Source organism: Pristiophorus japonicus, chromosome 9, assembly GCF_044704955.1.
Source record: "Pristiophorus japonicus isolate sPriJap1 chromosome 9, sPriJap1.hap1, whole genome shotgun sequence".
In the NCBI taxonomy this organism is placed as follows: Eukaryota; Metazoa; Chordata; class Chondrichthyes; family Pristiophoridae; genus Pristiophorus; species Pristiophorus japonicus.
The window spans coordinates 162312756-162384284 of NC_091985.1; the positions used below are offsets into that span (position 1 = coordinate 162312756).

Genomic DNA, 71529 nt, shown 5'->3' on the forward strand with positions numbered 1-71529 from the left:
AGAGCCGAACTAGCCTCGGACGAGACGGGAGGAAAATGGCCACCGGAGTGAGTATTCTTTAAATACCACCTCGGTTACCTCCAGTCCAAATGTCTGAAGAACTTTTTGCCGCTCGCTAGTTCGCAGGTAGCGTCTGAACATGATCCAGGTCAATCTGTCAAATACCTTTTAAACTCAGAAAATAAGTGTCCAAGTCAGGTACGACATCGACCTTGTATATCACTTGGCCCGTCTAGGAACTGATTGGACTTAAATAGACTAACCGGGATACGATTACCGCGGGGCGACGCGAGAGTGATTGTGTAAATTTGACTTGTACTTATGCCAGGTACGGTGTCGACCTTGTATATCACTTGGCCCGCCTAGACTCTGGATAAGATAAACATGCTATTCACATCATTCTCAGCATCGTGGATGCTCCAGAGTGAATCCAACCACAGCTCCAGTGCCGCAATGCAGTCTGTCAGGATCTGCAGGCGGATACACTTCCCGCACACAGTCGTCAGGGACACCAGAAGCATCCCTGACTTCCCACATATTACAGAAGCATAACACGTGTTCGAGCTCTCCTGCCATGACTTAACCCTTAGATAAACTTAATTGGGCAACAACAATGCGAAGCGTTAGTTATTGATAAAGAAAAAGAAAAAGGTTAAAGGTAACGGCTATGCCCCGGACCAAAGCCACAAAAGGGCACATAGGAAAGATAATGATGCGGCGGCCATATTTAACACAGGAACCTCAATAGTTAATATGATTGATTTTGCAACGCTGAACAATAAAATTAGAAACCTGGGCCCCAGAATTAAAGAAATTCTAAGGGAGCAGAATCAGAACCAGGACTCCCAATTGACTGAGGATCAGGTCCTTACTGCTCGGCTTCAGGGCGTGGCTATTGTCCTCGAGGCGCATGCCCAAACCATGAATAAAATGATTGAGGAGGACCATAAAACCTCTGAGAATGCTGCAAGGAATGATGTCTGTAGCACATTTGGAAATTGGGTGGTGGAACAGACGAGGGAAAAATTATCCCCGATAAAGGAAGGTGAGGAACCCTTATGGATTGGCAATGAGCAATTGGTTAATCTATCCCGTCAAGGAGAGACTATCCCAGGGTGCCAACTCAGGGGAGCGGTGCGAATATACCCCACCCAAATTGAATGCAAGATGAACGGGGGCAGTCTGCTGGGACTGATACTTGCAATACCAGTGATTGTACTGGGAACAGAGCCTCCAGAAGCATAGAGTCCAAAACATCGGAATCGGTTGCATAACGTATCATGAGACATTACCCTATGCAATAACATATGAAGATTGTTTCGTGTGAAACAAGTTGGAAGGTTGTGCCACCCATCAGGGAATAACAATTTGCCCTCATAAAATGAGTTTTGACCCAATTGCGGCCTGTGGATTTAATGTATTAAAGGGATTAACACCAACGCGGGCTGCTTATGTCGACAAAAGGAGAGTACTGTGTAACCACTAACCAGAAAATTTTTTGAGTCCGCACAACCGATCTGTCAGATCCCCAGCCTGCTGTACTGTTTTAGCCCAAAGGTACCAGTGAGGATTGGACGAGAAGAATAGATCGATATACACAGACGAGAGTCCACTTCAATCCAGGTGTCCGAAGTCAGCAAGGAACTACCAAACTACATCAATAAAATTTGGGTACGATATGCCCCCATTGCCGGAACACATGGTGGAGTTACGAAAAAAGATCACCAAATCCCAGAAGATGTAATACACGCTCCAGCAACAGAACAAGGACATAAAAGAGGAAATAAAGGTGCGATGACTTATGGTACCAGGGACTGAACATTTAGATCCATCCGTAGATCCAAATATCGCATGTGTGAGTGGTGATCCAACTGTCGATTGTTGTATATATCCTTCATCACATCTGTGGATGGGCCCGGCGAAGGAAAACCAAAATATTGGCTAAAGCAATAACCCGAGTAAGGGAAGGAGAAAGCACACCTCTCAAACCAGGCCCGTATCAAAAGTATTTAGAGCAATCCAAGACGAGTGCGTCATAAGGCAGCTAGAGATAGGGAATACGTAATGGTAGTTTAAACCCAGGTATAGGCAGGTCATTAGGGCACTGGTGACACCGTAAGAGGTTCAATAGTCGGGATGTGACACTTGTGGCTGTCCAGAGGATCCCTGGATAAGAAGCCATAGGTAGAACATCAGGGTGTGGCCGTTGGGCAGGGAAAGGATTCCTGACCAGGGCCAACAGGAGGGATTGATGTGTGAAGCACAGGGTTAATGGGAATTTTGTTTTAAAGGACTGTAGCTATGTTGGAAGCCATGTATTAGACTGCCACCATAATTACAAGGCATGATGGGAAGCTTGGCCAAAACAGACAGAAGCATCGTGTCAGCAGTTAATAAGTAACAGTTGGTATAAAGACAATTCATGATACCTTGTTACAGAGACAATGGGCAAAGATGAAATCTTGTTAGAGACAATGGGCAAACATAAGACGGTTGAGGTAACAGAATACATCTGCTAAAAGCTTACTTGATTAACAATTGAGCAACTGTCTGCATCCTTGTCAACTGTCGAGTTTCGCTTCTGCTTGATTATGTACAAAATACAATGCCACAACCACTGTAAAGTTGAGACTTCTGGATGCCAAACGCTCTCCCCTGCACGCTTGTTTTAAAGAATTCTCGTATTGTGGATTATAAGTGACTTCAAGTGGTGTTTTTCCCACAAGACCTTTATCAGTTTCTCGGTCCTCCTTTGCTGAATTCTAAAATCTTCCCAATCCTCAAGCTTATTGCTCTTTTTGCCAACATTATAAGCATCTTCCCTTCATCTCATACTATCTTTAACTTCTCGTTAGCCACGGTTGGAGCACTTTTTCTGTGGGTTTTGTGTGTATTAAAGGAATGTATGTTAGTTGTAAATTATGTATTAATTCTTTAAATGCTAGCCATTGCTTGTCTACCATCATACCTTTTAATGTAGTTTCCCAATCTACCATAGCCAATTCACTCCTCATACCTACATAGTTACCTTTGTTTAGATTTAAGACCCTAGTTTCGGATTTAACTAAATCACTTTCAAACTTAATGTAAAATTCTATCATATTATGGTCACTCTTCCCTAAGAGCCCCTTTATACAAGGTTATTAATTAACTCTTTCTTTTTGCACAATACTAGATCTAAAATAACATGTTCCTCTAGTTGGTTCCTCAACATACTGGGTCTAGAAAACCATCTTGTATATCTTCCATGAATTCGTCCTCCACACTATTACTGGAAATTTGGTTTGCCCAGTCTATATATAGAATAAAGTCCCCCATGATTATTGTATTACCTTTGTTACATGCACCTCTAATTTCCTGATTTATACTGTGCCCGATATTACAACCAATGTTTGGGGGCCTATAAACAACTCCCACCAACGTTTTCTGCCCCTTGCTGTTTCGTAGCTCCACCCAAACTGATTCTACTTCTTGATTTTCCCAGCTAAGATCCTTTCCCTCTACTGTCTTTATGCCATCCTTTATTATCAGGGCTATCCCTCCTCCTTTTCCATTTTGCTATCTCTTCTAAAAGTTATGCATCCTTGAATATTTAGTTCACAACCGTGGTCACTTTGCAACCACGTCTCCATAATGGCTACTAATTTCTATCTGCGCTATTAATTCATCTATTTTGTTGCGAATGCTCTGCACATTCAGATACATAATGCCTTTAGATTTGACTTTTTCTGTTTTTCCCTGACCTTCGTCACTGATGCCCTTTGTTACTCTTCCTGACCCACTCTGCTTATTTTTTACCCAAAACTCTACTCTGCTCTAGAGCAGACATATCTCGTTGCTTTGAATCTGTATCTAAACCGTGTTATACACTTTCATAAATCCTCCTCCTCCCCCGCGCTCCTCTTCATTATTTTAAAGCCCTGTCTACTGCCCTATTTATTCGATTCACCAGGACACCGAGTCCAGCCCGGTTCGAGTGGAGCCTGTCATGTATCCTACATGGTTACGGCTTGTACTATTACAAGTTGTGCCACCAGAGGCACTGATCCTCAATCTGGAGTTACATTAAATGGACTAAGGTCACTACAGTTCAAGTACAACGCACTGTCTCGCGCAGTCATTATCAGAGTATCTGAAGACATAACAGAGCCCATCCCAACGGAACAGCGCCCTCTTTCCCCAGTACTGGTGCCAGTGCCCCATGAAGCAAAGCCCCTTGCCTTGCACGCCACTCTTTGAGCCACGCATTTAACTTTCCAATTAGCTTGTGGTTCAGGTAACAATCCAGAGATTATTACCTTAGAAGTTCAGCTTTTTTACTTGGACCACAACTCCTCAAACTTTCAGCAGAACCTCATTCCTAGTTCTACCTACGTCGTTGATTCCTACGTGGACCACAACAACTAGATCACCCCATTCCCACTCCAACTTCTGACCCTGAGCTGCCCCAGGGAAGACGCAGTGTGAGATTCTCTGTGGGCTGCAGTGTGTTCAGTGCCTGACCCTGAGCTGCCCCAAGGAGGGGGCAGTGTATGATGTCCTTGTGGGGTGCAGTGTGTTCAGTATCTGACCCTGAGCTGCCCCAGGAAGGGGGCAGTGTGTGATGTCCCTGTGGGATGCAGTATGTTCAGTTTCTGACCCTGAACTGCCCTCATTCCTCCTGCTCTAGGGGGCAGTCACGCTCCTCTCAGGCTGAGTTAATTGGAGGGACATCATCATCTACTGGACACGGGCGGTATTTCAAGGCACATCATGTCCAATTCCACCCTAGTGAAATCCAAAACCAACCTGCAGATTCAATTCATTTTATCAACTGTTTAACAACATTTAGCTCCATTTGTTGAAGCTTTCAGTATTTGAAGAAAGCCCTTTAAAAAGTGAAGTATGGATGCAAACACAATCAGCATTATTTTTATCTGACCCTTTTACCGTTGATTAATTGGTCAAATATCCAGAATATTCAACTCCAGCCCAGTTATAAGGAGAATCAATATCAACAGAAAAAATTCCCAACTCGTCAGAATGGACACGATTCAGTTGAGCTAACAGCAGAATCGAAACCCTGCAGTCACTTGTGAGCTCGCTGGTGTGTCAGCAGGTTGGATGACCGAGTGAATCCCTTCCCACACACGGAGCAGGTGAACGGCCGCTCCCCAGTGTGAGCCCGCTGGTGTGCCAGCAGATGGGATGACTGAGTGAATCCCTTCCCACACTCAAAGCAGGTGAATGGCCTCTCCCCAGTGTGAACTCGCTGATGTCTCAGCAGGTGGGATGATCGAGTGAATCCTTTCCCACACACGGAGCAGGTGAACGGCCTCTCCTCGGTGTGAACTCGCTGGTGAGTTAGAAGGCTGGACGACACAGTGAATCGCTTCCCACACTCTGAGCAGGTGAACGGTCTCTCCCCAGTGTGAACTCGCTGGTGTGTCAGCAGGTTGTATGAGGTAGTGAATCCCTTCCCACACTCTGAGCAAGTGAAAGGCCTCTCCCCAGTGTGAACTCGCTGGTGAGTTAGAAGGCGGGATGACACAGTGAATCGCTTCCCACACTCTGAGCAGGTGAACGGCCTCTCCCCAGTGTGAACTCGCTGGTGTTTCAGTAGGTTGGATGACCCAGTGAACCCCTTCCCACACTCAGAGCAGGTGAACATCCTTTCCCCGGTGTGACTGCGCCGATGAACTTCCAGATCAGACGGGTAATTAAATCTCATCCCACAATCCCCACATTCCCACGGTTTCTCTGTGGTGCGGGTGTCCTTGTGTCTCTCCAGGTTCACAATCAGTTGAAGCCTCGTCCACACACACAACACGGGTATGGTTTCTCCCCGCTGTGCATGGTGCGATGGTTTTTCAGGCTGTGTAACTAGTTAAAGCTCTTTCTACAGTCAGTGCACTGGAACACTCTCACTCGGGTGCGTCTGTCTTGGTGCTTTTCCAGTCACACTGATGTTTGAAATCTTTTCCCAGGCAGAAAAGACAAACATTTCTCCTTCCACATTCAAAGGCCGATGATATTTAGATCCTGATGAATGGAATGACTCTGTCAGATCATGACGTGATGTTTGGTTTGAGTTCCCCGTCTGCAAATCCTGCCCCTCGAATACTCTGGAAAAGGAGTTTACAAAAATCATTACTGCAAGTATAGGATAGAAATTCAGAACAGACAGTTCTAGATTCTATGGAACATTCTTTCCTCTCTTGTTCCTCCAAAGCTGTAAATCCCTGCCCCATAAACTCTCCGTCCTCCCTGTCCTAAAATCCAAACACATCGCACATCTGAAGACAAGCTTGTCCTCCGCTCCCAGTTTTCACTACCAACGCTGGCTGGTTTGAGTTCCGCACGTCCCCTGAAGGTGTTGGCTCTGGCTGGGTTCAGTCCTACACTCACTGGTTCCCCTCCCCTGAAGGTGCTGACTCTGTCTAGGTTCAGTTGATCAGCTGCTTGCTGAGTAGTTGCTGGGTGTGTTTTGCTAAGGTTTCGAATTTAGTTCTATTTTTGATAGTTGCGAGTGTAACTAGAGGGATGGCAGGGCAGCTCAGTCTCGTGGATTGCACATCCTGTGGCATGTGGGAAATCCTGGACGCTTTGTGCAGCTGAGACGACCATGTGTGCAGGTGTCTCCAGCTGCACCAGCTCGGGCTCCGCATTTTGGAGCTTGAGCGGCAGCTGGAGTTACTGCGGTGCATCTGCAAGGCTGAGAGCTACGTGGCTAGCACATTTCTAGAGGTGGTCACCCTGCAGCTTAAGAGTGTGCAGGCAGATAGGGACTGGGTGAGCGCCGGATAGAAGAGGAGGACTATGCAGGTAGTGCAGGAGTCCCCTTAATCCATCTCACTCTCCAACCTGTATTCTGTTCTGAGTGCTGGTGAGGGCGATGGTGCCTCTGGGGAGTGTAGCCAGAGGCCAAATCCACGGCATCACAGGTGGCTCAGCTGCACGGTGGGGGGCGGGAAGAGGAAGAAGAATGAAAGAGCTATAGTGGTTGGGGATTCAATAGTCAGGGGAGCAGACGTGACTCCAGGATGGTATATTGCCTCCCTGGTGCCAGGGTCAAGGATGTCACCGAGCGGCTGTAGGGTATTCTGCGGAGAGAGGGTGAACAGCCAGAGGTCGTGGTCCATATCAGGACCAATGACATAGGTAAAAAGCGGGATGAGGTCTTGGAGGCAGAGTTTAGGGAGCTAGGAGAGAGATTAAAAAGCAGGACCTCAAAAAGTAGTAATCTCCGGATTACTCCCGGTACCATGAGCTAGTGAGTACTGAAATAGGAGGATAGAGCAGATGAATGCATGGCTGAAGGGATGGTGCAGGAGGGAGGGCTTTAGTTTCCTGAGGCATTGGGACCACTTCTGGGGGAGGTGGGACCTGTACAAGCCGGACAGGATGCACCTCACAGAACCAGGACCAATATCCTTGCGGGAGGGTTTGCCAACGCTGTTGGGGAGGGTTTAAACTAGCTTGGCAAGGGGATGGGAACCTGAAAATAGATTCAGTAGGGAGGGGAGTAAAGCTGGAATTAGATAGCAAAAATGTAGAAAGTGAGTTGGAAGGACAGAGGAAACAAGCAGGAAAAAGGGCTAAAAAAAAACAAATTTAAAAACTCTTTGTCTAAATGCACGTAGTATTCGTAACAAAATAGATGAGTTGATGGCACAAATAGATACAAATGGCTATGATCTGATAGCCATTAGAGACACGTGGTTGCAAGGTCACCAGGCCTGGGAACTAAATATTCAGGGATATTTGACAATACGGAAGGAGCGACCGAAAGGAAAAGGAGGTTGGGTAGCACTATTAATAAAGGATGGGATCAGTGCATTAGTGAGAACAATATTGGCTCAGAAGATCAAGATGTTGAATCAGAGATAAGAAATAATAAATGGAAAAAGTCGTTGGTGGGCATAGTCTATAGGCCCCCTAACAGTAGCTACACTGTTGGACGGAGTATAAATCAAGAAATAATGGAGGCTTGTAATAAAGGAACGGCAATAATCATGGGTGATTTTAACCTTCATATTGACTGGACAAGGCAAATTGGCCTCAAGGAGGAGTTCATAGAGTTTATCCGGGATAGTTTCGTTGAACAGTACGTTGCGGAACCAACCAGGGAGCAGGTTATCTTAAATCTAGTACTGTGTAATGAGGCAGGATTAATAAATTATCTCGTTGTAAACGATCCTCTGGGAGTGAGTAACCATACTATGGATGAATTTCAAATTCAGTTGGAGGATGAGAAAGTTGGTTCACAAACCAGGGTCCTAAGATTAAATAAAAGGAGACATAAAGGTATGAGGGCAGAGTTGGCTAAAGTGGACTGGGAAACTAGACTAAAGAATAGGACGGTTGATGATCAGTGGCAGACATTTAAGGAAATATTTCCTAACTCGCAAAAATATATCCCAATGAGAAGGAAAGACTGTAAGAGAAGGGATAACCATCTGTGGCTAACTAAGGAGATAAGGGAGGATATCAAATTGAAAACAAAGGCATACAATGTGGTCAAGACTAGTGGGAGACCAGAGAATTAGGACAATTTTAAAAGCCAGCAGCGAACGACTAAACAAATGATAGAGAGAGGGAAGATAGATTATGAAAGTAAACTAGCACGAAATATAATAACAGATAGGAAGAGTTTCTACAGGTACATAAATAGTGGCTAAAGTATGCTCCCCTGGAGGATGAGATTGGGGAATTAATAATGGATAACAGGGAAATGGCAGAGATGTTGAACAAATATTTTGCATCGGTCGTCAAGGTGGAAGACATTAAAAATATTCCAATAGTGGATAATCAAGGGGCTATAGGTAGGGAGGAACTTAATACAATCGCTATCATTAATGAAGTAGTACTAGGTAAAATAAAGGGTAAGGCGGACAAGTCCCCTGGACCTGATGGCTTACATCCTAGGATCTTAAGATAAGTGGCTGCAGAGATAGTGGATGCATTGATTGTAATCTGACAAAATTCACTGGATTTTGGAGCGGTTCCAGCAGATTGGAAAACCGCAAATTTAATACCCCTATTTAAAAAAGGAGGCAGACAAAAAGCAGGAAACTATAGACCAGTTAGCCTAACATCTGTCATTTGGAAAATGCTGGAGTCCATTATTAACGAAGCAGTAGCGGGACATTTGGAAAAGCATAATTCAATCAAGTAGAATCAGCATGATTTTATGAAAGGGAAATTATGGTTGACAAATTTGCTGGAGTTCTTTGAGGAGGTAACAAACAGGGTTAATAAGGGGGAACCAGTGGATGTGGTGTATTTGGATTTCCAGAAGGCACTCGAGACATTGCTACATAAGAGGTTACTGCGCAAGATAAAAGTTTACAGGTTGGGGGTTATATATTAGCATGGATTGGCTAACTAACAGAAAACAGTAAGTCGGGATAAAAGGGTCATTTTCCAGTAGGCATACAGTAACTAGTGGGGTGCCGCAGGGATCGGTGCTGGGTCCTCAACTATTTACAATCTATATTAATGACTTGGATGAAGGGACCGAGTGTAATGTAGCCAAGTTTGCTGATCATACAAAGATGGGTGGGAAAGCAAATTGTAAGGAGGACACAAAAAATCTGCAAAGGGATATAGACAGGCTAAATGAGTGGGCAAAAATTTGGCAGATGAAGTATAATGTGGGAAAATGTGAGATTATCCACTTTGGCAGAAATAATAGAAAAGCAAATTATAATTTAAATGGAGAAAAATTGCAAAGTGCTGCAGTACAGAAAGATCTGGGAGACCTTGTGCATGAAATGCAAAAAGTTAGTATGCAAGTACAGCAAGTAATCAAGAAGGCAAATGGAACGTTGGCCTTTATTGCAAGGGGGATAGAGTACAAAAGCAGAGAAGTCCTGCTACAACTGTACAGGGTATTGGTGAGGCCACAGTTGGAGTACTGCGTACAGTTTTGGTCTCTGTATTTAAGGAAGGATATACCTGCATTGGAGGCTAGTCAGAGAAGGTTCACCAGGTTGATTCCGGAGATGAGGGGTTGACTTATGAGGATAGATTGAGCCTATACACATTGGAGTTCAGAAGAAAGAGAGGTGATCTTATTGAAACTTATAAGATAATGAGGGGGCTCGACAGGGTGGATGCAGAGAGGATATTTCCACTCATAGGGGAAAGTAAAACAAGGGGACATCGTCTTAGAATGAAGAGCCGCCCATTTAAAACTGAGATGAAGAGAAATTTCTTCTCTGAGGGTTGTAAATCTATGGAATTCACTGCCCCAGAGAGCTGTGCAGGCTGGGTCATTGAATATATTTAAGGCGAAGATAGACAGATATTTGAGCGATAAGAGAGTAAAGGGTTATGGGGAACGGGCAGGGAAGTGGAGCCGAGTCCATGATCAGATTAGCCATGATCTTATTGAATGGCGGAGCAGGCTGGAGGGGCCGAATTGCCTACGGCTCCTATTTCTTATGTTCTTATGACAACTCGATCTTCCCCCTCCCACTCCAACTTCTTCTCCAGCCCAGAGATGTCGTTAACCCTGGCACCGGGTAGGCAACACAGCCTTCGGAACTCGCACTCTCAGCTACACAGAACCCTATCTATCCCCCTTTTTCTTAGCAGTAAGAAACCTTGTCACTGTTGCCAAATTAAGTAATTTAAGGGTTAAGTCATGGCAGAAGAGCTCAGACCCGTGTCATGCTCCTGTGCTATGTGGGAAGTCAGGGACGCTCCCAGTGTCCCTGACTACTATGTGTGCAGGAAGTGCATCCAGCTGTAGCTCCTGACAGACTGCATTGCGGCACTGGAGCTGCGCATGGATTCACTCTGGAGTATCCGCGATGCTGAGGATGTCGAGAATAGCACGTTTAGTGAGTTGGTCACACCGCAGGTAAAGGTTACAGAGGCAGATAGGGAATGGGTGACCATCAGGTAGAGCAGTGAAAGGAAGGTAGTTCAAGGGTCCCCTGCGGTCATCTCCCTCCAAAACAGATATACCACCTTGAGTACTGTTGGGGGAGATGGCCATTCAAGGGAAGGCAGCAGCAGCCAAGTTCATGGCACCATGGGTGGCTCTGCTGCGCAGGAGGGCAGGAAAAAGAGTGGGAGGGCTATAGTGGTAGGGGATTCTATGGTAAGGGTATTAAGATAGACGGCCGCGATCGAGACTCCAGTTTGTTGCCTCCCTGGTGCAAGGGTCAAGGATGTCTCGGAGCGCCTGCAGGGCATTCTGCAGAGGGAGGGTGAACAGCCAGTTGTCGTGGTGCATATAGGTACCAACAATATAAGTAAAAAGCAGGATGAGGTCCTATAAGCTGAATTTAGGGAGCTAGGAGTTAAATTAAAAAGTAGGACCTCAAAGGTAGTAATCTCAGGATTGCTACCAGTGCCACGTGCTAGTCAGAGTAGAAATAGCAGGATAGTTAAGATGAATACGTGGTTTGAGGAATGGTGCAAGAGGGAGGGATTCAAATTCCTGGGACATTGGAATTGGTTCTGGGAGAGGTGGGACCCGTACAAACCGGTCGTTCTGCACCTGGGCAGGACTGGAACTAATGTCCTAGGGGGAGTGTTTGCTAGTGCTGTTGGGGAGGGTTTAAACTAATAGGGCAGGGGGACAGGAATCTATGCAGGGAGACAGAGGGAAGTAAAATGGGGTCAGAAGCAAAAGGTATAAAGGAGAAAAGTAAACGTGGAGTGCAGAAAAGGCAAAAATCAAAAAGGGCCACATTACAACAGAATTCTAAAAGGACAAAGTGTTAAAAAAACAAGCCTGAAGGCTTTGTGTCTCAATGCGAGGAGCATTCGTAATAAGGTGGATGAATTAACTGCGCAGATAGCTGTTAACAAATATGATGTAATTGGGATTACGGAGACATGGCTCCAGGGTGACCAAGGCTGGGAACACAACATCCAAGGGTATTCAATATTCAGGAAAGATAGATTGAAAGGAAAAGGAGGTGGGGTAGAGTTGCTGGTTAAAGAGATTAACGCAAAAGTAAGGAAGGATATTAGCGTGAATGAGGTGGAATCTGTATGGGTAGAACTGCGGAACACCAAAGGGCAGAAAACGCTACTGGGAGTTGTGTACAGACTACCAAACAGTCACACTGAGGTTGGGGATGGCATCAAACAGGAAATTAGGGAGGCGTGCAATAAAGGTACAGCAGTCATCATGGGTAACTTTAATCTACATATAGTTTGCGCTAAACAAACTGGTAGCAATACGGTGGAGGAGGATTTCTTGGAGTGTATGAGGAATGGTTTACTGGACCAATATGTCGAGGAACCAACTAGAGAGCTAGCCATCCTAGACAGGGTGTTGTGTAACAGAAACATAGAAAATAGGTGCAGGAGTAGGCCATTCGGCCCTTCGAGCCTGCACCGCCATTCAACAAGATCATGGCTGATCACCCACCCCAGCACCTCCCCCTCCCCCCAATGCCCCCTCCACACCTCTCCCGACCCCCCCCCCCCCAGCCGCAAGGACCACATCCAACTCCCTCCCGAACACATCCAATTAACTGGCATCAACAACTCTCCGCGGCAGGGAAACCTCACACCCCAACAACTCCCCGAGTGAAGAAGTCTCTCCCAATCCCAGCCCCAAACAGCCCACCCCCATCCCAAGAGCGTGCCACCCCCCCACCCCGGACCCACCCAACACCAGGAACACTCCCCCCGCACCCAAACCGCCCCGTCAGAATCCTTCCCAAATGCCGAAAACCCCCGGATGTCGAGCCCCCCGCGACGCCAACCACACCACATCCACCAACCGCCATCTGCAGTCAACCCGTCCACCCCACTCTGAACACTCCCCGCACCGAGGCACAGAGCCCCCAGGCCCGCCCCTCCAACACACTTCGCCCCCTCCAGACCTCCGCTGCAATGTGGCCCCTCCTGACCCCACCCTGGGTTTCTCCGCCCCCCACCTCCACCACTCTCCCCTCCATCCCCCGCCCCCATCTCCCCTCAACTACCCTCTGCCTCCCAGCACAGGCTCCCATCTTGGGGGCGGTAACCTTCTGGGGCAGGCAATTTTAGCCCCCAGCGTGGAAGTCCTGCTCCCGCCGCAGAATTGGCCTTACCACCCCTCAATGGAAGCGGAGAGCAATTTCCCACACTCCACTTCCTTTGGGGGCAGTTACCGGGGCACGACTGGATGCTCCTGTGACAGTGGGAACTGGTGCTCTCCACTCTCCCGTCCTGTGACAGTTGGTGAAAGAGGGTTATTAGCAATCTTGTTGCGTGAGGCCCCTTGGGGAAGAGTGACCATAATATGGTGGAATTCTTCATTTAAGATGGAGAGTGACAGTTAATTCAGAGACTAGAGTCCTGAACTTAAAAGAAAGGTAACTTCAACGGTATGAGACGTGATCTGGCGAATTATAGTAAAGGGTTGCCAATGGATAGGGAATGGCAGACATGTAATGATCACATGGATAAACGTCAACAATTGTATATCCCTGTCTGGCGTAAAAATAAAATGGGGAAGGTGGCTCAACCGTGGCTTACAAGGGAAATTAGAGATAGTGTTAAATCCAAGGGAGAGGCATATAAATTGGCCAAAAAAAGCAGCAAACTTGAGGACTGGGAGAAATTTAGAATTCAGCAGAGGACAAAAGGTTTAATTAGGAGGGGGAAAATAGAATATGAGAGTGAGCTTGCAGAGAACATAAAAACTGACTGCAAAAGCTTCTACAGATACGTGAAGAGAAAAAGATTAGTGAAGACAAATGTAGGTCCCTTGCAGTCAGAATCAGGTGAATTTATAATGGGGAACAAAGAAATGGCAGACCAGTTGAACATGCTTGACAAATCTTCAAGACTTTTTTGAGGATTTAACTAGTAGAGTGGACAAGGGGGAGCCAGTGGATGTGGTGTATTTAGACTTCCAAAAGGTTTTTGACAAGGTCCCGCACAAGAGGTTAGTGTGCAAAATTAAAGCACATGGTATTGAGGGTAACACATTGACGTGGATAGAGAACTGGTTGGCAGACAGGAAGCAAAGAGTAGGAATAAACAGGTTCTTTTCAGAATGGCAGGCAGTGACTAGTGGGGTACTGCAAGGTTCAGTGCTGGGACACCAGCTATTTACAATATACATTAACGATTTAGACGAAGGAATTGAATGTTAATATCTCCAAGTTTACAGATGACACTCAGCTGGGTGATAGTGTGAGCTGTGAGGAGGATGCTAAGAGGCTGCAGGGTGACTTGGACAGGTTAGGTGCATGGGCAAATACATGGCAGATGCGGTATAATGAAGATAAATGTGAGGTTATCCACTTTTGTGGTTAAAAACAGGAAGGCAGATTATCTGAATGATGATAGATTAGTAAAAGGGGAGGTGCAACGAGACCTGGGTGTCATGGTACATCAGTCATTGAAAGTTGGCATACAGATACAGCAGGCGGTGAAGAAAGCAAATGGCATGTTGGCCTTCATAGCGAGAGGATTTGAGTATAGGAGCAGGGAGGTCTTACTACAGTTGTATAGGGCCACATTGGTGAGGCCACACGGTACAGTTTTGGTCTCCTAATCTGAGGAAGGACATTCTTGCTTTTGAGGGAGTGCAGCGAAGGTTCACCAGACTGATGCCCAGGATGACAGGACTGACATATGAAGATAGACTGGATCGACTAGGCTAATATTCACTGGAATTTAGAAGAATGAAAGGGGATCTCATAGAAACATATAAAATTCTGCCGGGATTGGACAGGTTAGATGCAGGAAGAATGTTCCCGATGTTGGGAAAGTCCAGAACCAGGGGTCACAGTCTAAGGATAAGGGGTAAGCCATTTAGGACTGAGATGAGGAGAAACGTCTTCACTCAGAGTTGTGAGCATGTGGAATTCTCTACCACAGAAAGTTGTTGAGGCCAGTTTGTTAGATATATTCAAAAGGGAGTTAGATGTGGCCCTTACGGCTAAAGGGATCAAGGGGTATGGAGAGAAAGCAACAGGAGGGTACTGAAGTGCATGATCAGCCATGATCATATTGAATGGTGGTGCAGGCTCGAAAGGCCAAATGGCCTACTCCTGCACCTATTTGCTCTGTTTCTAATGATACTGTCCCCTACCACTTTGTTTCTTTTTACTCCCCCCACTTGAATAACCCCCTGCATCACGGTGCTGTGGTCAGTTTGCTCATCTTCCCTGCAGTCCCTGCTCTTGTCCACACAGGGAGTAAGAGCCTCAAACCTGTGGGACAAGAGCAAGGGCCGAGGCTCCTCCATCACTGCATTCTGGATCCCTATACCTTCCTCAAGTAGTCACACACTCCTGTCCCTGACCATGAACCAAATTTGAATTAATTCATCTAATTGGTGTGACTGCCTCATGGTACGCAGTGTCTAGGTAACTCTCCCTCTCCCTGATGTGTCGTAGTGTCTGCAGCTCAGACACCAGCTCTTCATCGCGGAGCTGAAGTTCCTCGAGCTGCAGACACTTACTGAATGAGTCAGCAACTTCAGGGGAGGTGAGGGGTGGGAAACAGTGAATGTAGAACTGAACCCAAGGTACAGATGTCCAGCATTGGGGCCTAGAATCACAGAAAGGATCCTTTTAAGATCGGGCCAAGGAGAATCGCTTTTGCCAATTATTAATTTGAATGAAGTATTACCATGTTTTTTTCCATGGCTGTAGTTTGGTTCCGTCTCTGACCCATGAGAAGTGAAAGTGGATAGACGAATGCGCAGCTCGAGCTCCAGTTCACGTTCTATTTCTGTCTCATCTAGCGTGCCGGATAGAATGACCTGGCGGACCGGATATGGCCCGCGGGCCATATTTTGCCCATCACTGCTCTACAGTCCGATCAAACACCCCCAGTGCAGGTACAGCACAGGTTAGATACAGAGTAAAGCTTCCTCTACACTGTCCCATCAAACACCCCCAGGGCAGGTACAGCACTGGTTAGGTACAAAGTAATGCTCCCTCAACACTGTCCCATCAAACACTCCCAGTGCAGGTACAGCACGGGTTAGATACAGAGTAAAGCTCACTCTATACTGTCCGATCAAACACTCCCAGGGCAGAATTAACTACACAGGCAGCAATGAATGAATATGATATAATTGGCATCACGGAAACATGGTTCCAGGGTGACCAAGACTGGGAACTCAACATCCAAGGGTATTTAACATTCAGGAAGGATAGACAGAAAGGAAAAGGAGGTGGGGTAGCATTGCTGGTTAAAGAGGAAATTAACGCAATAGTAAGGAAGGACATTAGCTTGGATGATGTGGAATCTGTATGGGTGGAACTGCGGAATACCAAAGGGAAGAAAACGCTAGTGGGAGTTGTGTACAGACCACCAAACAGTAGTAGTGAGGTTGGGGACAGCATCAAACAAGAAATTAAGGATGCGTGCAATAAAGGTACATCAGTTAACAGGGGCGACTTTAATCTACATATAGATTGGGCTAACCAAACTGGTTGCAATTGGTGGAGGAGGATTTCCAGGAGTGTATTCGGGATGGTTTTCTAGACCAATATGTCAATGAACCAACGAGAGGGCTGGCCATCCTAGACTGGGTGATGTGTAATGAAAAAGGACTCATTAGCAATCTTGTTGTGCAAGGCCCCTTGGGGAAGAGTGACCATAATATGGTAGAATTCTTTATTAAGATGGAGAGTGACACAGTTAATTCAGAGACCAGGGTCCTGAACTTAAGGAAAGGTAACTTCGATGGTATGAGATGTGAACTGGCTAAAATAGACTGGTGAATGATACTTAAAGGGTGGATGGTGGCTAGGCAATGGCAAACATTTAAAGATCACATGGATGAACTTTTGTACATCCCTGTCTGGAGTAAAAATAAAATGGGGAAGGTGGCTCAACTGTGGCGAACAAGGGAAATTAAGGATAGTGTTAAATCCAAGGAAGAGGCATACAAATTGGCCAGAAAAAACAGCAAACCTGAAGACTGGGAGAAATGCAGAATTCAGCAGAGGAGGACAAAAGGTTTAATTAAGAGAGGGAAAATAGAGTATGAGAGGAAGCTTGCTGGGAACAAAAAAAACTGACTGCAAAAGCTTCTGTAGATATGTGAAGAGAAAAAGATTAGTGAAGACAAATGTAGGTCCCTTGCAGTCAGATTCAGGTGAATTTATAATGAGGAACAAAGAAATGGCAGACCAGTTGAACAAATACTTTGGTTGTCTTCACGAAGAAAGACACAAATAACCTATCCGGAAATACTAGGGGACCGAGGGTCTAGTTGAGAATCTGTATCAATGTAGCTACCAACTTTATATGTATTATCCGTACTAATTTCAAATGTATTAACTCTTTCTAAATTGGCCGCTCATGGTTATTGCTGACTATTCAGATTTCACTATAGGGGAGAACAATGAGGCTTGCTTTTGTAAAACAACCTTGAAGAACCGTCTGATCATGGGAATGTAGCAACAGATGTAGGAGCTAAACTGTGGGAATACCCAGAGAAGCAGAACTGTGTCTTCCTTGCCTGCAAAACAAAGATAAGCTGGAGATGACTTAATCTTCACTCATGATTAGGGAATTGCTTGCTTTACTGTGTATATGACTGGTTTAGCTTGTATCTATGCCACGATAGTTGATGTGATAGGACAATGAAAAGGGGAGGTACCGATCATGAACTGTATAAATGTATTGATTTTGTAATGATTTTTGCTTGCTCTGGTGGATTCGACAGACTCATGAAGTCGGTGCCCCTTTATCAGAGCAAGACACTTCATCGATGAATAAAGTTAGTCTGAACTAAACTTTAAAGTGTTCGAGTCGGTGTATTCGCTGAAACAGATTGAGGGAAAAGAATCCGTATCAATATTTGGTGTCAGAAGTGGGATCTCAACGGACGACCGCCGGGAACTTGCGAACTAAGAGCCGAACTAGCCTCGGACGAGACGGGAGGAAAATGGCCACCGGAGTGAGTATTCTTTAAATACCACCTCGGTTACCTCCAGTCCAAAAGTCTGAAGAACTTTTTGCCGCTCGCTAGTTCTCAGGTAGCGTCTGAACATGATCCAGGTCAATCTGTCAAATACCTTTTAAACTCAGAAAATAAGTGTCCAAGTCAGGTACGACATCGACCTTGTATATCACTTGGCCCATCTAGGAACTGATTGGACTTAAACAGACTAACCGGGATACGATTACCGCGGGGCGACGCGAGAGCGATTGTGTAAATTTAACTTGTACTTATGCCAGGTACACTGTCGATCTTGTATATCACTTGACCCACCTAGGCTCTGGATAAGATAAACTACCTTTTTACCGCGACGCGACGCGAGAATAGGCAACCACTTAAGACAGTACTGCGGATGCAGGCAGCCCACTACAGAAGTTATGCGAAGAATTCCCCAAAAAGGCTGAGCAATTTAGACAGTTATCTGGAGCCTTGAACAAATTGTCAAAAACTGAAAGATGAATCACTTCTGTCAAGTTGGCAGGAAAACGCCACTAAGTTAGGACTCTCATTAATGGAAGGAGGACATGTTAAACCCCTCGATGTATTAAAGAGTGCGCGCACGAAAAACGTACCAAGAGCTCCACTCGGACCTCTGAAAAGGGTATTGATAGACTACGTAGTCAAATGGTTGGCCTTGCATTGACCGAGGCTGATGATGAAATTGAATTTCAGTAAACAAAATAGCTATTAAAAATGTGTGGTCTCGTTTTAAATCAATTAAAAAAAAAAAATCTATGGCAAGTACTTGAATTAGAAGTTAAGAAAAAATTGGAGTTTAATCTAAAATGCTGTCGTTCCTGATGAGAAGACTTTTATTATGACGGCTTTACTAATGATTTCTGCTGTTTTAACGGATTCCTAATTTCTAAGCAAGTTTTGAAGGCACAAAGACTTAAAAAAAAAAAGATTTTTTTCGGATGATTACGCGAAGTCACGTAATGACATCAGGTCTTCTTACAAACCTGTAAAGGAGTTAACCCTTTCCATTGACAGCTGTTTTATACTGGACATTATTAATTTTGATTTCTTAATAGAATAAAAGACTCACCTGACAGATAAAGGAAATGGTGGGATAGTCAGGCTAAAAAAAAATAAAGTAGAACTAGCTTATGTAATAATACTGTTGATTTCTGGATTCTTTTCCCTCAATCTGGTTCAGTGAAATCACTGAGTCGAATACCGATTGTGCTTTAAACAAAGCAAGCTTTTATTTAAAAAGCAAGTCTCGATCGAGGACTTTATCAGACAGAAGGAATGTACTGTGATAGATTGCATTTACTTCCTACGGACAAAGTGAGTTTACATTGTAAAGGGACGATGGTTATACATTTTCAGTAAAAGATAACGAGATACAATTAGAGTGACATCCTATTTCAGCCTATCCTCTTTGATCCCTCTTTACCATTGTCCACTCATAAGCCGATCTAAGAATGGTCTGTTTTTACACAAAGGCCCATTATGAGCTACTAAGACCTTGAGGTTTTTCTGCAAGCTGTGGGTTTTGTTTCAATATGTGTTGGTGTTGTAACATTTTGCAGTCTCGAGTCTGAGATGTCATGGCTATTCCTCCATGAATTCTTTGTTAGCTTATACTGTCCATATATAATTCCCACGTTCTCAACTTCTATGTCTGTATACATTTAATATCCATGTTCAGTATGCATTCTCATTCCCACCTTTTATCATTCCATGATAACACTTAGGATATTTTGCTGATTAAAAGAGTTTGGTTTTCCCGTCTCTCTTCTCAGGTCACCGTCGGTGTAGCTGGCTGTCTATCATTACGGGTAAAAGTTCAAACTGGTCACCTCGGGACCCATGTTCCAATTAGGATACCAATGGTCTTGTTCAGCTATGGAGAAGAGGAAATCTGGAACAGAAACAGGAATTAGAATAACCAGTAAAATAGGTCCGTTAGAGGGTGGTGAGCTTGCAGTGGTGCAGGTGAACCCAGGCACTTTTCCCCTCAACCTTGGCTGCAGTGGGGGTAGTGAGTAACACCTGAAAAGGCCCCTCCTTTCGTGGCTCTAATCCCTTCCGAATCCATTTCTTAATCAGGACATACTTCCCAGGTACCACGAGGGACGATTCGGGTAAAACTGGGAGGTCGAGGTGAGCCTCTCGAACCTGGTTGTGAGCTAGTCGCAGAGCCTGAGTCAGAGAAAGAACATAGGTGGTCATCAGTCGAGCTGAGATACCATATCTAGGAACAATTTCCCTCATTAACACCTTAACAACAGTTTGAGCCTTATTGTCCAGGGTAGGGTAGGCTTCAATCCATCTGCTAAACACATCTACTATTACCAACACATATTTGTAACACTGAACTTTTTGCAACTCAATGTAATCCAACTGAAATGTCTCAAAGGGACCTTCGGGTAGGGGCGTTTTACCCCAATCACAGGGGACTCCCTTCCCTGGATTATGTTGCTGGCAAACCAGGCAACTACTACTGATGTTCTGGGCGAGCGCCTAGAGTCTAGGGTGCCACCAAGTAGCCAAAAGTGTGTCACTCGTGGTCCTTGCTCCACAATGAGTAGCAAAATGCATACATTCAATAACCCATAGAGCCAACTCGTCAGACATGCAAGTCTGTTCCGCGGGAGTGGTCCAGAGTTTAGAAACATTGTCATAAGTACATCTATAATTTTTCCACAACAGTTTGTCTTTTTCGGGAGCGTCCTCCTGTGCTTTAATAACATCTTGGATGGTTGGCATTGGTTTTTCTGAGGCTAACTTATCCTTTGCAGGATTAATGAGGGCTTGCAACAAATCAGATACTAATTGCTTATGGGATATCTCATTCCCCTGTGAGGTTAGGAATCCCCTATTTTTGCATAATTGTCCGAAATCATGGGCCACCCCAAAGGCATACCTAGAGTCGGTATAGATATTGACTTTGAGGTCTTTGGCCAAGATACAGGCTCGGGTGAGGGCGAATAGTTCAGCTTGTTGGGCAGAATAGGCGGTTTCAAAGGCGGCAAATTCCAAGACCTGATTCTCCTGTTTTACTACAGCGTATTCTGAGATTCGTGTACCTTCTGGATTAATAGAAGAACTTCCGTCAACATACATAATACAGTCTGGATCTTCCATTGGTACATCAACTAAATCTTCCCTGACTGATGAGGCCTCTTGAATTAAAGATAAACAATCATGACTGGGTTCTTCCTCATCTTGGGATGGCTCAGTAAGAAAACAGGCCGGATTAATGGCAGTACAGCTTAGGATTGTTTAGTAAGTAGATCTCATATCTGCTTTGCCTGGCCATGGTAAGGTGTTGAGTCTGAAGTTGGCCCAGGAGGGCAGCTACGGAGTGAGAGGTGTACACAACAATATCCTGCTGGAGGGTGATGTTGGCAGCGGATTGAAGGCTATTGTAGATGCCGGTTAATATTTGAGTGCATACAGGGTGTCCCAAGGCAACAGGGTCTATTTTGGAAGAGTAGTAGGCAACAGGCCTATGCTTATCCCCGTGTTTCTAAGTAAAGACAGCAGTAGCACAGTCTTTCAGGATTGTACAATACAGTTGAAAGGGCCGGTCGTAGAGGGGCCGACCCAAAGCCGGAGCTTGCATCAGGGCTGTCTTTAGTTCCTTAAAGGCTTGGACGTCTGCGGTTTCTATTTCAAAGCTGTCTTCCTTATTTGTATACGGGGTGAGGTGCTTAGTCATCAGGGCAACATTAGGGATCCAGGATCTGCAGTAATTGATCATTCCCAACCACTGTTGCATTTGTTTAGCCGTGCTAGGAACTGGAAACTGGCAAATCGGTTCGTCATCCGGGGAGGTTCTCTGTACAATCAAGCTACGTAGTCAATACGAATAATCGGGGGACGGTTGGCCAAAGGGGTTGTTCTGGGAGAAGTTAGTGTAAGATCCCCGTCCTCTCCCCCCTTGCTCCCCTCCTCTTCCTCCTTCGTGCCGACGGGAGGGACACTCTCCACTCCAATGTCCTTCTTGCCCACAATTAAAGCATCCATCTCATCTTTCCCAGCCCCGACCTCTTCCCATACCAGGCCGGGGACAGTAGGGCAGTCCATAATTAGCAGGGCCCGGGCTATTTGGGTGTTTGGTATAACCGTATCCCTGTTTATCCACCCAACCCTGCACGCAACACTGCGGTTCCATCTGGTATCCCCTTGGGTCGGGTTTTGGTCCTTCCACCAGAGGTGGCTCTTCCTTTCTAGTCACGTATTCAGTCTTGACCCGGGTTGGGGGCGCACCTCCCCCCTCTCCTTTCTTTTCCTGCCAATAATATTTAACCGCCCTTTCCATCTGGGCTTTACTGTTATCTGCCCAATTCATATTATTTGTCCGGATAGCGTGAGCAATCGAATAGGGCAGGCACTGAAGTAGGATAGCGCAGAATTGAGGAGAATCCTCTCCTTCCCTGAAGGCATTATCTCCTGATTGACTTCCATATATTTCAATAAATCTTTCCATGAATTCATCAGCAATTTCTTCTCGTTTGAGTTTAGTTTCTAATACTGCGGCCATACTGATGGGCTTCTGAAGGGTCGTGGTGAGAGCATTAAAGATAGCGTTTAGGCGATCCTGGACATCGTTAGGGTGAGCAACCACCAATGCATCATGAGTAGCACGTCCTAGGTGAGTTAGAAATCGGGCATGCTCAGTTGGGCTCAGGGTTTGCTTGACCAGGGCCCACAGGTCCCTTGATTCTGCATTATATCCATGCATGTCGAGGTCACTCCGTGAAATCGGAGGTCAGGGTTAAGTTGGGTTTGTGGATCTCTTTCAGCTTATTTATCTTAGCCTTTTAACTCTTCAAGTTGTTTTGTTTGAGTATCTATTTCTTTATCGTCTCAGGCAAGTATTATTACATAAGCTAGTTCTGTTTTTATTTTTATTCTGACTATCGCACCATTTCCTCTGTTAGGTGAGTCTTTTTTCTATTAAGAAATCCAAATTAATAATGTTCAGTATGAAACGGCTGTCAATGGAAAGGGTTAACTCCTTTACAGGTTTGTAAGAAGACCTGATGTCATTACGTGACTTAATTTAACCATCTGAAAAAAAAATCTTTTAATCAGGAAAGGCAGCATTTGATTAAACTCCAATATTTTTTAACTTCTTATTCAAGTACTTGGCAAAGATATTTTTTTAATTGATTTAAAACGAGACCACACATTTTTAATACCTATTTGTTTACTGAAATTCAATTTCGTCATCAGCCTCAGTCAATGCAAAGCCAACCATTTTACGTAGTCTATCGATACCTTTCTCAGAGGTCCCAGTGGAACTCTTAGTACGTTTCTCGTGCGCGCACTCTTTCTTTAAGACGTCTACGGTTTTTAATATGTCCTCCTTCTGTCAATGAAAGCCCTAATTTAATGGAGTTTTTCTGCCAACTCGACAGGAGTGATGCATTTTTTTTAGACTGCAGTGAATTTTTCTCAATTTAAAATCTCAGAACACTTTTTTTTCCAGCACCTATTTAGTACATTACGTCTTTTCCATAACTCGAGGGAAGTCTGGCAAGTAGGCTGTGGACTGCTTTTCGTTATCTCAATTGTTCCAGCCTCAAGGTCGTGTTATACTGTCTCTTCTAAACTGCAGATTTAATATAATATTTTTTTGAATCCTTTTGAATCCATCTCAGTTGTTTTGCTGTGCCTTCTCTGAATATCTCAAAATCCCGATTCAAACTTTGTAATGTAATCAATCATTGCATGTTTTCTTTCGACAAGTAAGTGAGCATGTCAAATCCTTTTTTAACCACTGGGACCATGTATTTTTTTCTTTTTTTACTCAACAATCCTATCCTTTGTGCATTTCCTGGCTCCGTAACTTATCATCCGAATATACGTAATTCAATAAGGTTCACACTCTTAAACTTCCCACATACAGGACAACACTACGAAGGGTTAAAAAAAACTTTCATTCTGTTTGAAAAAGTGGGTGGAGCTAAAACAAACCACAACTCCCTGGCTTTCTTTTCCACAGTAAAAATCACACAAGCATTTCTCATTTAAAACAGACGTTCACAAGAGTCACTCTTTTTTCCTATTAATTGTTTTGGCCGGCTCTATTTTTGGATCCATGACCTTTCAGGGAACTCGTAGCTTTATCTAATTCAAAGTTCCAGATAACAGTCTCAATTGCTCAGCTTTTTCAGGGAATTCCTCACATAGCTTTTGTAGTGGGCTACCGGTATTCGTGGTTCTATCTATATGATTACCCATCCCCGCGTCGCCCCGCGTAGGATGTCCTAATTAATCCCGATCCTCTGCGACGCCCCGCGTTGGATCCGGGTCCTAATTAATCCTGATTGTCCCCACGTCGCCCCGTGGTGGTTTCGGTTATCTTACCCAGAGCCTAGGCGGATCAAGTGATATACAAGATCGATGCCGTACCTGGCGTAAGTACAATTTAAAATTTACACAGTCCCGCGGCTTAATTTACCTAACTCCCTAACTTCAGCGTTTCCCTACGCGATTCGCGCGATTCTCTCTCTCTCCCTTTGTTTCAGGTTCCAAGTCTCTCTCTCTCTCTCTTTGTTTTAGGTTCCAAATTTACCTATTCTAACCTATCTTTCCGAGTCGCCGCTCGGTTTGCGTCACCGCGCAATTTCCCTATCTCTATCCCTATTCTAAGTTTGAAAGGTATTCACCAGATTGTCCTGGATCTCGTTCAGACACTATCTGAGAACCAGCAAGTGGCTAAACTTTCCTCAGACTTTTGAAACCGGGGGAAACTGGAGCAGTATTGAAAGTATACTTATTCCAGTGGCCACTTTCCCCTCGTCTCGTCCAAGGATAGTCTGGCTCTTAATTTGCAAGTTTTCGGCAGTCGTCCGTTGAGATCCCACTTCTGACACCAAATGTTGATTTCTGGATTCTTTTCCCTCAATCTGGTTCAGTGAAATCACTGAGTCGAATACCGATTGTGCTTTAAACAAAGCAAGCTTTTATTTAAAAAGCAAGTCTCGATCGAGGACTTTATCAGACAGAAGGAATGTACTGTGATAGATTGCATTTACTTCCTACGGACAAAGTGAGTTTACATTGTAAAGGGACGACGGTTATACATTTTCGGTAAAAGATAACGAGATACAATTAGAGTGACATCCTATTTCAGCCTATCCTCTTTGATCCCTCTTTACCATTGTCCACTCATAAGCCGATCTAAGAATGGTCTGTTTTTACACAAAGGCCCATTATGAGCTACTAAGACCTTGAGGTTTTTCTGCAAGCTGTGGGTTTTGTTTCAATATGTGTTAGTGTTGTAACATTTTGCAGTCTCGAGTCTGAGATGTCATGGCTATTCCTCCATGAATTCTTTGTTAGCTTATACTGTCCATATATAATTCCCACGTTCTCAACTTCTCAACTTTAATGTCTGTATACATTTAATATCCATGTTCAGTATGCATTCTCATTACTTGCCTGATACAATAAAGAAATAGATACTCAAACAAAACAAATTAAAGAGTTAAAAGCTAAGATAAATAAGCTGAAAGAAATTTTTAAAAAACGGGACCAGACAGATAGTACAGTGCACAGCCATAGCACCATCACCGATGGCAAAAGAGCCAATGTACCCCACGGTGGGGAGTCCACAAACCCAACCTAACCCTGACCTCCGATTACATGGAGTGACCTCGACATGCATGGATAAAAGATGAGTCAGACTAAAAACCTTGCAAAGGATAAGTCAGCCTCGGAAAAACTAATGCCAACCATCCAAGATGTCATTAAAGCACAGGAGGACGCTCCTGAAAAAGATAAATTGTTGTGGAAAGATTATGGATGTACTTATGACAATGTTTCTAAACTCTGGACCACTCCCGCAGAACAGACTTGCATGTCTGACGAGCTGGCCCTATGGGTTATTGAATGTATGCACTTTGCTACTCATTGTGGAGCAAGGACAACAAGTGACATGCTTTTGGCCACTTGGTGGCACCCTAGACTCCAGGCGCTGGCCCAGAACATCAGTAGTCGCTGCCTTGTTTGCCAACAGCATAATCCGGGGAAAGGAGTCCCCTGTGATTGGGGTAAGACGCCCCTACCAGAAGGTCCCTTTGAGACCTTGCAGTTGGACTACATTGAGTTGCAAAGAGTTCAGTGTTAGAAATATGTGTTAGTAATAGTAGATGTGTTTAGCAAATGGATCGAGGCTTACCCTAGCCTGGACAATAAGGCTCAAACTGTTGTTAAGGTGTTAATGAGGGAAATCGTTCCTAGATATGGTATCCCAGCTCGACTAAGTTCCGATAATGGCCCTCACTTTATTGGCCAAGTTAACAAGGAATTCTGTTCCCAGATGCGCATTAACCAGCAGCTGCATTGTGCCTACCGACCTCAAGCTGCGGACTAGTTGAGCGTGCTAATCAAACTCTTAAAACCAAGCTTGCAAAACTGGTAGCATCAACCGGACTCAATTGGCTCAAACTCCTTCCCATAGCGCTATTCCAGATTCGAACTACCCCCACCGGTAAGGCTAGACTGACCCCTGCTGAAGTCATTTATGGTAGGCCCCTTAGAACCCCATGGAATCAGAATGTCCCCTCCACTGTCCAATTCCACCATATGACTGAGGAGATGACTACCTATGTTCTTGCCTTGACTCAGGCTCTGCGAATAGCCCACAACCAGGTCCGAGATGCTCACCTCGACCTCCCAGGCTTACCTGAATCGTCTCTCGTGGCACCAGGAAAGTATGTCCTGATTAAGAAATGGATTCGGAAGGGATTGGAGCCTCGATGGGAGGGGCCTTTCCAGGTGTTGCTTACCACCCCACCGCTGCCAAGGTCGAAGGAAGGAGCGCCTGGGTTCACCTGCACCACTGTAAACTTATCACCCTGTAATGAACCCATTTTACTGGCTTTCCTAACCCTTATTTCTATTCCAGACTTCCTCTTCTCCATAGCTGAATAAGGATCTTCTTGGAAGCTTCCCGATTGGCATAGTGAATCCCGAGGAAGGCAGTTTGAATCCCCGCCCGGCATGATAGACGAGCATTTGTACCGGCAGTCGACTAAAGAGGAAATCGGACTCTTCAACTCGGCGAAAGGTTTTCTTTTCCAAAAGGAAGAAAAGACCCAGTTGTCATCCAACTTACGGTTACTACTAATGTGTAATATTGTTTGAGCGTAACAAATATGCCTAAGATAGCGTATATAATTGCGTTACTTTATGTTGTCACGGTCGTAAAGCTAAAGGGGTTAGAAGATAACTTGTTTTTCAAGACCCATTTTCGGTTGCACGGCAATCGAACCGTGTGCTACCCACTAGCCCAATCAGTGGAAGCCCTGTTCGTGGCCACCCCTGGGTGGACCCCCCGCGACTTATATACGGCAGATACCTCGGACGCGCCCTATGAGGGACAAACGGGCAAATATAAAAGGGGTATACAGGGAAGATGTGTGGAATTAATAGACTCCACGAATCCTGAGTGCAGGGGATCCCAGGGAAAGAACGGAGCGGTATGCTCAGACAATGCAAGCTCCCCGCTTTGCTTCTCAGGGCAAGGGTGGGGGTGTGTATATGCCCTGGTCCCCGGGAACGCCACCTGTGTGCAGACGCAGTGTGCCCATCAGCACTGTCGAGTGCGTGGAGGCCAGTTTACCTGTACCTGTAACAAGCAAAGATGCCTGAACGTGACCGGGGGAAGGCAAGTTATCTGCGGTCAGTGTAACAGAACTCATGTCAGCTCAGAAACATGGGCATACCCGTTTGATGCTTACCAATTGGTAGGATCGGGCACAAATTCAAGGGAACCGAGCAATTGGTGGTATAAGCAGTTCACGAGTGTTAGCAACACCAACGTAAAGTGTTATAGAGCTAAGGAAGGATTCGTGTTCCTCCTCAACGGCACCTTCAAGATAGCAACACCGATCCTCCCGGTCCTCTTCGCAGTAGGAACCATAGGACCACTCACTGTCCCATGCCCCAAAAGATTTCATACCCGGAAAAGGATAGTAACACGGGCCATCAGCAAGGAGTTCTGTGCCGATTGGGAGGATCCTATCATGCTGGGATCATCACTCGGCTACGGGTTCCTCGGGGCCCTATCTGTAGGGGTTCAGTGGGGGTAATTAGTGCCAAAAATAGGAACTATCTTATTTGTGGGTTGACCATCCTGGGAAACAGCACCTCTAAGGGATTGGATGCTATCAACTGGGAATTGTCTGAGCTGCGGCTATATACTCAACAGACCCGTTATGCAGTAGATTATCAGCTGGCCCAACAAGGAGGGGTCTGCACGATAATAGGAGACAAATGTATCACCCATGTCACGGACGACTCCTACAATATCACCCAAGCTATTGATGCTATACGGAAACAACTCGATGAGTTTCGACAAGGCCCAAAGAAGGGGAATAGCTGGCTTGACTGGCTATTAGGGGGATCCTGGGGGTCCTATTTAATGCATGGAGTGGTTATTTTCGTTATAATAATAATTACCTGTTGCTTGATCATCAGTTGTTTTAATGTCTGTTGTAAAGTCATGATGGCAAAGTTGGAAAACTCTTACGGCCATGGGCCCCCGGATTATGGTCCATCAAACTAAAGACCTATTCGATGACAACAAAGAGGATCAGGAGCGGGAATGCGAACGGCTAAACGCAATACTCCTGGATTAGCCACCAGAGTTATCATGAAATTATCAAAGGGGGGAATGAGAATCTGTATCAATGTAGCTACCAACTTTATATGTATTATCCGTACTAATTTCAAATGTATTAACTCTTTCTAAAATGGCCGCTCATGGTTATTGCTGACTATTCAGATTTCACTATAGGGGAGAACAATGAGAGACTTGCTTTTGTAAAACAACCTTGAAGAACCGTCTGATCATGGGAATGTCGCAACAGATGTAGGAGCTAAACTGTGGGAATACCCAGAGAAGCATAACTGTGTCTTCCTTGCCTGCAAAACAAAGATAAGCTGGAGATGACTTAATCTTCACTCATGATTAGGGAATTGCTTGCTTTACTGTGTATATGACTGGTTTAGCTTGTATCTATGCCACGATAGTTGATGTGATAGGACAATGAAAAGGGGAGGTACCGATCATGAACTGTATAAATGTATTGATTTTGTAATGATTTTTGCTTGCTCTGGTGGATTCGACAGACTCATGAAGTCGGTGCCCCTTTATCAGAGCAAGACACTTCATCGATGAATAAAGTTAGTCTGAACTAAACTTTAAAGTGTTCGAGTCAGTGTATTCGCTGAAACAGATTGAGGGAAAAGAATCCGTATCAACATTGTGAGAAGGAGGAACTGAAGGAAATCCTTATTAGGCATGAAATTGTGTTAGAGAAATTGATAGCCTGCATCCCAGAGTACTTAAGAAAGTGGCCCTAGAAATAGTGGATGCACTAGTGGTCATTTTCCAACAGTCTATCAACTCTGGATCAGTTCTATGGACCGAAGGATAGCTAATGTAACACCACTTTTTAAAAAAGGAGGGAAGAGAGAAAACGGGTAATTATAGACCGGTTAGCCTGACATCAGTAGTGGGGAAAATGTTGGAATCAATTATTAAAGATATCAACGCATTTGGAAAGCAGAGACAGGATCGGTCCAAGTCGGCGTGGATTTATGAAAGGGAAATCATGCTGGACAAATCTTCTGGAATTTTTTGAGGATGTAACTAGTAGAGTGGACAAGGGAGAACCAGTGGATGTGGTGTATTTGGACTTTCAAAAGGCTTTTGACAAGGTCCCACACAAGATTTGTGTGCAAAATTAAAGCACATGTATTGGGGGTAATGTACTGACGTGGATAGAGAACTTGTTGGCAGACAGGAAGCAGAGAGTCGGGATAAACGGGCCCTTTTCAGAATGGCAGTCAGTGACTAGTGGAGTGCCGCAGGGTTAAATGCGGAGACCCCAGCTATTTACAATATACATTAACGATTTAGATGAAGGAATTGAGTGTAATATCTCCAAGTTTGCAGATAACACTGGGTGGCGATGTGAGCTGTGAGGAGGATGCTAAGAGGCTGCAGGGTGACTTGGACAGGTTAGGTGAGTGGGCAAATGCATGGCAGATGCAGTATAATGTGGATAAATGTGAGGTTATCCACTTTGAGGGCAAAAACACAAAGGCAGATTATCTGAATGGCGGCAGATTAGGAAAAGTGAGGTCCAACGAGACCTGGGTGTCATGGTACATCAGTCATTGAAAGATGGCATGCAGGTACAGCAGGCGGTGAAGAAGGCAAATGGTATGTTGGCCTTCATAGCTGGGGGATTTGAGTATAGGAGCAGGGAGGTCTTACTGCAGTTGTACAGGGCCTTGGTGAGGCCTCACCTGGAATAGTGTGTTCAATTTTGGTCTCCTAATCGGAGGATGGACGTTCTTGCTATTGAGGGAGTGCAGCGAAGGTTCACCAGGCTGATTTCTGGGATGGCAGGACTGACATATGAGGAGAGACTGGATCGACTGGGCCTGTATTCACTGGAGTTTAGAAGGCTGAGAGGGGATCTCATAGAAACATAAAATTCTGACAGGATTGGACAGGTTAGATGCAGGAAGAATGTTCCCGATGTTGGGGAAGTCCAGAACCAGGGGATACAGTCTAAGGATAAGGGGTAAGCCATTTAGGACTGAGATGAGGAGAAACTTCTTCACACAGAGTTGTTAACCTGTGGAATTCTCTACCGCAGAGAGTTGTTGATGCCAGTTCATTGGATATATTCAAGAGGGAGTTAGATATGGCCCTTACGGCTAAAGGAAATAAGGGATATGGAAAGAAAGCAGGGAAGGGGTACGGAGGTGAATGATCAGCCATGATCTTATTGAATGGTGGAGCAGGCTTGAAGGGCCGAATGGCCTACCCCTGCAGCTATTTTCTATGTTTCTATTGCAGCACAGGTTAGATACAGAGTAAACCTACCCCCAGAAAGTCCCATCAAACACTCGCAGGGCTGGTACAGAATGGGTTAGATACAGAGTTAAGCTACCTCTACACTGTCCCATCAAACATCCCAGGGCAGGTACAGAACGGGTTAGACACAGAGTAAAGTTCTCTCTACATTCCAGAATTGCTTCTATGTTCAGAAGGGAGAGAAGCAAAGCTGAAATTGGAAAGCAGAAAGTGAATTTGGAAGACCGAGGAAACAAGGGCTAGAATATAGATAACTAGGGTGTTTGGCAGTGTTAAATGGTATATAATTCAATGCAAGAAGTATAGGGAATAAGGCAGATGAGCTGAGAGCACATATAGACACTTGGGAGTATGATATAGCTATCACTGAGATGTGGTTGAAATAAGGGCAGGTATGGCAGTTCAACATTACTAGTTATAGGGTTTTCAGACAGGATAGAGGAAGGGGGGGGTCGCAATATTGATTTAAGAAACAATTACAGCTGTGAGGAGGGATGATATGTTAGAAGCATCATCAAATGAGACCATATGTGTTGAATTGAGGAACAAAAAACAGGCGATCACACTATAGGGAGTGTAGACCCCAAGTCAGAGGGAGATGGATGACCAAATATGTCAGCAAATTTCTGAGAAGTGCCAAAACTACACAGCAGTAAAAGCAGGGGATTTCAACTACCCTAATACTAACTGGGAGAAAATAGTGTGAAAAGTATAGAGGGCGTGGAATTCTTAAAATGCATTCAGGAGAGCTTATTTTAGGCAGTATTTAACAGGCCCAGCAAGGGAGCAGGCGATTCTGTACTGAGTTTTAGGGAATGAAGTTGGGCAGGTGGAAGAGGCATCAGTGCAAGAGCATTTTGGTACTAGTGATCATAATTCAGTTAGATTTATGGTAGTTATGGAAAAGAACAAAGACAGACCAGGAATAAAAGTTCTCAATTGGGGAAAGGCCAATTTTGCTCAGCTGAGATGGGATTTAGCCAGTGAACTGGAAACAGCTACTTGAAGGTAAATCAGTGTCAGAGCAGTGGGAGGCATTTAAGGAGGAGATCCTGAGGATTCAGAGCAAGTATGTTGCCTTACAGAAAAAGGGTGGGACAAACAAATCTAGAGTCCCCTGGATGCCAAGGGGCATACAGGGTAAGATAAAGAAAAAAGGGAGGCTTATGGCATATACTAAGGGCTAAATACTGCAGACTCTCTCGAGGAGTAAAGAAAGTGCAGGGGTGCAATTAAAAAGGAAATTAGGAAAGCAGAGAGAGAATGTAAAAATGTTAAGTAAAATCAACAAAAATCCACTTATGTTTTATAAATACATTAAGAGCAAGAGGATAACTAAAGAAAGAGTAGGGCCTATTAGGGACCACAAAGGTAATCTGCATGTGGAGGCGGAAGATGTGGGTATGGTTCTTGAAGAATACTTTGCATCGATTTTCACAGAAGAGAGGGGCGATGTAGACACTACAATCAGGTAGGAGGTGTGTGAAATATTAGATGAAATAAAATAGAGAGAGAGGCTGTATTAAGGGGCTGAGCAGCTTTGAAAGTGGATAAATCCCCAGGCCTGGATAAAATGTATCACAGGCTGTTAAGAGAAGCAAAAGAGGAAATAGCAGAGATTTTGACCATCATTTTCCAATTCTCTCTGGCTACAGGTGTGGTGCTGGAGGATTAGAGGACTGCTAATGTTGTACCTTTGTTTAAAAAGGGATCGACCGAGTAATTACAGGCCAGTCAGCCTAACCTCGGTGCTGGGAAAATTGTTGGAAAAAATTCTGATTGGACAGGATAAATCTTCATTTAGAAAGATACGGATCAATCAAGGACGGTCAGCATGGATTTGTTACGGGAAGGTCGATGAGGGTACGGCATTTAACGTAGTGTATATGGATTTCAGCAAGGCTTTTGATAAGGTCCCACATGGCAGACTGGTCACAAAAGTAAAAGCCGATGGGATCCAGGGAAAAGTGGCATGTTGGATCCAAAATTGGCTCAGAGGTAGGAAGCAAAGGGTAATGGTTAATGGGCTTTTGTGACTGGAAGGATGTTTCCAGTAGGGTTCTGCAGGACTCAGTACTAGGTCGCTTGCTTTTTGTGGTACATATCAATGACTTAAACTTGAATGTAGGGGGTATGATTAAGAAGTTTGCAGATGATATGAAAATCAGCGGTATGGTTGATAATGAAGAAAGCTATAGACTGCAGGAAGACATCAAAAAACTACAGTGGCAATGGAATTCAATATGGAAAAGTGTGAAATAATGCATTTGAGGAGGGCCAACAAGGCTAGGGAATACACATTGAATGGTAGGATACCGAGAAGTGTGGAGGAACAAAGGGACCTTGGAGTGCAGGTCCATAAATCCCTGAAGGTAACAGGCCAGGTAGATAAAGTGGTTAAGAAGACATATGGAATACTTACCTTTATTAGTCAAGGCATGGAATACAAGAGCAAGGAGGTTATATTTGAACTGTATAAAACACTGGTTCGGCCACAGCTGGAGTACTGTGGGCAGATCTGGTCGTCACATTACAGGAAAGATGCGATTGCACTGGAGAGGTTACAGAGGAGATTTACGAGAATGTTGCCTGGACTGGATAATTTTGCAATGGGGAAAGATTGGAGAGACCTGATTGAGAGACAGAGAGAGAGGTAGGGAAACTCAGGGATTTGTTACAACACTTTCACTAAATGAAAGGGTGGTAGAGGCAGAAAGCCTCACATTTAAAGTGCTTGGATGTGCACTGGAAGTGCCGAAACCGACAGGATTAAGGACCAAGAGCTGGAAAGTGGGATTAGGCTGGATAGCTCTTGGTCGGCTGGCATGGAAACAATTGGCTGAAATTGCCTCCTTCCTTGCTGTAAATTTCTATGATTCTGGTACAGTATGGGGTTAGATACAGAGTAAAGCTCCCTCTACACTGTCCCATCAAACACTCCTAGGGCAGGTACAGCACTGGTTAGGTACAGAGTAATGCTCCCTCTATACTGTCCCATCAAACACCACAGTACAGGAAAGGTGTGATTGTAGTATAGGATACAGAGATTACGAGGATGTTGCCTGTACTGGAGAATTTAGCTATGGGGAAAGATTGGATAAGCTGGGTTTGTATTCTTTGTAACTTAGCAGGTTGAGGAGAGATAGACAGAGAGAGGGAGACGTGGGGATTTGCTGAGGGGTCATGTCTCACCACGACCCCCCTGTCTCTCCGGGTCGGTCTGTCTGTCTCCCCCCGGGCCTTGTCCCCCACGACTCCGAGCAGCGGCTGATTTCTTTGGAACAGAGGCGGCGGAGAGCAGGCCCAGGGATTTGCTGAGGTGAGGTTGTGTCGCACCCCGACCCCCCTCTCTCCCTGGGCCGTGTAGCGGCTCAGTCCCAGGACACTCACCCTCAGCCCCCGGCTCTCCCTCTCCCCGGGACACTCACCCTCAGCCCCCGGCTCTCCCTTTCTCCCCGGGGACACTCACCCTTAGCCCCCGGCTCCGCTCACTGTCCGCCATTTCGTTTTTCCTTCTCCAACCATCAACTTCCGGGGATCCGGGACATGCGCAGTGGGGGCTCAGAGCACGCTCAGGGAGGCGGTTGTTGTCCGTCCCTGCTATTCGGTGAAAACAGCTGATTGACAGCCCGTCTCACCAATCGCAGCTTGGCACAGCTCCATCAGCGCACCGCCCACACCCATAGTCGGCGGCGGGGCCGCCCTCGGTCACGTGGCTCCTGATTTGAAACCGAGCGGCCGTTGGGCCATCTCAGCGTCAGTGACGTCGGTAACCTGGCAACGCGATGTGTGACGTCACATAACCTGGCACCAGCCGAGGGCACCAAGCCCACAGGATAGCCGTGTACTGTGTATTTGAAAGGGCTGCTTATTGTTCTGTGGATCTCAGTTGTCCCAGATCTAATTTAACATTCAAGCTCTGCAATTAAGCTGGGAGTTTCCTGATCAGAAATGAGACACAGACATTCTCAGTTGCAAACTTGTCGAAATCTAAATCGACAAACGCTACACAGATCAGTGAATCAATAGAGGAACTGACTTCATAGAGAAACAAATCAGACGGAATTTGAACGTGAGGCCGGCTGTCATTGAACACATTGTGGGGAGAGCCGAATATGAACGGATGTTGTGAGCTCGAGTATAACGGGAATGAGCGGTTGATGGGCTCACCGTCTCGTACTGGGGCAATAATTCCATAGGCAGAAGTTTATAGATCCTGAACGCACTGATCCATGCCGACCTTTACGCTTGTAGTTTGCATACAACTATTGTGCTGTAAGGCAATAAACAAGTGCCCCCTGATTAAAGGGGGAGCACACTCCAAAAAAACTTTTCAGGTGCCCCCTTGTTTTTTGCGGTTTTTTTTTTGAGGGCACCAACACACAAATTATACAAGTGCCCCCTGGCTAAAAGGGGGGGGCGGGGTGGGGTGGGCACTAAAACCGACACAACAAACAAATTAAATTTTAGACAAAAAACATCAACTTAAAATTTAGTTGCCGGGGATGATGATGCACTCTAGTCCGTCCGGTGCCCATCTCTCGCAGAAGGCTCGGAAATAACCGCGGAAGAGAGGCAGGCAGTCGGGCTGAACGACTCCCTCAACCGCCCGCTGCCTGGACCGGCTAATGGCCCCCTTCGCCATGCTCAGGAGCAACTACGAGAAGGCTTTCCGACCTGCCCGCTCCCCTCCGCACAGGGTGCCCAAATATCACAAGTGTGGGACTGAAGTGCAACCAGAAATTGAGGTGCAACCTCTTCAAATATTGGAACAGAGGCTGCTACCTCGCACATTCAATAAAAACATGGAACATGGACTCTTCCAGACCACAGAAATTGCAGGCGGCCTGGGAGCCTGTGAACCGACTTAAAAACTTATTGCACGGGACTGCTTCGTGCAACAACCTCCAAGCCAAGTCCCCAATAAATAGGAGGACTCCTGCGTAGAGTGCACTCCAATGGGGAACCCCGCCTGCTCTGGACAGCAAGATGGTGTGCCATGGCGTGTCCAGACGGCAGACGAGGATGGCAAGGTGGAGAGTGTGCAAGAGCAGCCTGTACAGGAATCCCCTCCGCGCAGAACTGAAAGGCATGGAGGGGATTTCCCTGAGGAGGCTCAAGTTGTGAGGCACAGGCTCCCGAGGGAGGTTTCGGGGCTTGGCGCCAATAAGGAATTCCATCCGGACAGGGGTCAATTCAAATAATATAGAAACAGGAGGAAGCCATCAGATCCTCAAGCCAGTTACCATGGAATTGGAGGTGGCCGTTCAGCCCCTAGAGGCTATTACACAGGATTAGTGGAGGCCATTCAGCCACTCAAGCATGTAATAGAATTGTCATGTATCTTACATTATTATATATAACTGTATCCTAACATGCTATACATGACTGTAATAAGATATGACCTGTAACCACCAGCATACCTTACCATCAGAGGTGCACTTGCAAGAGACAGGTATATAAGGACAGGTCTCAGGCAAGTGCAGCATTCCAGAGCTGTGAAATAAAGGTGCAGGTCCAGAGTGACCTTGACTTCACGACATGCCTCGTGTGAATCTGTACTGAGGGGACAGGACTTTACAATGGCGACGAGTTACGGGATTACAGAATCCACAGAATGGCGAACGGATCAGATGAAAAGTACAATGCTGGAGACAATTGGAAGGACTTTATACAAAGGCTCCAGCAAAGCTTTGTAACCAAAGACTGGTTAGGCAACGATAAGGCAGACAAGAGAAGAGCCCATCTCTTGACCAGCTGTGGCTCAAAAACATACGCTTTAATAAAGGATCTGTTGGCACCCAAGAAACCAGCAAGCAAGTCGTTTGAAGAATTGAGCACACTGGTAAAAGACCACCTGAAGCCAGCGAGCAGCCTACACATGGCCAGACACAGGTTCTACAACTACAGACGCTGTGTGGGCCAGAGCATACCCGACTTCGTGGCGGAACTTCGGAGTTGGATAGTTTATGTGAGTTCTCTATTTAACTGAGGAGAGAAATGCTGAGAGACTTTTTCATTGAAGGAATAGGCCACGCAGGCATATTCCGAAAGCTCAGAGACCAAAAACCTGACCTTAGAGGCAGCAGCACTGGTTGCACAGACATTCTTGGTAGTGGAAGAAGAAACAAGGTTGATTTACAATGCAGGTACGACAACTAACGAAATATCGGAACAAGACGTTCACAGCACTAAACAAGCTGCTACCCCCATACACAGACAAAACCGGGAGAACAGGCTCTCAACAGCAGGCAGAAGCCATCAAGGGCCACAGGAATAGCCGTTCACACCTCATCAACCCACAATGCGAGCAATCAACTACAAACTGAGAGAAGCTCAAGAGAGATCAGCCAGACGCAGCTCATTCTTTGGGAACACTTTGAACAATGGAACAGGTCTGTGCTGGAGATGTGAGGGTGGGCACTCGTCAAGGGGATGTCAATTTCAGCAGGCTGTTTGCAGAAATTGTGAATATACGGGTCATTTGGCCCGCATGTGCAAATAAACGGCAGCTCGGCTAGTATACGAATCGGGTGGGTCGGAAAGCGGACCAGAAGACGGTGGGGACAGTACCCGGGACACCGATGTACAGCAGGTCAACACGATCAATGGCCGCTGCTCCTACAACAGGATGCCTCCTATAATGATGAGGGTCCTACTCAACGGGATATCTGTCAACATGGAGCTGGATACGGGAGCGAGTCAATCTCTCATGGGCGCTCAACAATTTGAACAACTGTGGCCGCATAAAAGAGACAGACCAAAACTCACAAGGGTCGACACCAAACGAAGGACCTATACCAAAGAAATTGTACCAGTCCTCGGCAGCGCCATGCTCTCTGTCACACACAAAGGGACAGTGAACTGACTTCCCCTGTGGATTGTCCCCGGAGATCCCCCAGCACTGCTGGGGAGAAGCTGGCTGGCAAAACTAAACTGGAAATGGGATGATGTCCATGCCATGTCATTAGAGGAACGGACCTCCTGTTCAACAGTTATAAAACGATTTGAACATCTCTTTCAGCCAGGTGTGGGCACTTTCAAAGGGACCAAAGTCAAAATTCTACATCACACAGGATGCTAGACCAGTCCATCACAAGGCCAGAGCTGTACCCTATGTGATGAGGGAAAAGATTGAACACGAACTAGACAGGCTTCTGCGGGAAGGCATTATATCACCTGTGGAATTTAGCGACTGGGCAAGTCCCATCATCCCAGTCATGAAGCCTGATGGATCCGTACGAATCTGTGGGAACTACAAATCTACCATAAACAGAGTCTCCCTACAGGACCAGTACCCACTGCCCAGAGCGGAGGACTTATTTGCCACATTGGCTGGAGGTAAACTTTTCTCAAAATTAGTCCTCACATCTGCGTATATGACGCAAGAATTGACCGAGGAATCTAGCTACTCACCACCATCAACACACATCGAGGCCTTTTCATGTACAATCGATGCCCATTCGGCATCAGGTCAGCAGCTGCCATATTCCAGCGCAACATGGAGAGTCTGCTCAAGTCCATCCTGGGGACGGTTGTATTTCAAGAAGACATACTTATCACGGGCAGGGACACCGACTCCCATCTCCGTAATTTGGAGGAAGTACTAAAGCGGTTGGATCGGGTAGGCCTACGAGTCAAGAAATCCAAGTGCCTATTTCTCGCACCCGAGGTTGAATTTTTGGGCAGAAGGATTGCCGCTGATGGAATCCGCCCAACAGAGTCCAAAACGGAAGCAATTCGCCTGGCATCCAGGCCCCGGAATGTCTCAGAACTGCGTGCCTTTCTCGGGCTACTCAATTACTTTGGGAACTTTATGCAGAACTTAAGCACGCTGCTGGAGCCTCTCCACGTGCTACTCAGGAAGGGGTGCGATTGGTTTTGGGGCGACGCCCAGGAACGCGCCTTCAATAAGGCACGCAACCTTCTGTGTTCCAACAGTGTTTTGACTTTCTTTGACCCAGGTAAAAAGCTAGTTCTCACATGCGATGCGTCAGCGTATGGGGTCAGGTGCGTTTTGCAACATGTCAATAGTGCGGGCAAATTACAACCCATAGCTTATGCCTGCAGGTCACTTTCGCGGGCGGAGCGCGGGTACGGAATGGTAGAGAAGGAGGCGCTCGTGTGCGTGTACGGTGTCAAAAAGATGCACCAATACCTTTTCAGGGCCAAATTCGCGTTAGAAACAGACCACAAGCCCCTCACGTCCCTCCTATCCGAGAGCAAGGCAATAAACGCCAACGCCTCGGCACGAATTCAACGGTGGGCACTCATGCTGGCGTCCTACGACTATACCATAAGGCACAGACCAGGCACAGACAACTGTGCCGACGTGCTCAGCAGGCTACTCCTAGCGACCACGGAAGGGTCTGACGAACAGGACTGTGAGATAGTCATGGCAATCAATGCCTTTGAGTCCACAGGTTCGCCCATGGCGGCTCGCCAAATCAGAGCCTGGATGGCCAGCGACCCCACGTTATCCTTAGTAAAAACATGTGTCCTAACCGGTGACTGGGCAGAAGCTCGCGATGCCTGCCCCGAGGAATTAAAACCCTTTCACAGGCGCATGCATGAGCTAGCACTACAAGCAGACTGCCTGATGTGGGGCAGCCGAGTAGTCATGCCTCTGTGAGGCAGAGAGGCATTTGTCTGGGAGCTTCACCGCGAGCACCCAGGGATCGTTCTCACGAAGGCCATAGCCAGATCCCACGTCTGGTGGCCTGGTATTGACGCGGACTTGGAGCTCTGCGTCCGAAGGTGCACCATTTGTGCCCAACTCAGCAATGCCCCCAGGGAGGATCCACTGAGCCCCTGGCCTACCAAACCGTGGTCGCGGGTGCACGTAGCCTATGTGGGCCCATTCATGGGCAAAATGTTCCTCGTAGTTGTAGATGCATTTTCAAAGTGGATCGAATGCACCATTTTAAACTCGAGCACAACCTCCACCACTGTGGAGAGCCTCGCAACCATGTTTGCAACGCACGGAATCCCTGACATATTGGTCAGTGACAATGGTCCATGCTTCACCAGCGCAGAATTCCAAGACTTCATAATTGACCACGGCATAAATCACATCAAGACGGCACCGTTCAAGCCGGCCTCCAACAGCCAGGTGGAGAGAGCAGTGCAAATCATTAAACAAGGCATGCTTAAAATGCAAGGTCCCACGCTGCAGGGTCGCCTGTCGCGACTGCTGCTGGCATACAGATCTCGTCCGCACTCATTGACTGGGATCCCCCCTCCGCGCAACTGTTGATGAAAAGGACTTTAAAAACAAGGCTCTCATTAATCCTCCCAGACATGCATGAAATCGTTGAGGCAAAGCGCCGTAAGCTGACTGAGTACCATGACAGAAATTCGAGGGGGAGATGGAATGAGATAGGGGACTAAGTGTTTGTACTAAACTATAGCAGGGGTCCCAAATGGCTTGCAGGGACAGTAACGGGCAAGGAAGGAAACAGGCTACTGGTAGTGCAGATGGACAATGGCAAAACCTGCCGGAAGCATGTAGACCAAGTCAAAAGCAGATTTACCAACAACACTAACGACCCAGAGGCAGACTACAATGTGGAACTCGCACCACACCTGGTGGACAGACAGAGGGAACAACCTGAGGAAAGGGCAATCCCAACAGACAGCCCAGGCGAGATACCAGCAACCACACCCAAAGAAAAACAGACACCAAGGCAAACAACTGAACCACAACTCAGACGCTCCATGCGAGAGCGTAGACCACCTGAGAGACTGAACCTATAAAGACAATAAGACCTTGGGGGAGGGTGATGTCATGTATTTTACATTATTATATATAACTGTATCCTAACATGCTATACATGACTGTAATAAGATATGACCTGTAACCACCAGCATACCTTACCACCAGGGGTGCACTTGCAAGAGACAGGTATATAAGGACAGGTCTCAGGCAAGTGCAGCATTCCAGAGCTGTGAAATAAAGGTGCAGGTCCAGAGTGACCTTGACTTCACTACATGCCTCGTGTGAATCTGTACTGAGGGGACAGGACTTTACAAGAATCATAGAATGTTTCTATGTTTCTGTGCTGTAACCATAGAAAATAGGTGCAGGCGCAGGCCATTTGGCCCTTCGAGCCTGCACTGCCATTCAATATGATCATGGCTGATCATTTAACCTCAGTACCCCACCCCAGCCTTCTCTCCATACCCCCTGATCCCTTTCGTCGTAAGGGCCACACCTAACTCCCTTTTTAATATGTCCAATGAACTGGACGAACTTTTTGTGGCAGAGAATTCCACAGCTTCACAACTCTCTGGGTGAAAAGGTTTCTCCTCATCTCAGTCCTATATGGCTTACCCCTTATCCTTAGACTGTGGCCCCTGGTTCTGGACTTCGCCAACATCGGGAACATTCTTCCTGCATCTAACCTGTCCAGTCCCATCAGAATTTTATACGTTTCTATGAAATCCCTCTCATTCTTCTAAATTCCAGTGAGTATAAGCCTAGCCGATCCAGTCTTTCCTCATATGTCAGTACTGCCACCCCGGGAATCAGTCTGGTGAACCTTCGCTGCACTGCCTCAATAGCAAGCATGTCCGTCCTCAGATTAGGAGACCAAAACTGCACACAATACTCAAAATGTGGTCTTACCAAGGCCCTGTACAACTGCAGCAATACCTCCCTGCTCCTATATTCAAATGCCCTCGCTATGAAGGCCAGCATGCCATTTGCTTTTTTTTTACTGTGTGCTGTCCCTCCATGCCTACCTTCAATGACTGATGTACCATGACACCAAGATCTCATTGCACCTCCCCTTTTACTAATGTCACCATTCAGATAATAATCTGCCTTCCTGTTTTTGCCACAAAAATGGATAACCTCACATTTATCCACATTATACTGCATCTGCCATGTATTTGCCCATTCACTTAACCTGTCCAAGTCCCCCTGCAGCCTCTTAGCATCCTCCTTGCAGCTCGCACTGCAACCCAGCTAAGTGTCATCTGCAAACTTGGAGATATAATATTCAATTCCTTCGTCTAAATCATTAATGTATATTGTACATAGCTGGGGTCCCAGTACTGAACCATGCGGCACCCCACTAGTCACTGCCTGTCATTCTGAAAAGGACCCGTTTATTCCCACTCTTTGCTTCCTGTCTGCCAATCATTTCTCTATCCACGTCAAAACATTACCTCCAATACCATGTGTTTTAATTTTGCACACTAATCTCGTGTGGGACATTGTCAAAAGCCTTTTGAAAGTCCAAATACACCACATCCACTGGTTCTCCCTTATCCACTCTACTAGTTACATCCTCAAAAAACTCTAGAAAATTTGTCAAGCATGATTTCCCTTTCATAAATCCATGCTGACTTGGACCGATCCTGTCACTGCTTTCCAAATGCGCTGCTATTACATCTTTAATAACTGACTCCAGCATTTTCCCCACCACTGATGTCAGACTAATCGGTCTATAATTCCCTGTTTTGTCTCCCTCCTTTTTTAAAAAATGGGGTTACATTAGCTCCCCTCGAATCGATACGAACTGATCCAGAGTCCATGGATCAGTTATTCTACTATTTCTAGGGCCACTTCCTCAAGTACTCTGGGATGCAGACTATCAGGGCCTGGGGATTTATCAGCCTTCAGTCCCTTCAATTTCCCTAACACCATTTCCTGACTAATAAGGATTTCCCTCAGTTCCCCCTTCTCGCTAGACCCTCGGTCCCCTAGTATTTGCGGGAGGTTATTCGTGTCTTCCTTAGTGAAGACAGAACCAAAGTATTTGTTCAATTGATCTGCCATTTCCTTGTTCCACATTATAAATTCACATTTTGACTGCAAGGGACCCTACATTAGTTTTCACTAATCTTTTTCTCGTCACATATCTATAGAAGCTTTTGCAGTCAGTTTTTATCTTCCCTGCAAGCTTACTCTCAAGCTTACTCTGATGGAGGCCATTCGGCCCATCGAGCTCTTGCTTGCTCTCTGCAAGAGCATTTCAGCCTGCCCCACATCCCCACCCTTTACCGGTAGCCCTGCAATTTGTTTTCCTTCAGATTCTTATCAAATTCTCTTTTGAAAGCCACGATTGAGTCTGCCTCCACCACCCTTTCTAGCAGTGCATTCCAGATGCTAACCACTCGCTGTGTTATAAATTGTTTCCTCATATCGCCTTTGGTTCTTTTGCCACATTAAATCAATCAGTGTCCTCTGGTTCGCGACCCTTCCACCAATTGGACCAGTTTCCTCTACTCTGTATAGAACTCTTATGATTTTGTATACCACTCTCAAATCTCCTTTCAACCTTTTGAGCTTTAAGGAGAATAACACCAGCTTCACCTGTCTATCCTGAAGTCCCTCATCTCTGCTGTCATAGGAATAGGAGATGGCAATTCAGCCACTTGAGTCTGTTACATCGGTGCAGGAGGAGGCCATTCAGCCTCTACGGGCTTGTTACACATGATTAGGAGGAAGCCCTTCAGGTCCTTAAGCATGTTAAATTAGGAACACGAAGAGGCCATTGAGGTCCTCGGGAAACTTTGAGAAACAGGAGCTGCCCATTCATCCACTCGAGCTTGTTACACAGGAACATGATCAGATCATTCTCTCTCTCGAGCTTGTTACACTGGAACAGGAGGAAGCCTTTCAGCCCATCCAGTCTTTATTATTAGGAACCACAGGAGGCCATCCAACCACCTCGAGCTTATTACATAGGAAAAGGGTGTGGCCATTCTGCCCAACGCATCTATTACACAACAACAGGAGGAGGCCAATCAGCTCTTCCATCCTGTCACAGAGAAAGAGGAGGAGCTCATTCAGCCCCTTATGACTGTTACATTTGGTCCAGGAGAAGGGCAGTCAGCCCATAGAGCATCTTGCAGAGGAACAAGAGGAGAACATTCAGTCCCTTGAGATTGTTATATAGGAACAACAGAAGGGCATTCATCCCCTGGAGCCTGTTACATGGGAACAGGAGAAGGCCATTCATCACCTGGAGCATGTTCTATAGGAATAGGATGTGGCCATTTTGCCCATCGAGCTTGTTACATTAGAGCAGAACGCATTCAGTCCCAGAGCCTTTACCATTAGGAACAGGAGTCGTCCATTCAGCCCCCGAGCTAGTTAGAGAGAAAAAGAATGAGGCCATTCTGCCCCTCAACCTAGTTATATAGAGCATAAGATAATTCAGCCCCCAAGCCTGTTACAGAGTCACTGTCCCATTAACCTGGACCGGGGGAGGAGCTTCCGCTTGGGCCGCCCTCAGTTCCCCAGTCCCCGGCCCATGACCCAGGCCGCTCCCGGAGTCGGCCCTCCCTCTGCCCAGCCCATCATCCACCTGTCGCCAAAGGCAACGCACATACGCTGCTCCTTCCGGCTTCACCGTCGCTAAACTTCCATGACGTCAGCGTGCAGAAGTGATGCTCCTGCACATCACGTGACAGTGTCAACAGCCCCAAGAGTGAGAGAGAGAGGGGGAGTTGTCAATCAAAGGAGCTGCAGACGGCCGGCACTGCCCACAGGGTGGTTAATAAAAAAATGCAAATTCTGCAACTATGCACAAATCAAATTAGCAAATTTCTAAACAGAAAGGGGATAAAAACTACAAATGCCTATGTGCAGAGGCAGGTAGGATTAACCTTTCAGGTCCACAGAAGGTTCAATGTCCTTGAAGCGTTAATCTGAGCTTCCCTTCTCCACAAAAGCCATAGGACCTGCTCAGTCCTTTCCACCATTTTATTCTATTCTTTCTGTAGCATAGAATCGTACAAATTTACAGCATGGAAGGAGGCCATTTCGGCCCATCGTGTTCACACTGGTGACCAAGAGTTATCCAGCCTAATCACACTTTCCAGCTCTTGGGCCGTAGCCCTGTGGGTTACGGCACTTTAAGTGCACATCCAAGTATTTTTAAAATGTGGTGAGGGTTTCTGCTCTACCACCCTTTCAGGCAGTGAGTTCCAGACCGCCACCAGGTGTGAAGAAATTTCCTCTCATATCTCCACTATACCTCCCCCCCAATTACTTAAAATCTATGCACGCGGTTTCCCTTCTGCCAAGGGAAACAGGTCCTTCCTATCCACTCTATTCAGGCCCCTCATAATTTAATACACCTCAATCAGATCTCCCATCAGCCTCCACTGTTCCAAAGAAAATGTCCCCCTTTCCCTTTTGTTTGCTGTGAAACTTTCAGCCTTGCACTCAATTTATATTTGCAGAATCATAGAAACTTACAGCACAGAAGGAGGCCATTTGGCCCTTTATGTCTGTGTTGGCTCTTTGACAGATTTGTAGTGCTAAATCCCACATCACCTGCTCTTCTGTCCTCTTTGGATCTGGGCATGGTGCCGGAGGATTGGAGGACTGCTAATGTAGTACCCTTGTTTAAGAAGGGAAAAAGGGATAGGCCGAGTAATTACACACCTGTCAACCTAACCTCAGTGGTGGGAAAATTATTGCAAAAAATCCTGAAAGACAGGATAAATCTACATTTGGAAAAGCAAGGATTAATTAGGGACAGTCAGCATGGATTTGTTAAGGAAATATCGTGTTTGACTAACCTGATTGAATTTTTTGCGGAGGTAACCAAGAGGGTCGATGAGGGTAGTGCGTACCATGTAGTATATATAGTCTTTATCAAGGTCCCACATGGTAGACTAGTCATGAAGGTTAAAGCCCATGGGATACATGGCAAAGTGGCAAGCCAAAATTGGCTTGGAGGTAGGAAGCAAAGGGTAATGATTGATGGATGTTTTTGTGATTGGAAGGATGTTTCCAGTAGGGTTCTGCAGGGCTCAGCAGTGGGTCCCTTGAGTTTTGTGGTATATATCAATGATTTAGATTTGAATATAGGGAGTATGATTAAGAAGTTTGCAGACGTCACTAAAATTGGTTCTGTGGTTGATAATGAAGAGGAAAATCAATGGAATTTAATTCAGAGAAGTGCGAGGTGATGCACTTTGGGAGGGCTAATAAGGAAAGGGTATACACATTAAGCGGTAAGCCACTTAATAGAGTAGAGGAACAAAGGGACCTTGGAGTGCTTGTCCACAGAACTCTTTTTGGGAGAAAACTAAAACATTAAGTCATTAAATCGTGTCCCCCCGATCTGGGGGACACACCAAACATTTTCAATGCGCTTTTTTTGTTTATTTTTTGGGTTTTTTTGTGTTTTTGATTTTTTTTTTTTGGGGCACTAAAATCATAATTTTTTTTCTCCATGTGCCCCCTATAAAAGGGGAGGGGGACACTAAAAAAACACCGGCAATTAAAACAAATTAACTTTTAAAACATAAAATCAAATTAAAATTTGGTTGCCGGACGTGATGATGCACTCCAGTGCCTCCGGTGCCTACCTCTCGCGGAAGGCCGCGAGCGTACCGGTGGACACCGCGTGCTCCATCTCCAAGGACACCCTGGCGCGGATGTACGCGCGGAAGAGAGGCAGGCAGTCAGGCTGAACGAGCCCCTCGACCGCCCGCTGCCTGGACCGGCTGATGGCACCCTTGGCCGTGCCCAGGAGCAGTCCTACGAGGAGGCCCTCGGACCTACCCGCTCCCCTCCGCACAGGGTGCCCAAAGATCAGGAGTGTGGGACTGAAGTGCAGCTAGAATTTCAGAAGCAGCCCCTTTAAATAATAAAACAGGGGCTGCAATCTCGTGCATTCGGTAAAAACATGGAACACGGACTCTTTCAGACCGCAGAAATTGCAGGCGGCCTGGGAGCCCGTGAACCTGTGTAAAAATTTATTGCACGGCACTGCTCCATGCACCATCCTCCAGGCGAAGTCCCCGATAAATAGTGGGAGGACTCCCGCATAGAGTGCCCTCCATCAGGGACCCCCACCTCCTCCGGACGGCAAGATGGTACGCCATGGCGTGTCCGGACGGCAGGCGATGATGGCAAAGTTGAGAGTGTGCAGGAGCAGCCCGTACAGGAAACCCCTCCACGCGGAACTGAAAGGCACGGAGGGGATTTCCTCGAGGCGGCTCAAGTTGTGAGGCGCCGGCTCCCGAGGGAGGTTCCGGGGTTTGGCGCCGATGACGAATTCCGTCCGGACGGGGGTCAGTTCGGACGGGATTTCCCCACGTGCTTGAGCCTCCTCGACACACCTAACGGAGTCGGGGCCCTGAGCTGTTTTTAGCGACTCGATGGCATCGGCCGCGCGGCGGACGTTGGCAGAATTTAGGCGCCGCGCCAGCGTGTCTGGTGCCATCCAGCCCGCTCCTCCGCCATCGAGCAGGTCCCTGACCCTGGTCACCTCACCAGCCACAGCCCTCTCGTCCGACCACCACCTAAAACCTCGGTCGTGGAGGTACGGATTCCCGAGCAGCGGCTCCTGCAGCACAGCCACCACTCCAGCCGGTGGAGAGCTGCGCTTGGTGGAGACTTTGTTCCAGACCCTGGTGAGTTCCTTGTAAAAGACAGGCAGCTCCTGGAAGGCGGTCCTGATGCCCCCCCAAGCTCACAAACAAGAGCTGCGTGTCGTAGTTGAGGCCGTGCTGCTGGCGGAAGAAATACGTCCCCAGAGCACGCTCGACGTAAAGGTATCTCTGCAGGGTCTGAAGACGGAAAGTCATGAGCTGGGTGCTGACGCACACCAACGACTGACCGCCCTCCCCAAGCGGGAGACTCAAGACCGCGGCAGAGACCCAGTGCTTCCTGTTGTTCCAGAAGAAGTCCACCAGCTTCTTCTGTATCTTGGTGACAAACGCAGGGGGAGGGGTCAAAGTGACCAGCCGGTACCACAAAATGGCGGCCACCAGCTGGTTTATGACAAGCGCTCGACCCCTGTAGGACAGCACTCGGAGCAGTCCTGTCCAGCGCCCTAGGCGAGCGGCGACCTTGGCCTCCAGCTCCTGCCAGTTCGCTGGCCAGGCTTCCTCGTCGGGGCTAAAGTAGACTCCCAAATAGAGGAGATGGGTCGTGCTCCAGGCAAAAGGCCTGAGCTCCTCCGGCAGGGAGTCCACCCGCCACTGACCCACCAGGACTCCGGAACATTTCTCCCAGTTGATCTTGGCGGAGGATGCGGCCGAGTAAATCTCCTGGCACTCTCGCATCCTCCGCAGGTCAGCGGGATCCTCTACCGCGAGGAGCACGTCATCGGCGTAAGCCGAGAGGACGACCTCCACGCCCGGCCTTTGCAGAGCCAGTCCCGTCAACCTCGTCCGCAGGAGGCGCAGGAAAGGCTCCACGCAGATGGCATATAACTGGCCGGACATGGGGCATCCCTGGCGCACCACTCTCCCAGAGCGAAGGGGCGCCGTCAAGGACCCGTTAACCTTTATCAGACACTCAGCGGCGGCGAACAAAAGTCGGATCCGGGCGACGAAATACGTCCCGAACCCGAAAGCGCGCAGAGTTCCGAACAGATAGTCGTGATCCACCCTGTCGAACGCCTTCTCTTGGTCGCGAGATAGGAAGGCGACCGACAGACCAGCCTCCTGGGAATGATGGATGAGGTCCCGGACCAGATGGATGTTATCGTGGATTGTCCGGCCCGGGACCGTGTAGGACTGGTCGGGGTGGATCATGTGGTCCAGCACGGTGCCAAGGCGAGCAGACATCACCCTGGGGCAGATTTTGTAGTCCGTGCTGAGGAGGGAGACCGGGCGCCAGTTCTGAAGGAGGCAGAGATCGCCCTTCTTAGGCAGCAGGACGATGACTGCCCTGCGCCAAGAGAGGAGCATCTCCCCGGTCGCCACACTTTCCCCCAGTACCCGCGCGTAGTCGCCCCCCAGGACGTCCCAGAACGCCCTGTGGAACTCCACGGTCAGCCCGACCAGCCCCGGGGCTTTTCCCCTCGAGAGCCGGGCGAGGGCACCGGTCAGCTCCGCCAGGCTTAGCGGAGCTTCCAGATTTTCGGCGCCCTCCGGGCTGACCATCGGCAAGTCCTCCCACAAAACTCTACGCGCTTCCTCGCTGGACGGCTCCGGAGAGAACAGAGCCCCGTAATATTCACGGGCCCTGTTGTTGACGCCCTCCGGATCTGAGACGAGAGAGCCGTCATCGGCCAGCAGCGTCAAGAGCTGCTTACGGACACTCTGTCTTTTTTCCAGCGAGTAGAAGAAGGGGGAGCCGCGGTCCAGATCCCGCAGGAACCGGATCCGCGACCTCACGAACGCGCCTCGGGATCCGACGAGCTGCAGGTCCTTCAGCGCGGCCTTCTTCGCTTCGTACACCATCCGCAGGGCCGGGTCCTCGACGACTTGACCGAGACGGGACTCCAGGTCGAGCACCTCTTTTTCTAGGTGTACCGACCCTGGCCGCCCGCCTCTTGGTCGACCCCTTCGCGTACTCTTGACAGAAGACGCGGATGTGAGCCTTGCCCATGTCCCACCATAGCCTCAAGGAGGGGAAGCCCCCTGCTTCCTTCTCCAGTCGGCTCAGAAATGACGGAACGAGTCCTGGAACCGCACGTCCTCCAGCAGCTGGTTGTTAAAATGCCAGTACGCGGACCCCGTCCTCGCGCGGAGCGAAGCGAGCTCCGCCTACACCAGGTGGTGGTCCGAACACGGCACCGGTCGCATGGAGGCCGCCGGGACGCAGGAAACGTATGCCCGAGACACGTAAAGGCGGTCGACTCTGGACCATCCTACTCCAGGCCTCACCCAAGTAAAGGCGCTGGAGTCGGGATGGAGATTTCGCCAGACGTCCACCAAGTCGAAGGACCCGACCAGGTCCCTCAACTTCTCCATCGCCGCCATGCTCTGCGGGGCACCGGAGCGGTCCCTTGCCTCGATGGTGCAGTTAAAATCCCCCCCGAGGACAATGCAGTCGCCGACGTCGACGGAGCCAAGAAGAGCGGACACTTCTTCGAAGAAGCGCGTCTGCTGCGGGCCGGGCTGAGGGGCGTACACGTTCACGAGATGGAGCGGCACGTCCCGCAGGCGAACCGTGACGTGCAGCAAGTGGCCTGGCACGGGCTCCTCGACCCCCAAGATCTCTGGCTGAAAATGCGGGGCCAACAAGTGGTAGTGAGGTGGCTCATGCGAACCTCTCCTTGCCATTCCAGGAGCCACGTGGCTTCGTCTCCCGGAACGGTGTGGGTTTCTTTCAGGAAGCGCACCGCATATTTCCCCTCCCGCAGGAGCGAAAATTTGTTAAATCTACGGTGTGCCTCTCTGCCGCCGTTGATGTTGAGGCTGGCTATGGTTATCTTCATGACAAAAGCATAGTGCAACCTCTATCTGTTGTGGGGGGGGGCTAGTTATTTAGTTCCGGCCCTCGAAATGGTCTTCTTTCCTCCCCCCACCGATACAAAAGAAAAGTCTTTCGGGGAATGCACCAAAACACACCCACCTTTGGTTGATGAAGTTTCTCCCTCCTTCCACAGTGGATAGTTGTTGTTCTTTTTCCCCCTCTCTCCAACTCTCTACAGCAGTATTAAAGGTTGTTGAATTTTCTGCTCTCCTCCTCTCTCTCTGGATGGATGTTGAATTGTAGAAAGCCCCTTCCTCCTCTTCCTGGGCTGTTTCACAGGGCTCACTCAAGGCCTCCCAGGCAGGAGCAACAACAGCAAGCTCCTTCTCTCACAGCAACAGACTCCAACTGAATAGGCCACGCCTCCAAAGCTCCACCATTGGTCCACAGATCCCCTGAAAGTAGCAGGCCAGGTGGATAAGGTGGTTAAGAAGGCATACAGAATGCTTGCCTTTATTGGTCGAGGCATAGAATATAAGAGCAGGGAGGTTATGCTTAAATTGTATAATACTTTGGTTAGGCCACAGCTGGAGTACAGCGTGCAGTTCTGGTCACTCTGTTATGGAAGGAGGTGATTGCACTAGAGAAGGTGCAGAGGAGATTTACTAGGATGCTGCCTGGAATGGAGAATCTTTGTTATGAGGACAGATTGGATCGGCTGGGTTTGTTCTCATTGGAACAGAGGAGGTTGAGAGGAGACCTCATCGAGGTGTACAAAATTTTGGGGGCCTGGACATAGTGGATAGTAAGGGTCTATTTCTATTGGTGGAGGGGACTATCGGTGGAGAGGACATAGTTTTAAGGTGGTTGGTGGAAGGGGAGAGGGGATTTGAGGAGGGTTGTGGGAATCTGGAACTCGCTGCCTGGAAGAATGGTGGATGCGGAAACCCTCACCACTTTTAAGAGATGGTTGGATGGACACTTAAAGTGCCACAACCTGCAGGGTTACAGACCTAGAGCTGGTAATTGGGATTAGACTGGACAACCTTTTGTTGGACGGTGCAGATATAATGGTAAGTACTGCAGGGAATAGAATATGACCAGGGTGATCTCCTGGACTAGTTTCGATCGCCTGGATGCGTCAGAGAGGAATTTTCCCAGATTTTTTTCTCCCTAAATTGGCCTGAGTTTTTATCTGGTTTTTGCCTCTCCCAGGAGATCACATGGCTTCAGTTGGGGTGGAGAGTAGAATGTTTCAGTATAAGGGGTGTCGCAGTTGTGTGAGGCGGACTGGTTGGGCTGGGTGCTGTTTGTCATCGTTCATAGGTTTATATTTAACATTTAGGGCTGCTGACCAAGGACCATGCGGCTCTCTGTCGGTCGGCGCGGATACAATGGGCTGAAATGGCCTCCTTCTGCGTTGTAAATTTCTATGTTTCTATGTGTATGTGCATTTCTTTATGTACCTGTCAGTTTCTGGTATGCAAGTGTGGGATTCATTCTGTAACTGTTAGTTTCTGGAATAAGAGTGTCGTGTTTATTCTGTACCTAACAGTTTCTGGTGTGTGTGAGTGGGTTTTAATCTGAACCAGCAAGTTTCTGGTATGTGAGTGTGAGGATTAATCTGTACCTGTCAGTTTCTGGTATGTAAGTGTGGGTTTAATCTGCACATGTCAGTTAATGATACATGTGTGTTGCTTTTATTCTCTACCTGTCAATCTCTGGTATACGATTATGAGCTGACACCTGGGAGTCCCTGGTCAAAGATCGCCCTAAGTGATGGCAGTGCATCCGGGAGGGCACTGAGCACCGAGTCTCATCGCCGAGAGCATGCAGAAATCAAGCGCAGGCAGCGGAAAGAACATGCGGCAAACCAGTCCCACCCACCCTTTCCCTCAGTGTCTATCTGTCCCACCCGTGACAGGGACTGTGGCTCTCGTATTGGACTGTTCAGCCACCTAAGAATTCATTTTTAGAGTGGAAGCAAGTCTTCCTCGATTCCAAGGGATTGCCTATGATGATCATCATCATCTGTACCTATCAGTTTCTGGTATATAAATGTGTGCTTTCTTCTGTAGCTGTCAGTTTCTGGTATATGAGTGTGTTGTCAATCTGTACCTATCATTAACTGTATGTGAGTGTGAAATTTTAGCTCTACCTATCAGTTTCCGGTATGTGAATGTGAGGTTAATCTGTACCTGTCAGTTTCTGGTATGGGAATGTGGGATTTATTCTGTACCTGTCAATTTCTGCTACATGAGTGTACGGATTAATCTGTACCTGTCAGTTTCTGGTTTGTGAGTGTGGGTTTTCATCTGTACCTGTCAATTTCTGGTATGAGAGTGTGGGTTTTAAGCTGTACATGTCAATTTCTGCTTTGTGAATGTGGTTTAATCTGTGCCTGTCAGTTTCTGGTATGTGAGTATGGGGTTTAATCTGTACCTGTCAGTTTCTGGTATGTGAGTATGGGGTTTAATCTGTACCTGTCAGTTTCTGGTATGTGAGTATGGGGTTTAATCTGTACCTGTCAGTTTCTGGTATGTGAGTATGAGGTTTAATCTTTACCTGTCAGTTTAAGAACATAAGAAATAGGTGGAGGAGTAGGCAATTTGGCCCCTCGAGCCTGCTCCACCATTTAATAAGATCATGGCTGATCTGATAATGAACTCAGCTCCACTTCCCCGCCCGCTCTGGTATATGAGTGTGGGATTTAATCTGTCAATCACTGGCTTGTGAAACTAGAGTTGATGTTGATACTCAGCAATGATATTATTGAATGGTGGAGCAGGCTTGAGGGATCATCTGGGCTACTCCTGTTCGTATTTCTCAACCTTATGTGAGTGTGCATTTCACTCTGTATGGGTCAGTGTCTGAGATGTGACTGTGGATTTTACTCTGTATGTTTCAGTTTCTGCTATGTGATAATGCATTTCACTCTGACTGTCTATGATATATGAATGTGGGTTTATACTGTATCTCAGTCTCTGATATGAGAGTGTGTCTTTTTCTGTTACTGTCAGATTACAGTATGTGTGCGAGGATTTAATCTGTGCCTCTCAGTTTCTGCTATGTGAACGTGGGACTTAATCTATCTGCAAATATCTAGTATGCGAACATAAGAATCGATTTTATTTTCTACCTGTATTTGTCTGATATGTATGTGTGGGTTTCACTCTGCATCTGACAGTTTATGATCTGAAAATATGTCTTTTGCTGTAAGCTGTCAGTTTCTGCGATGCAAGTATCAGTTTTATTTTTTACCTCTCAGTTTTCTGACACGTGGGTCTGGGATTTACACTTTGTTGAGATCCGTTCAGAAAATGGCCAGGACCAAGCAGACAGCGCGCAAATCGACCGGAGGGAAAGCTCCCCGCAAACAGCTGGCGACTAAAGCGGCCCGGAAGAGCGCTCCGGCCAAGAGCGGAGTGAAGAACCCTCATCGCTGCAGGCCCGGCACCGTGGCTCTGAGGGAGATCCGCCGCTACCAGAAATCCACCGAGCTGCTGATCCGCAAATTGCCCTTCCAGCGCCTGGTGCGGGAGATCGCTCAGGACTTCAAGACCGACTTGCGCTTCCAGAGCTCGGCCGTCATGGCCCTGCAGGAGGCCAGCGAGGCTTACCTGGTGGGGCTCTTTGAGGACACCAACCTCTGCACCATTCACACCAAACGAGTCACCATCATGCCCAAAGACATCCAACTGCCCCGCCACATCCGCGGGGAGCGCGCCTAGACTCCCCCCACCCGGGCTCCAAGCTTCAGCACGAATTGCAACAATGGCTCTTTCCACCAATTCAGCAAAGGAAAGACCTGCGATCTCCCGCAACCAGAGCTTCGTGTTGGTCATTAACATGGTGGTGATAGCATTCAAACTACCGCAAACCAGATCAGAATTAAACTGGGGCCTTTTATTGTTACATTAATTCATCACCGCCGACTCTCTTCATACCGTCTTCAATGATAGACTAAAGAATATTCAGGGAACCGGTGGCGGTGCTTGTACAGTTGTGGAGTCTGACAACTGTAGTTTAATTATTAGCTGTTAACTAGAAGAGCGTATGTGTGAGCAGAGAACCATAATGCAGAGGCCGGGAACTAAACTCCCGCATACAGTTCCGCAATAGGCCAATTTATCGGTTCATACCTCAATGTCTCTGACTCCATTAAGACAGTAGCCAGCCCTTTTACAGATACTGTGGGTGGCTCTGAAAAGAGCCTTTGTGTTATTAGATTAAATCGTGTCCGCTTTACTTGGTCTTGGACGAACTGGTGGTTTTCTTGGGCAGCAGTACAGCCTGGATATTAGGCAGCACCCCACCTTGAGCGATAGTCACCTTTCCCAGCAGCTTGTTGAGCTCCTCGTCGTTGCGGATGGCCAGCTGCAGGTGTCTGGGGATGATGCGGGTCTTCTTGTTGTCGCGGGCCGCGTTTCCGGCCAGCTCCAGGATTTCAGCAGTCAGATACTCGAGCACAGCAGCCATGTAGACCGGGGCTCCGGCACCCACACGCTGAGCGTAGTTCCCCTTTCGCAGGAGCCTGTGAACACGGCCCACAGGGAACTGCAGTCCAGCCCGGGAGGAGCGAGACTTGGCCTTAGCCCGAGCTTTACCACCGGTTTTTCCTCTTCCAGACATTTCTACAAATCACACGTTCAGAGAAAGAATGAGAAACTCCTCCCACATCTGCCCTTCTTATACCTTCTGGAGGGATACAGGGAGTGAACTTGTGATTGGTTTCTCTGTGGTGAATTGTATTGGTCGTTTCTGATGACCAATCACAGCCTGTTTAGCGCGCCACTGAAAGGAGGGCGGAAATTACTGTCCTCATCAGTCAGACCTCCAACGATTTTTAAAAATCCCGCCAATAATTGTAAAATTGCGGATTACGTCATTAACTTCACCATTAGCCAAATATTTCGGAACACTTTTTGTTTCCTTTTGTCTTATTCCATATTTCCCTTGCAAATTCCAGGCTGTTACAATCAGGATTAAATTCGGGTTCAGTTTCAAACTGTCTGTAACGGGCGGGAGTCGGTTCCCACTGATTCTGTAACGGGACACATTCCAGCTCAAAGAGTAAAAGTGAATTACTTTTCACAGAAGCTGCTGTGGGAGTGAGACCAGAACTGGGAGTCCTTCTGTGTAAAGAGAAGAGGGATAGAATGTTCAAACTTCCCCCTGTTCTGCACTGTGTAAGAATTCCCATTCTGGGTTGTTTCACTGTGGGGAGTCTCGGGTTAATAAACGGATTGACCCGCAATTGGAACTTAAAAAAACGTGAAAAGGGCTCGAGTAAGAATGTGTGACTGAAATCGGAGTCTTCCCTCCCCGCGAAAAAAAATACAAGGCGCTATAAATGATGGGGTCTGAGAATAAAGGGAACGAGCGATCAGAGACCGTGTTTAGTTCATTTGGGCGAGAAATTACAGTGACGCCAATATCGAACCGGTCAGCGAAGCTGCTTATCTGAGAATTCAAAACTAAATCTACAGTTGTAACTTTAAAGGTTCTCAAACAGACTTGTTCAGGAAATAATTACAGTAAATCGAGTCTAAAGGCAGATGCGTTTCTGCAGCTCTTTCAGAGAGGTTGTGGGTGGCTCTTAAAAGATCCGTTGTGTTTAGGGTTTGTTCTCAGGATAGCGTACAGTTTTATTTAGAGCTGGTGTACTTGGTCACCGCCTTTGTCCCTTCCGATACGGCGTGCTTGGCCAGTCTGAATCTCCTGGGAGCTGATGGTTTGGCGCTTGTTGTAATGGGCCAGGCGGGAAGCCTCACCCGCGATGCGCTCGAAAATATCGTTCACAAACAAGTTCATGATGCTCATAGCCTTGGAGGAGATGCCGGTGTTGGGGGTGAACCTGCTTCATCACTTTGTAGATGTAGATGGAGTAACTCTCCTTCCTCGACTTTCTGCGCTTCTTGCCGTGCTTCGGTGGTTTTTTTATTTGTTTCAAAAATATACTTTATTGATATAAAATTTTCACACTACATTGGAAAATAGTTCAGTACATTGCGGTCAGCTGAAATGTATTTTTCAGTACATGGTGCTCTATGTATACAAGCAGATTAACAAGTGCAGCCCGAGGGGAGTTTTATACTGATTCCATCCCCTGGGTTTATCGTGGCGGAAGGGCCTTAAACTGTAGCTCTTCCCCATTGTATCGTTGCAGCGACTGCACCAATCTTTACTGCGTCCTTCAGCACGTACTCCTTGACCTTGGATTGCAGCAGTCTGCAACACTCGGCCGTGGATATCTCCTTGTTCTGGAAGACCAGCAAGTTTCGGGAAAACAAAGTGTGTCTTTCACAGAGTTGATGGCTCTCCAGCAGCAGATGTCTATCTCAGTGTCCGTCCCTGGGAACAATCCGCAGAGCACAGGGTCCAGTGCTACGGAGCTGCTTGGGATGAACCTCGACAGTAACCACTTTATCTCCTTCCAGACCTGCCTTGCAAATGGGCAGTCCTGAAGGAGATGGATTACAGTCTCGTCCGCACCATAGCCGACTCGGGGGCAGAGTGTCGTGTCTCTGAAACCCCGGCTGAGCATGAAGGATCTGACAGGTAGGGCCCTTCTCACCGCCAACCAAGCTACGTCTTGGTGCTTGTGTGAAAGCTCTGGCGATGAGACATTCTGCCAAATGAATTCGACAGTCTGCTTGGGGAACTGCACGACAGGATGCATCATCTCCTTCTTTTGTAGGGCGTCCAGGACCTTGCATGCCGATCACTGCTTTATGGCCTTGCGGTCAACGGTGTTTGTCTTGAAAAACTTTTCCACGAAGGACAGGTGGTTAGGCATAGTCCAACTGGTTGGAGCATTCTGCGACAGCCTGGCCAGACCCATCCTTCGCAACACCGGGGACAGATAGAATCTCAGCACGTAGTGACACTTGGTGTTTGCGTACGAACGGTCTATGCACAGCTTGATGCAGCTGCATAAAAGGTGGCCATCAGGATGTGGACCACGTTTGGAACGTGCTTTCCTCCCTTGTCCAGAGATTTGTACATCGTGTCTCTGCGGACACGGTCCAGTTTTGATCTCCAGACGAAATGGAAGACGGCTCAGATGACTGCCACGGCACAGGAGTGGGGTATGGGCCAGAGCTGTGCCACGTATAACACCGAGAGCACCTCACTCCTGATGACCAGGTTATTTCCTGCAATGGGGAGGGAGCACAGCTTCCACCCATCCCAGTTTATGTTTGAGTTTAGCGATAAGCACCTTCCAGTTTTTGGCGCACACCCCATCCACTCCGAACCATATGCCCAACACCTTCAGGTAATCTGACTTAACGGTAAACGGAATAAAGGATCGGTCAGCCCAGCTTCCAAAGAACATGGTCTCGCTTTTGCTGCGATTAACCTTTGCCCCTGAGGCCAGTTCAAACTGGTCACAGATTGTGAGCAATCTGTGAACCGACTGCGGATCCGAGCAAAAGATGACGACGTTGTCCACGTACAGGGAGGTCTTGACCTGAACGCCTCTGCTGCCTGGGATCGTCACTCCTCTAATGCCCACATCCTTCCTGATGGACTCGGCAAAGCGCTCGATACAGCACACAAACAAGACAGAGGAGAGGGGACAGCCTTGCCTGACTCCAGATCTGATCGGAAAGCTTTCAGTTTCCCACCCATTGATTAGAACTGCACTACTGATGTCTCTGTAGAGCAGTTGGATCCAATTGCGGATACCCTCCCCAAACCCCATTTTGGAGAGCACGTCCATCAGGTACATGTGCGATATCCTGTCAAAGACCTTCTCCTGGACTAAGCTGATTAAGCAGGTGTCCACCCCCCTGTCCTGCACATAGGTGATCGTATCCCTGAGTAGCGCCAGGCTATCAGAGATCTTCCTGCCGGCAACAGCGCAGGTCTGGTCCGGGTGAATCACCAGCTCAAGAGCAGACTTGACCCTGTTGGGGATGACCTTTGACAGGATCTTGTAGTCCACATTGAGCAGCGAAATGGGCCGCCAGTTTTTGATTTCCTCCCTCTCTCCCTTCTGCTTGTAGATGAGGATGATGATGCCTTTCCTTATCGATTCTGACATGCTGCCGGCCAGAAGCATACCCCCGTACACTTCCAGCAGGTCGGGGCCCATCCAGTCCCACAAAGCTGAATACAACTCAACCGGTAAGCCGTCGCTTCCGGGGGTTTTATTCGTCTCGAAGGACTGAACGGCCTTTGTCAGCTCGTCCAGAGTTAACGGGTGGTCCAGACTCTCCCGCTTGCTGTCGTTCAGGACCTCCGTGATAGACGACAGAAACGACTGGGAGGCCGTGCGGTCTGTGGGCTTGATGTCATACAGCCTGGCATAGAAGGATTTGCTGATCCTCAGCATGTCAGGCTGTGAAGACATCACAGAACCTTTAGGCTGGTGATCATAGAGCTCCCCGTGTACCTTTTGGAAGAAGAAACGCGAACACGTCTCATCCTGCTCGACGGAGCGGTAAATGATTTTAGAGGACTCTGAGGCAAAGAGCGAGGCTTGCTGGCCCTTCACCTCTTCGAGTTCCTCCGTGACATTGACCCCCATCGACTGCAACAGGAGCAGGTTTTGCATAATCTTCTGGAGTTGGGACAATTCCCTCTGTCTCATCGAAACATAGAAAATAGGTGCAGGAGTAGGCCATTCGGCCCTTCGAGCCTGCACCGCTATTCAACAAGATCATGGTTGATCACCCACCCCAGCGCCTCCCCCCCACGCTCCCTCCACACACCCCGACTCCCCCAGCCACAAGGACCACATCCAACTCCCTCCTGAACACATCCAATGAACTGGCATCAACAACTCTCCACTGCAGGGAACCCCACAGGCCAACAACTCCCCGAGTGAAGAAGCCTCTCCCCATCCCAGCCCCAAACAGCCCACCCCACATCCCAAGACCGTGCCCCCCCCCCGCCCCCCTGGCTCCGGACCCACCCAACACCGGGAACACTCCCCCCGCACCCACCCACCCCGTCCCATCCCGTCAGAATCCTTCCCAAATGCCGAACACCCCCGGATGTCGAGCCCCCAGCCCCAGCCACCCCGGAGCCACGCCCCCGCGATGCCAACCACACCACATCCATCAACCGCCATCTGCGCAGTCAACCCGTCCACCCCAGTCTGAACACTCCCCGCACCGAGGCACAGAGCCCCCAGGCCCACCCCTCTAACACACTTAGCCCCCCCAGACCTCCGCTGCAACGTGGCCCCTCCTGTCGCCCGCCCTGGGTTTCTCCGCCCCCAACCTCCACCACTCTCCCCTCCATCCCCTGCCCGTCTCCCCTCTGCCTCCCCGCACAGGCTCCCATCTTGGGGGCGGTAACCTTCTGGGGCCGAGAATTTTAGCCCCCAGCGTGGAAGTCCTGCTCCCGCCGCAGAATTGGCCTTACCACCCCTCAATGGAAGCGGAGTGCAATTTCCCACACTCCACTTCCTTTGGGGGCAGTTACCGGGGCACGACTGGATGCTCCTGTGACAGTTTGAACTGGTGCTCTCCACTCTCTGTCCTGTGACAGTTGGAACTGGTGCACTCCACTCTCCCATCCTGTGACAGTTTGAACTGGTCTCCCTCTCGCCTCCTGAACACCTTTGAGGATGAAGAACCTCTTGATGTTTGTCTTGATTGTTTCCCACCAGTGCATCGGGGAAATCGCAGAGGGGTTTTATGGTTCTCCAACCTTTGTAATCCCTCTTGAGTTCCTCCACGTATTCCGGAGTCAACAGTTTCACCTTCAGCTTCCATATCCCTCTGCCAACTTTCTGGTTTTCCTGTGGGCGACAGTCGGAGGCAGTGGTCAGAGAAGAACACCGGCGTGACGTCGGTGGATCTGACCTTGAGCATGTGGGACACAAACAGGAAATCTATTCTGGAACGGACGGACCCGTCTGGTCTCGACCAGGTGTATTTGCGCGGTGCTCCGTCTGCAGGGTTGCTGATGACGTCGCACAGCTTGGCGTCTTTTACTGCGTCCATCAGGAGTCTGGACATGGTGTCCAGCGTGCTATCGGCTCTGCTGGATCGTCCAGCTGCATCGATGATGCAGTTGAAGTCACCGCCCAGAATGACCGGCCTGGACGTCGCCAGCAGCAGTGGGAGCTGCTGGAAGAGGGCCAGCCGCCCGCTTCTGAGAGGTGAGGCATACACGTTAATTAGCCTTAGAGGGGAATTTTTGTACATTACATCTGCTACGAGGAGGCGGCCGCCCACCACCTCCTTAACTTCGATGATGGTGAAGTGGCCTCCCCGCAGCAGAATGCCCAGGCCTGAGGACCGGCAGTCGTTGCCTCCTGACCATATGGATGGTCCATGGGCCCACCATTGTGACCACTGCCGATAATTGCTGAAGTGCGGCAGACCGCACTCCTGCAGGAACAGCAGGTCTGCTTTGACCTTGGCAAGGTACCCCAAGGTGGAAACATATCGCGTAGTGGATTTTACGCTACGCACGTTAATAGATGCAATTTTTAAATCCATATTTAAGTTACAGGTTACAGTTCAAAGCATTTACATTTCAAATAAACTGTCCTTTACATTGGAGACTTGCCCAGTGGCCAGTTCCTGCATGCATTGATTAACACTATAAAAGTCTACTTCACCTGGGCTGGCGTACTGGTCATCCTCTGCCATGGGAGTGTTTCGACCAGGGGACTGCTGCAGATTTGTCAGAAAGTCCGATATGTCATCTTCACTATCCTCGCCTGGTGTTGGTGGTTCCCACTTTTCATCACTCACAACGTTCTCGAGCTGGGTTGCTTCGCTCCCGGTATTCCGGAGGTGGGGTGTGCTGGGAACTTCGCTGCTCCCGTTATCCCGGAGCTGGGCTGCGCTGGTCGCTTCTTTGCTCCCGGTATTCCGGAGCTCGTGTGCACTGGGCACTTCGCCGCTCCCGGGTTCTCGGAGCGGGGCTGTGCTGGTCGCTTCACTGCTGTCGGTCACCTGTGACTGTGGGTTGGTGTTTTGCCATTTGTTCTGGCGGCGGTAGTGTGGGGTCTTGTCTCACCTCGCCTTTCGTCGTCAGACAAGCAGATGTTAGCTGCCTCTTCCCTTTCATTTCAGCAGGGGCCCTTGCTTGCCTCTTTTCCTTATGCTTACGGGCCTTTTTTTTTTACGCTCTCCTATCCCGCTTCATCATCTGCTGTCTCCTCGTACGTGGACTCGGTGCGCTGGGGGAGAGCTTCACTGCTGGGTGCTGGTGTCTCGCAGCTCGCCATAGCAGGCTTCTCTTCTTCCCTGACTTATTCAGAGTCCACGAGGGTGGTTGCTTCTTTGCCCTGCTTGTCGGTCAGGGAGAGGGTGTAGGTCTCCTCTGGAGCATTGTGGTCCTCAACTTCCTCCTCCTCTCGTGCAATGTTCTTTGCCGCCTACACATAGCTGAAGTTGCGTTTGGGGCAGTTCTTGTAGAGATGCCCAGCCAGACCACAAAGGTTGCAGCACTTAGTCTCTTTACAGTCTTTTGTCTGGTGGCCTTCGTTCTTGCAGTTGTGGCAGATGACGGTCTTGCAGCTTGCCGCCACGTGGCCTGCCTTCGCGCAGGTTCGGCACACGTTGGGTTGGCCAGCGTACACCATGTAGCTCCGACTTCCTCCGATGGCGAAGCTGGAGGGGGGTGCAGGATGGTTCCGCTGGCGTCCACTTTCATGGCGACCTGGATCTGGCGCTTGCTGGTCCATATCCCGTGGAGGTCTTGCAGGTCGCTGCTATTTCCTGCCCCATCGACATACCTGCATCCTTCCTGATGGACTCAGCCATCGTCTCGATCAGTCCGGCACAGATTAAAATAAACCCTGCTCGGAGCTTGCATTATATAGGCAGGCCCACAGACCTATGCTAATGAGGGATGGTTGAAGGCAATGATTGTGATTGGTTCATTGGCCGCCTTGTCAAGTTCCATTGTTCTGTATCTCTCTGATTGGTCTCTTTAAACATCCAATCAGGTTTATTGCTCACCACATCAAATTCTTGAATGATGTCATTATTTACAACCCCTCCAGATTTATATTCTGTTCTTTATGTTTCTATTCCGCTCTCAGTCAAAATGGTTAATGACGGCCCATGTTACGAGGAAGGTTCATTCATTTTTATCCTATAAATATATATATATATGTATTCAATAATCGGAACAGCAAACTCGCTGCTGTGTTTGTCGATCTCGATTTCGACATGTTCAACCAGCTGTTAAACAGCAACAGGAGGACATTCAGCCACTCGAGCCTGTTATATTAGGGACAGGAGAAGGCCGTTCAGTCCCTCGAATTTGTTATACTAAGAAGAGGATGAGGCCAGTCAGCCCCTCGTGTCTCTTACATAGGAACTGGAAATGCCCATTCGGGCCACTCAGCACCTCGAGCCTGTTGCACAGAAATAGCAGGAGGCTATTCAGCACCTGTTATATAGGAACAGGAGGAGGCCGTTCAGCCCAGTAGCTTGCTTTACAGGAACAGCATGAGCCCATTGTGACACACGAGCATGTTACGTGGGAACAGGAGGATGGCAATCAGCCCCGAGGTTGTTGCCTTTGGTTCTTTTGCCAATCACCTTAAATCTGTGTCCTCTGGTTCTCGACCCTTCCACCAATTGAAACAGTTTCTCTCTACTCTGTTTCGACCCCTCATGATTTTGAATCTCTCTCTCAAATCTCCTCTCAACCTTCTGAGCTCCAAGGAGAATAAAACCAGCTTCTCCTATCTATCCACTCAACTAAAGACCCTCATCTCTGCTATCATAGGAATAGGAGATGGCAATTCAGCCCCTCGAGCCTGTTACAGAAGGCCATTCGGCCTCTACGGGCTTGTTATACATGACTAGGAGGAAGTCCTTCAGCCCCTTAAGCATGTTTAATTAGGAACATGAAGAAGGCCATTGATGGCCTTGGGAAACTTACATAGAAACAGGAGAAGGCCAGTCAGCCCCTCGACCCTGTGTTGTAAGAACAGGAGTTGCCCATTCATCCACTCGAGCTTGTTACACAGGAACGTGATCAGGTCATTCTGCCTCTCGAGCCTGTTACACTGGAACAGGAGGAAGCCTTTCAGCCCATCAAATCTTTATTATTAGGAACCACAGGAGGCCATCCAACCATCTCGAGCTTGTTACATAGGAAAAGGTTGTGGCCATTCTGCCCAACGCATCTAATGCACAACAACAGGAGGCAGCCAATCAGCTCTTCCATCCGGGCACAGAGAAAGAGGAGGAGCTCATTCAGCCCCTTGTGATTGTTACATTAGGACCAGGAGAAGGGCAGTCAGCCCATAGAGCATCTTGTAGAGGAACAAGAGGAGAACATTCAGTCCCTTGAAATTGTTATAGAGGAACAGGAAAAGGCCATTCATCCCCTGGAGCCTGTTACATGGGAACAGGGGAAGACCATTCATCCCTTCAAGTCCGTCTCATTAGGAACAGGATGAGGCCATTCACACCCTTGAGCCTGTTGGAACAGATCATTGTAAATGCAGGTGATTCATCCCTTCAAGTTACTTGTATTATAAGGGGTCAGGGTCCCATTAACTGGGGTCATGGTCCCATTATTTGAGGCGATCGTTCCATTAACCAGGGTCAGCGTCCCACTAACCTGGGTCAGTGTCCCATTAACCGGGGTCAGCGTCCCACTAACCAGAGTTATGATCCCACTAACCAGCACCGGGGGAGGAGTGTCCGCTCGGGCCGCCCTCCTGTCCTAGTCCCCCGCCCGTGACCCAGGCTACTTCCGGGGACGACCCTCCCTCTGCCAGCCCGGCCCTGGCAGCAGCGCCCCGCGCAGCCCATCATCCGCCCGTCGCCAAGGACAACGCATTCCACTCCCCGCATTGCACCTGCGCTGTTCCCTCCTGCCTCATCACTGCAACACCTCCGTGACATCAACATGCACAAGCCCAGTGACGCCGCCGCGCGTCACATGACGGTGTCAACAGCCCCGAGAGTGAGAGGGAGGGAGCTGGCACCGCCCACAGGGAGGTTGCAAAAAAGAAATGCACATTCTGCAACTATGCTCGAATCAAATTAGCAATTTCCTAAACAGAAAGGAGATAAAAACTGCAAATGCCTCTGTGCAGAGACAGTTAGGATTAACCTTTCAGGTCTACAGAAGGTTCAATGTCCCTGAACTGTTAATCCGAGCTTCCCTTCTCCACAAAAACTATAAGACCTGCTCAGTCCTTTTCAGCATTTGATTTTATTCTTTCTGTATCATAGAAATTTACAGCACTGAGGGAGGCCATTTTGGCCCATCGTGTCCTCGCCGGCCGACCAAGAGCTATCCAGCCTAATCCCACTTTCCAGATCTTGATCCATAGCCCTGTAGGTTAAGGCACTTTAAGTGCACCTCCAAGTATTTTTTAAATGTGGTGAGGGTTTCTGCTCTACCATCCTTTCAGGCAGTGAGTTCCAGACCCCCACCACCCTCTGTGTGAAGGAATTTCCCTCATATTTTCTCTAAACCTCCCCTCAATGACTTTAAATCTATGCCCCGGTTGTTGACCCCTCCACCATGAGAAGCAGGTCCTTCCTATCCATTCTATCCAGGCCCCTCATAATCTTATACACCTCAATCACGTCTCCTATCAGCCTCCTCTGTTCCAAAGAAAATGTCCTCTTTTCCGTTTTGATTGTTTCCTGTGAAACTTTCAGCCTTGCACTCAGTTTATATTTGCACAATTATAGAAACGTAGTGTATCTGTACACTGAGGAGGCCATTCGGCCCTTTGTATCTATGCTGGCTCTTTGACAGAGCTGTCGTGCTAAATCCCACATCGCCCGCTCTTCTGTCTCTAACCCTGTAGGTTGCTCATCCTCAAGTAACTGTCCAACTCCCTTTTACAATGATTGACAGAATCAGCTTCCACCACCTTTTTGGGCAGTGTGTTCCAGATCCCGGTAACAGTCGGAGTTTCATCCCTCATCTGCCGTCTAGATCTTTTTATAATGATTTTCAAACCATGAATCTGGTTTTTAGTATGTGATGGTGCTGGTTATTCTGTACCTGTCATTCTCCCGTATGTGAGTGTGTATTTTATTCTGTACTTGTCAGTTTCTTGTAAACAAGTGTTGTTTAAATCTGTACCTGTCAGTTTCTGGTATGAGAGTGCAGTTTTAATCTGTACCCATCAGTTTCTGGTTGATGAATATGACATTTAATCTATACCCATCAGTTTCTGGTATATGACTGCGGAATTTAATCTGTACCTGTCAGTTTCTGGTATAGGAGTGTGGAATTTAATCTGTCAATCACTGGCTTGTGAAACTCGAGTTGATGTTGATGCTCAGCATGATATTATTGAGTGGTGGAGCAGGCTTGAGGGATCATCTGGGCAACTCCTGCTCGTATTTCTCATAATCTTATGTAAGTGTGTATTTCACTCTGTACGTGTCAGTGCCTGAGATGTGACTGTGGATTTTACTCTGTATGTTTCAGTTTCTGCTATGTGATAATACATTTCACTCTGACTGTCTATGATATATGAATGTGGGTTTATACTGTATCTCTCAGTCTCTGATATGAGAGTGTGTCTTTTTCTGTTACTGTCAGATTACAGTATGTGTGCAAGGATTTAATCTGTGCCTCTCAGTTTCTGGTCTGTTAGTCTGGGTTTAATCTGCACCTCTAAGTTCCTGCTATTTGCTTGTGTGTTTTGGACTGTACCTGTCAGTTTCTGCTGTGTGAGCGTGGGAATTACTCTGTATCTGCAAATATCTAGTATACGAACATGAGAATCGATTTTATTTTTGACCTGTATTTATCTGATATGTGAGTGAAGATTTTACCTTTCTGATATGTGAACATGGGTTTCACTCTGCATCTGACAGTTTATGATCTGGAAATATGTCTTTTGCTCTAAGTTGTCAGTTTCTGCGATGCAAGTATCAGTTTTACTTTTTACCTCTCAGTTTTCTGACATGTGGGTCTGGGATTTACACTTTACCTCTCAGTCTCTGGTGTGGATTTTATTCTGTACCTGTCACTTTCATCTCTGAGTGTGGGATGTATATTGTATCTGTCAGTCTATGGTGCAGGAGTGTGGATTTCCTTCTGCACCTGACATTTATGGTAAGTTTGAGGGGGCTTAATACTGAAATCTCTGTGCTTCTGATACATGAATATTGCTTTAGCTCTGTACCCATCAGCTCCTGATATGAGAGTATGGTTTTTACTTTCTACCTTATCTTTTAAGATGTGCATTTTATTCTCTCCCTGACAATTTCTGGTAAGTGAGTGTGGGTGTTTAATCTACCTGTCAGTGTGATCTGTTCCAATGGTGAAACAGCATCTGATTCTACTGCTCCATATGGCTGTAAGATTCACAATGTAACTCTGGCACTTCGGATCACTGTGGGACTGACAGCTTCTGCTGCCTGTGACAATTGGATTGAAACCAGTTCTGTGTCTCTGCGCTCTGTGAGTGAGAATGTACTTCCTGTGTGTGAGAGAAGCTGCCTGCACTGTTCCTTGTGTTTCGAGTGGAGGAAAGATCACATTTATTCGGGCTTGATGAAGTATTTTGCTCTGAGAGTAATAATACGAGAACAATATTAGTTATGATACGGATATGTGAGGGCGTGGGGAATATAAACAGTTATAATTAATTTGTTTGTTTGTAATAAAGTAAAGTATCTGGAGAGGGAAACCGCGATACAAAGAGAGTCATTGTCTGACCTCACTGTAGTGCAGCGGCACTTAGATTCTCCACACCAGGTATGTACGACGGTTCTATAATAAGTTATCAGCATCCAGACACAACCCAAACCCAGCACTGGTCCATGAATGGGACCACCCGATTGGCACAATCCAGGATTATATCTCCCACTCCAATGGGACGACCTGTAAAATTCTGAATCGCTTCGTGGAATATAACCACAGGTACCTGGGCTGTACAACAATTGCTGGCAGTCTATTGAAACCGAGTTGAGGGCCTGTATAGTCAACAGAATGTCACAGAGCCCGGATCCTGATGTATCTGAGTGAGCGACAATGTATCTCTCGATCACCAACAACACGGTTCTGGAGAACTCAACGCACCGAAACAAAATATCCGATTTTTTAAAATCTCTTTTTCACAGTGCTCTCCTGGTGCCTGCAATCGATGCACTTTGTGAAATTCCTCACATCCTCACTATCAGGCTGTGTTTCTACTGTTCACTGTCCAAGAACAACAGACACGGAGAGATTGGAACTGAATCAGGAACATTCACTACTGACTTGGGGAAAGAAAGCAGCAATGATTTGAAAGAGCGAGGTGATTTACTTTAGCTGTTACCTTACACAGTACTCACACAGCCCGAGAATGGCCTCTCCCTTCCCCCACTCACTCCGTGTTCCGGAACTAGTCTCTGCTCCACTCTGCCTCTGACAAACAGCCCCTGACTGCTGCTGAACTTACCCCGACACAAAGCCCATCTGCGGACACAGGCCCAATGTGATGTGCTGCTGTAAGGAGGCTGCTGTTTGCTCCCTTACTCGGGCCCGGGATATCTCCGCTCCCTGATGATGATCACCGATCATCAGCCGAGCACAGAGGAAACGGCAGCCGCTGACAGAGCTGGGGGAGGGGGGCTCGCATCAGTTTCCGTCGGTTAAAGCACTGTGTGGGGAGAGGCAGGAGCAGCACGCATTTAACACGTGCTCAGACATCTTTTGGTCACACTTAAATCAACAAAATGGGATTGTTTCACAAATTGATTTCATCACTAATTAAATAGGCCACATTGAGAGGATTGTAATTATCATCCGAATTACCGACAAAACGATTCTGTGAGCCAGACACTGGAGTGGGATTTCCTAAAGAGTTTTACTCTTTCCATCAGTCTGGTCTGTGAGTGAGTCCCCATCATTTCTGATAGATGAGTATGGGTTTTACTTGCTGCATATTATTGTTCTGATAACTGAGTGTGGGTTTAATTTTATACCTGTCAGTTTCCGGTATTTGAGTGTGGGTTTTATTCAGGACCAGTCAGTTGATGGTGTGAGAGTGTGGGTTTTATTCTCTACCTGTCAATTTATGTTGTGAAAGTTTGGGTTTTACTCTGTATCTGTCAGTTCCTAGTATGTGGATGTGGTGTTTATTCTGTACCGGACAGTCTCTGGTATGTGAGTATGGGTTTTATTCTGTAGTGTCATTTTATGATATGTGGGTGTGGGTTTTATTCTGTACCTCTCAGTCTCTGGAATGTGAGTTTGGGTTTATTCTATTTTAACCTGGCTGGGAAACCTGCTCCCTCCAGGCATCTGTGTCCTATGGAAATATGCTCAGCAGATCAGCACAAATCGCTTGCCAATCATTCAAAAGTTTCAGATAAATGCACAAAATGATTGAAGTTTAAGATATTAAGGGGAACAGATGGAGTCGATAGAGATAAACTGTTTCCGCTAGTTGGGGATTCTCGGACTAGTGGGCATGGTCTAAAAATTAGAGCCAGAACTTTTAGGAGTGAAATTGGGAAGCAATTTATACATAATGGGTGGTAGAAGTTTGAAACTTGCTTCCTCAAACACCAATTGATGCTCGATCGGTTGTTCATTTTAAATCAGAGATTAATAGCATTTTACTAACTAAATGTATTAAAGGATATGGGCAAAGACGGGTATATGGAGTTAGGTCGCAGATCAGCCATGATCTCATTGAATGGCGGAGTACGCTCGAGGAGCTCAGTGGCCTACTCCTGTTCCTATGGAGCAGTCGCTGGGACTGGTGAACTAGTCCAAATAGAGATTCAATTGCAGTCTGCAGCAGTTGTTTGCTGCTGTTAAATGCCAGAATCAAATTAATCACAATGCACCAACTGAAACAGAAAATTCAGCACTTTCTGGGGAGGTGAATGGCCGAGACACATTGATACTGAACAGTATTTAGTGAGGAACAGGCAACCTCACAAAGACACGTGCGTGCAGAAGTGCATGCACAAGGACGTACACATTCATATATCAAAATATATACATAAACACATACACAGCCACAAAGATTGACACACATACACTTCTCTAACTGGCTAGGAGCTGTGGATGAGCAGAGATATTTAGGGGCAAGGGTATAAAAGGATACAGAACCAAGGCAGGTGGATGGAGTGAAGATGCAGATCAGCCATGATCTCACTGAATGGGGGAACAGGCTAAAGAGGCTGAATGGTCTGCTCCTGTTCCTACCTCCGCTTTCAGCATCAAGCATTCCCAGGGCACATACAATACTGAGCACCTCCTACATTACCTTTGCAATATCACTGTCACTCTGTCCCCATCCTTACTCCAGACCATTTCTGTTCCTGAATTTATAAATTAGCAAAGCTTAGAAATGATAAATCCTTGGGACTAGATGAATTGCATCCGCGTATACTAAACCATGCAAGGGAAGAGATCATCGAGAGAATTATGTTCAGTTCTGGACCTCGCACCTCACGAATGATGTAGTAACTTTGGCAGGGGTGCAGCGCAGATTCACCAGATTGATACCGGGCCTAAAAGGGTTAAATTATGAGCACAGGTGGCATAGATTAGTCTTCTACTTCCTTGAATATAGAAAATGAAGGGTGATATCATTGAGATGTTTAAGATGATAGAGAGATACTTTTGCATCTGGTAGGAGAGTCCAGAACAAGGGGACATATTTAAAATGAAAGCTAGGCCGTTCAGGAGTAAGACCAGGACGCTTTCTTCACACAAGGGGTAGTAGAAATCTGGAAATCGCTCCCTAAAAGCTGTTTAGGCTGGAGCTCAACTGGAAAGTTCAAGACTCAGATTGATTGATTTTTGTTAGGTTGGGTTGTGTGTGTCTGTATATTAGAAACATAGAAAATAGGTGCAGGAGTAGGCCATTTGGCCCTTCGAGCCTGCCACCACTATTCAATATGATCATGGCTGATCATGCAACTTTAGTACCCCATTCCTGCTTTCTCTCCATACCCCTCGATCCCTTTAGCCCTAAGGGCCACATCTACCTCCCTTCTGAATATATCTAATGAACTGGCCTCAACAACTTTCTATGGTAGAGAATTCCACAGGTTCACAATTCTCTGAGTGAAGAAGTTTCTCCTCATCTTGGTCCTAAATGGCTTACCACTTATCCTTAGACTGTGACCCCTGGTTCTGGACTTCCCCAACATCAGGAACATTCTTCCTGCATCTAACCTGTCCCGTCCCGTCAGAATTTTATATGCTTCTATGAGATCCCCTCTCATTCTTCTAAATTCCAGTGACTATGGGCCCAAGTTTCCACATGATTCGCGCCCGATTTTTAGGAGCAACTGGTGGAGAACGGACTATTTTAGAAATCGCAATTCTCCACATTTTTTTTTCTGCAGTTCTAGTCAGGTAGAACAGTTCTAGTTTAGAACAGAATTTTTTCTTCAAAAGGGGGCGTGTCCGGCCACTGACGCCTGATTTGAAAGTTTCCACAGTGAAAATGTACTCCAAACTAAAGTAGAATGGAGCCAGTGAAGATTTTTGTAGAACTGAAAAAACCTGTTCTACACATTAAAAAATCAGGCGCAGGTTACAAATTAGGCGTCCAGAACAAGGGGGAGGGGGAGGGGGGGGGGGAAGGGAACTCATTAAATTCGACAATAAATCCTTATTTATACTTCTACAAATATTATACAAATAAATCCAACCTGAATAAACATTTATAAGCCAAGAAAAGATTAAATAAACCATCTTCCTACCGGTGTGAAAGTGCTACAGCCAGGGAGAATTCTGCAGCTGTTCGTGAGAGAGGGAGGGAGAGAGAGAGAGAGGGGGGGGGGGGGGGAGGGAGGGAGAGAGAGGGGGGGGGAGGGAGAGAGAGGGGGGGGGAGGGAGAGAGAGGGGGGGGAGGGAGGGAGAGAGAGGGGGGGGGGAGGGAGAGAGAGGGGGGGGGGAGGGAGAGAGAGAGAGGGGAGGGAGAGAGAGAGAGGGGAGGGAGGGAGAGAGAGAGAGGGAGGGAGGGAGAGAGAGAGAGGGGAGGGAGGGAGAGAGAGAGAGGGGAGGGAGGGAGAGAGAGGGGAGGGAGGGAGAGAGAGGGGAGGGAGGGAGAGAGAGGGGAGGGAGGGAGAGAGAGGGGAGGGAGGGAGAGAGAGGGGAGGGAGGGAGAGAGAGGGGAGGGAGGGAGAGAGAGGGGAGGGAGGGAGAGAGAGGGGAGGGAGGGAGAGAGAGGGGAGGGAGGGAGAGGGGAGGGGAGGGAGAGGGGAGGGAGGGAGAGGGGAGGGAGGGAGAAAGAGAGGAGGGAGGGAGAGAGAGGGGAGGGAGGGAGAAAGAGGGGAGGGAGGGAGAAAGAGGGGAGGGAGGGAGAGAGAGGGGAGGGAGGGAGAGAGAGGGGGGGGAGAGAGGGAGGGAGAGAGAGAGAGAGCGGGGGAGGGAAGAGAGTGGGGGGGGAAGAGTGGGGGGGGGAAGAGCGGGGTGGGGGGGGGAAGAGAGGGAGGGAGAGAGAGAGAGAGAGGGGGGGGCGGGTTGGGTCGGGGAACAGGAGCGCGGGTCGGGTCGGGTCAGTCGGGGGGAGGGGAGAGCGGGGGGGAAGAGAGAGCGGGGGGGGAGGGGAGAGCGGGGGAGGGGAAGAGAGAGCGGGGGGGAAGAGAGAGCGGGGGGGGGGGGAGAGAGAGAGAGAGAGAGAGAGAGAGAGAGAGAGGAAGGGAGGGAGGGAGAGAGAGAGAGAGGGGGGGGGGAGAGAGGGGGGGGGGAGAGAGGGGG

The 71529-nt window shown here is 47.6% G+C and overlaps 3 protein-coding genes across 9 annotated transcripts; 1 reads left to right on the plus strand and 2 right to left on the minus strand.

The window, feature by feature from the left end:
- Positions 1-4807: 4807 nt before the first annotated feature.
- LOC139273296 (zinc finger protein 3-like) lies at positions 4808-34321 on the minus strand. 7 transcript variants are annotated; one of them, XM_070890025.1, is made up of 4 exons: positions 34246-34305; positions 28343-28452; positions 19588-19781; positions 4808-6104 (listed from the first exon to the last, which is right to left on the minus strand). In XM_070890025.1, exon 4 carries the CDS (start codon positions 5708-5710, stop codon positions 5069-5071), a length of 642 nt encoding a protein of 213 aa, XP_070746126.1. In that variant the 5' UTR covers positions 5711-6104; positions 19588-19781; positions 28343-28452; positions 34246-34305; the 3' UTR covers positions 4808-5068. The 7 variants fall into 7 exon arrangements, with proteins under 7 accessions (XP_070746126.1, XP_070746128.1, XP_070746129.1 ...); XM_070890027.1 differs by having other exon boundaries at positions 34205-34274; XM_070890028.1 differs by lacking the exon at positions 34246-34305 and adding an exon at positions 33199-33342.
- An 18898-nt stretch (positions 34322-53219) lies between these two features.
- LOC139273298 (histone H3-like) lies at positions 53220-53630 on the plus strand. Its single transcript, XM_070890034.1, has one exon. It carries the CDS (start codon positions 53220-53222, stop codon positions 53628-53630), a length of 411 nt encoding a protein of 136 aa, XP_070746135.1.
- Positions 53631-53784: 154 nt separating this feature from the next.
- On the minus strand, positions 53785-61640 carry LOC139273297 (histone H2A type 1-J-like). The gene is made up of 2 exons (XM_070890032.1): positions 60485-61640; positions 53785-54533 (listed from the first exon to the last, which is right to left on the minus strand). Exons 1-2 carry the CDS (start codon positions 60513-60515, stop codon positions 54145-54147), a joined length of 420 nt encoding a protein of 139 aa, XP_070746133.1. The 5' UTR covers positions 60516-61640; the 3' UTR covers positions 53785-54144.
- Between the last annotated feature and the right edge of the window lie 9889 nt (positions 61641-71529).

Bases quoted from the DNA above. Each gene is read 5' to 3' on its own strand.
- LOC139273297 (XM_070890032.1), bottom strand. From the start codon at position 60,515: ATGGCAGAGGATGACCAGTACGCCAGCCCAG. The intron at 54,534-60,484 runs GTGAAGTAGACT...TGTGATTTGTAG, and splicing joins TGACCAGTACGCCAGCCCAG to AAATGTCTGGAAGAGGAAAA.
- LOC139273296 (XM_070890030.1), bottom strand. From the start codon at position 5,710: ATGAGATTTAATTACCCGTCTGATCTGGAAGTTCATCGGCGCAGTCAC.
- LOC139273298 (XM_070890034.1), top strand. From the start codon at position 53,220: ATGGCCAGGACCAAGCAGACAGCGCGCAAATCGACCGGAGGGAAAGCT.